Raw genomic sequence first — 72,089 nt, 5'->3', positions numbered from 1 at the left:
CTTTCATCAGGTGGTGAATCCTGCCAGGACTGGGTCCTTCTCTTCAAGGAATAGTGTTCCTTTTTGGCCCAATGTGTGTCTAGAAATATTGTCTGGGGGCTAGGGCCTGGAATATGGGCCTCATAATTCTGCCAGGTGCCCTATCCTACTGTGGCTTATCTGGTATCCAAGATGCAAGACAACATCCTCTTTACTCTTCTCTCTCCTCAAGCAGATGGAAAGAGTCACTTTTGTTGCTCTAAGCTTCCCTGTCTGGGGTTAGGGGAGGGGTGTTGTAAACACTTCTAAGCCACCCTGCCTAATGTCTCCCTAGGTCATATGCTGCCCCATTCCATTGGCTCTAAGTCCAGCATAGCACCAGGACTTGCCTAAGATTTTCAGTCTTTATGTCCTAGACTGCCTTTCAAGTTCACCTGGGACCCTAGTGCGCTTTAGCCTGTTGTGGTGAGGCTTGCTGAAACTCAAGTTCTAAGCACTGGAATGGGCCATTCTCCTCTGGCTAGGGCTGGTCCAAATGGTCCCTCTGTGGGCAGGCACTGACTGAGTTCAGCATGGTTTTACTTTCTGCTGTGACAGGGTAGCACAGAGTTCAATGCAAAGTCACTCAGTCACTGTGCTCTCCCTCCCACAAGTGCACAGATTGTCTGTCTGTGCTGCATGGCCATTGCTGGGAGGAATGAGGGAGAGGTGTTATCTGTGAATCAAGACTGTCTCTCCTATGTCTTCAGTGCCTCTTTCAGCAGTATGAGGTTAAAACTAGGTTCTGTGATTACTTACCTCATTTTTGGTTCCTATGAAGGTGCTTCTTTGTGTGCAGATAGTTGTTAAAATTTGGTGTTCCTGTAGGGGGAACAATCAGTGGAGCCTTCTATTCCACCATCTTGCCTCACCCTCAGATCTTTATTTTGTATTTTGTATTTTTTTTTTTTTTTTTTTGCTTTTCCTCTCTTTTCTTTATCAGAGTGGACAATAAGTTGTTTACTTTTTGGTGTTTTTAATCAATTTTATATTTTACTGTTTAGCACCTTTTTTCTTCATTTCTAAGTCATTCATTTCTCCTTATCTTTATTAACTTCACCTTTCTGCTTTTCTTAGCCTTATTTTGTATTTTGCAACTTGGGTGCCTAATTTACACATTTTCCTATTTCTTTTTGTATTCAGAGAAGTATTTGAGGCTACTATTTTTCCTCTGACTTCTCTTTTAACTATTTCCATAAGGTCTTATATACTGTGTTTTCACCATTGTTATTTTCTAGATGTTCTTGAGTTTCTGTTTGAATTTGCCCTTTTATCTTCAACAATATTTTATTAGGAGATTCAGAAGGGCTACATAAGGAAATTCTTTTAAACTGTAATATTACCAATGATTGAACTTGAGAAAATTAAGTTCTGTGTGATGAAAGTCAATGAAAATGTGTGAGGGGGGTTGAAATGTTTTCTGTGAATCAGTAGCAAACTGCTTTTTTTAGTGGAATTAGAAATAGTTAAGGCTGGAAGAATCTGTAGAGAAAACTGAAAGTGGAACTAGAGGCCAGGTCTAGGTAAAAGTAAAATGAGAAACATTATCAATAAGATGGCATCTGAAACACATTATCAAAGAGCACTATCCCCATCTTCTCAAGCCTTATTGCTTTCTTGATGTCTGAACCACACAGTGTCACTCTTTACATCTTGTGCTGGGTTATAATTGCTCATATTAGACTGTAAGCTCTTTGAGGACAGAGAGTCTGTTCTTTGAAGTAACAATCCCTGGTGTTCACTCTACCTAGTTGTACTGTGGCTGATTATAGTTGGTGAGATCAAAGTGTCATAGACACTAAACAATGAAAATGCCATTAAATGAATATAAAACTTCTAGAAGATACCTGCTGCCAACACAAATTAGATTAGTTGGCATAAAAATCTGCTCTGGATCAATCACTTGTTTTAACTGTTTGGGTAATATTGCTGTCATGTTATAAATTGCTGATATAGATTTTTCTCAAGTTTCATAATATTCAGAAAGTGACTCTTTAAAAAGTTTCAACGTGTCTTTTACTTTGAAATCATAGTCTTTTGCACTTGTATTAGTCTTTGTTTGCTTTTCTCTGGTCTCAGCAAAATGCTTGTGTAACTGTCTGACCTTTTCACAAATTATGGCAGTGCTTAACAGTACATTTTTCTGGGCTTGGTCTTCTTTCCGTATATAGAGAACTCAGAGCTGTCTTGCATCTGCCCACTTGGGCTACAGAAGTAGGGACAGTCATTGCTCTGGGTGTTTATAATGAAGCAGGTGGGGACTGAATGTATGATGGGCACATAGAAAGATAATTGATTAAAACTCACTTATACAAAGACAAAATCACTATATTTTAAATCCAAAGTTGGCCAAACCAATGTTGTGATTATTGCATCTCCCCTTAATAGTTAACAACTACAATAATAACAGCAACAACAACAAAGAGCTGCTGTCATTCATTGACTGCTTACTCTGTGTCAGATGCTGTTCTTAGCACCCTCCACGGCTAACTCACTAAATCTTCGTGACCCAAGTAATTATGACTTTACTCATTTTGCAGATAAGATAACTAATACACAGAAAGATTAAATTTCTCAGGTCCCTGAGTTAGTAAGTGGCAAATCTGGAATTCAAATTCCAAAGCAGTCCAGTTTTAGAAGCTTCTCATTACTATTATATGCTGCTGCTTCTAATACAAAATGATTGGGCTTTAAGTACATATCTATTCAGTGGCTTACACATTATCAACAAGAACAGTCATTAGTGAAATCAAAGAATTTCAAAGACAGAAGAAACCCTAGGGAGCAACAAGTTGGTCAGATCTCTCCAGTTTTCAGATGAGAAGTTGGAGTCCCAGAGAGATGGAAGAGCAGAATTATAGATACGGAAATGGACAGAGCCAGGAGTTGACTTCAGGTCTTCTACCTCTTAGGATATTGTCTTTTTAAATGACATTAAATATTCTTTCCTTTGTTTTCGTCATGCACTATCTTGTATAAAACGTAGAAATTTATACTATTCCCATTTTTATTCTATAATTGTGCAAAAAAAAGATCAGGGATGTAATATTTGTTGAGCAACTGTTATGCACTGGCTCCATAGTAATTCCGGGTTGCAAATGCTACTGTCCTTTTTATCCAACTGAGGAAGCCAAGGCTCAGAGAGGTTAAAAACTTGCCTGAATCCTAGGGCTAGTAAGTGTTGGAACTCCATTTGAATTCTTACTCATTGGACTTTGAAACCAACAGTCTTTGTACTCCCTGGACTGTCCATGGTTAAGGCCTTCAAAGAGTACAGACTTCATTAACCATATATATTTAGCTCTAGCTATTTACTCATTTTTCTACTGAGAGACATGCTCTCCTCCAATGTTGCAAATATGCCTGGTACATCTGTTAATGATATAGTTTATAAAAGGGAGGTTTTATGGATCTCTGCCTTTTGGTGAAAAAATTTTCTGGCAGAGTGCCTCCTGAAAAAAAAAAAATCTCCATTACTGAGAAGCCCTTTCATTTGTAATTGCTTCTTAGGTAAGACTATTAGATATTCCTCCCTAGCTGCTGTAGCTGGGCTATAAATTGTCTGCACTTTGTCTTGTTGGGATTTTGTGGTTGAATTGTTCCAAGTCACTTACATGGAGCTACATTTACAGACACAAAGAGGAGCTGGACTGATGTTTAGCTGTCTTGCACCAGCTTTTATTTTTGGATTAGCTAGTATCCCAGGAAAAGGGTTTGTATCCAAGATAATCCTTCCTCTGGACTGGTTTTCTTTCTGTGTTTTGACCCTCCCAGAAGCAGAAGAGTCATCTTGCATCTCAGTAAAAGTAGAGAAGGGGAAATATCTTTGAGTTGCTGGGTAGGATAGCTTCTCTCGCTCAGCATTTTTTCTGTTCTCCACAAGAAAACCTCTTACTGCAAAATATGTTTGTTGGTGGATCACAGACTTCAAACTCACAGGACCTTATCTCCGATACACTGAAAGTAAATGCAACATATTAAATAGTTTAATCAAAATGATGTAGACAGGCTATGAAGTGTCTGTAAACATTTGGTAAGCAATTTTGTCTTTTTTGCTGTTGTTCTTGTTTCCCTAGTTGCCATTACAATTATTGGTTGGGGTTACTAGTGTTTGTTTTTAATCTTTAAGGATACTGTCCCTTTGGCTGTTTGTGAAATCTCGTCCAGGAATCTGATGCAAAGAAGCACGAAGACCTTCATTTTCACTCCAGTGGTTGTGGTGACTGTGGTGAGTCTGGGGGAACGACGCAAGTTAATTGGTGGCGAGTTAATCCCCCCTGAGAAATGTGGGGTCGGAGGCAAAAGACAAAAGCTTAGACATAGCCTATTATTTTCTTGTTTCCTTCATTTGCCTGAATCCATGAAGCCAGTGGGAGTCAATCAGGCAACACAAGGATACTCCAGTCTCTTTTCTTGCCTTCCTCATAAAGGCAGTCATAGGAGTTGGGCAGGTAGCATGGCCTATTACATTGTCCTGGGATCCACACCATCTAGCTAGCCTCACCACTGTAAGGCCATTTCCATCTGAAGGATCCAGGCAGTTCTTTACAATGTACCATTATAGCAGAACTGCTTCCTTACCTGAGTGGCATTTCAAATTAACATTGGGAGATATACCTAATGCTAGATGACGAGTTAGTGGGTGCAGCGCACCAGCATGGCACATGTATACATATGTAACTAACCTGCACAAGGTGCACATGTACCCTAAAACTTAAAGTATAATAAAAACAAAAACAAAAACATAATAGTATCCTAATGAGCTGTGCCACTTTCAACTTGCCAAATATGTTCAAAGTACTTTTCTCAACAGCAGTGTCATACCCAGTCAATCAAGTAATCCATTACCCACTGGCTCCTGGCTGAAGGAAAGGTCATACGCTTGTCTTGCAAAACAAAAGAGAATTGTTTCAAGACAGAGGCCAATTGTAGCATGTTTTAAATGCTTCTGGCTACCTGAGTGCCCAAACTTGACTAATCTCATGGTAGGGGTGAAACTTACAGAGCCAATTCTAATATAAAACAGCAGACACATAACAAACCAACAAACTGATTTCCAATTCTTTAACAAAGGGAGTTACTTCAGCTTTTTTTGGGAAAGAGGTCATTGTTATCCACATTCAGGAAGCCCCTGTGAGTTGTAGAAATGGGACACAGCAATAATCAAGAATGCCACTGAAGGAATATTGAAAAAGTAATTAGATTTTCCTTAGTTCATCATCTAATTAGAGGGCAGGTTAAAGTCCAAAGTAATGAAATTAAAATCTAACTACCGTTAAATCTGTAATGTTTTTTGCTGGTACCAGAGCACCTGGCACTGTAGGAGTCATGTGAGGACACAGAAGCCCCAAAAGCAGAGGAGTGTAAGGCTTTAGATAGAATTTGACAGGGCTCCATATGAAACAGGGGCAGGGGGTGAGAACAAATTGACAAGATACCAGGACGTATGATTCTTTGTTGAAAAAGGAATAATACTTATATATAGAAGTCTCAGTTTGCTCTGCTGCCAGATTATTCAGATTATGTTATTATAATAGGTCTAATAGGTCTACTTTTCCTTTGTTAGTATACTTTTGTGGGAGATAGGCCCATTCATAGAAAATATAGACTTTTTAGCCATAGCAGTGTTTATTGCACCATTGGCAAATAATGAAACATTTGGACATTAGAATCAACTACAGGGATAGCATGACAATCCACAAAAGTACCTGGACTGAGTTCATTACATTTTTAACAGGAGAGGAATACACAACAGAAGAAACACGCACCCACATGAACACACACGGGCACAAACAGATACTATAGAATGGGGAGCAATAAATTATTGGCCTAATTCCTGCCTGGTTCCAAAGAAAAGGGGCAGTTGGAGCCCCCCAGGCCATATCACCGCCTTTCCCCTGACTGGGTCCCTCCAACTGGTAGTTGCCAGCCAATGTTGGAGGTCTGACTCATGCTTTTCTCTCCTTGGGAAAAGGTGAGTTTAAATATTTGGCTTCTTACTAGAGAAGACCTATATACAAAAGGAATAGCCACACTGGCCTGAAAGGGCCAAAGTAGATAGCAAGTAAAGTTTTATGTTTCAGATATGAGCATGGGGTGGTGATATGGTTTTGCTCTGTGTCCCCACCCAAACTTCATCTTGAATTGTACTCCCATAATTCCCACGTGTTGTGGGAGGAACCTGGTGGGGGATAATGGAATCATGGGGGCAGTTTCTCCCACACTGTTCTCATGGTAGTGAATAAGTCTCACAAGATCTGATAGTTTGATAAGGGGAAACCCATTTCACTGGGCTCTCATTCTCTCTTTTTGCCTGCTGCCATCCATGTAAGACATGACTTGCTCCTCCTTGTCTTCCACCATGATTGTGAACCTCAGCCACTTGGAACTGTGAGTCTAATTAAACCTTTTTCTTTTGTACATTGCCCAGTCTTGGGTATGTCTTTATCTTAGAAAACAGACTCATACAGTAAATTGGTGCCAGTAGAGTGGGGTGTTGCTGAAAAGATACCTGAAAATATGGAGGCGACTTTGGAACTGGGTAACAGGCAGAGGTTGGAACAGTTTGGAGAGCTCAGAAGAAGACAAGAAAATGTGGGAAAGTTTGTAACTTCCTAGAGACTTGTTGAATGACTTTGACCACAAGCCTGACAGCAATATGGACAATAAGGTCTAGGCTGAAGTGGTCTCAGATGGAGATGAGGAAGTTGTTGGGAACTGGAGCAAAGATATGTGTTGTTGTGTTTTAGCAAAGAGACTGGTGGCATTTTGCCCCTGCCCTAGAAATCTGTGAAACTTTGAACTTGAGAGAGATGATTTAGGGTATCTGGTAGAAGAAATTTCTAAGCATCAAAACATCTAAGGGGTGACTTGGGATGTGTTAATTCAGACTTGGGATGTTAAAGGTATTCAGTTTTATAAAGGAAGCAGAGCATAAAAGTTTGTAAAATTTACAGCCTGACAATGTGCTAGAAAAGAAAATCCCATTTTCTGAGGAGAAATTCAAGTTGGCTACAGAAATTTGCATAATTAATGAGGAGCTGAATGTTAATCCCCAAGACAATGGGGAAAATGTCTCCAGGGCATGTCAGAGGTCTTCTTGGCAGCCCCTCCCATCACAGGTGTGGAGACCTAGGAAGAAAATATAGTTTCCTGGGCTGGGCCCAGGGTCTCCGTGCTGTGCACAGTCCAGGGACTTGGTGCCCTGCATCCCAGCTGCTCCAGCCATGACTAAAAGGGGTCAAGGTACAGCTTGGGCCATGGCTTCAAAGTGTGTAAGCCCCAAGCTTTGACAGCCCCAACATGATGTCGAGCCTGAGGGTGCACAGAAGTCAAGAATTGGGGTTTGGGAACCTCCACCTAGATTTCAGAAGATATGTGGAAACGCCTGGATGCCCAGGCATAAGTTTGTTGCAGGGGCAGGGTGCTTGTGGAGAACCTCTGCTAGCACAGAAGGGAAATGTGGGTCAGAGCCCCCACACACAGTGCCTACTGGGGCACTGCCTAGTGAAGCTGTGAGAAGAGGGCCACTGTCCTTCAGACCCCAGAATGGTGAATCCACTGACAATTTGCACACTTCACCTGGAAAAGGTGGCTGTACTCTGCAAAGCTACAGAGATGGAGCTGCCCAAGACCATGGGAACCCACCTCTTGCATCAGCATGACCTGGATATGAGACATGGAGTCAAAGGAGATCATTTTGGAGCTTTAAGATTTGACTGCCCTGCTGGAGTTTGGACTTGCATGGGGCCTGTAACTCCTTTGCTTTGGCCAATTTCTCCCACTTGGAATGGCTGTATTTTCCCAATGCCTATACCCCCATTGTATCTAGGAAGTAATTAACTTGCTTTTGATTTTACAGGCTTATAGGTGGAAGGGACCTGTCTTGTCTCAGACGAGACTTTGGACTGTTGACTTTTCAGTTAATATTGAAATAAGTTAAGCCTTTGGGGGACTACTGGGAAGGCATGATTGGTTCTGAAATGTGAGGACATGAGATTTGGGAGGGGTCAGGGACAGAATGATATGGTTTGGCTCTATGTCTCCACCTAAATCTCATCTTAAATTGTACTCCAATAATTCCCACTTGTTGTGGGAAGAACCTGGTGGGAGATAATTGAATCATGGGGGCAGTTTTCCCCATACTGTTCTCATGGCAGTGAATAAGTCTCATGAGATCTGATGGTTTGATAAGGGGAAACTCATTTCACTTGGCTCTCATTCTCTCTTTTTGCCTGTTGCCATTCATGTAAGAAGTGACTTGCTTCTCCTTGTCTTCCACCATCATTATGAGGCTTCTGCAGCCACGTGGAACTGTGAGTCCATTAAACATTTTTCTTTTGTAAATTGCCCAGTCTTGGGTATGTCTTTATCAGAGCATGAAAACAGACTAATACAGGTGGTATTACTCAAATGTCCACTTTTTCTTCTCCTATAGGGTTCTCTTCCTCTGAAGAGTTAGGAAAGAATAGGAGTTGTCCCCAAATTGTCCACCCCATCTTCATACACTCCTCCTAATGCCTTCCAAGCCCCCAGGCCCACCCTGCCTGAAATTTCTGCCCATGGTCCCCATGATACCTCCATAGGCTGCAGCTCCCTCCAGGCAGCCATTAGAGGACTGAGGATGTGGTTCACCCACACTGGACTGCCCATCTCTTGTTCCCCAGTACCCTCTCACAGGGGTGTACAGGTATGTTATTGAATAAAAGGTTTAGGGTAAAGGGGGGATATTTAATGTTGTTCAAATTATGACTTTCCCCACGTTCCTTGGAAAACTCACCTGAAAAGAGAAATTTTAATGGAGGTCCTCTCATAATTGCCATAGTTGTTAACTTTGTAGGCCACTTTTTTTTTTTTTTTTGAGATGGAGTCTCGCAGTGTCGCCCAGGCTGGAGTGGAGTGGCGCAATCTTGGCTCAGTGCAAGCTCCACCTCCTGGATTCATGCCATTCTCCTTCTTCAGCCTCCCGAGTAGCTGGGATTACAGGTTCTCACCACCATGCTCAGCTAATTTTTTATATTTTTAGTAGAGATGGGGTTTCACCATGTTAGCCAGGTTGGTCTCGATCTCCTGACCTTGTGATCCACCCACCTCAGCCTCCCAAAGTACTGGGATTACAGGCATGAGCCACTGTGCCCAGGCCTGCATTCCACTTCTAAGTTAGCCCTTTCAGCAAGAATGTATGTATCCTTCTTCTAATCTCCACCACATGACTCTCTATGCGTCTTTATCCACAGAGGTAGATATTATTCTCCATCCCCAATTTTAAAGTCTGTGTTGCTCAGTCTGAATGAAAATTCCCCAGAAAGCTCCCCTCATCTTCCATTCCCAGCCCACAGAATAACACTGAGTCTGCAGAGTCATCCAGGGTAGACCTGAACACCAATTCTGGTCACCAAGGTTGTCCCACAGTGTGAGATGTAAATATGCTTCTTTATTTTTCTAAAAATTAAAAAAAATTGGACACACACACACACACACACACACACACACTGACTTTCCAAGGCCACTATCAATTTTTAGAGACAGTCCAGCGGAAAATCATAGCACGAAACACTTTTACAACAGCCTGGTTCTTTGCATGGTGCTGTTCTCACAATGGCACCGCTCACATTTTTATGTAGCATAACAGTAGTTTAACTCCTCTCACTCTTTCTCTACTCCCATCTTCAAATTGTGTTTCCTTAGGCCCAAAAGGAATAAAAAACAGAGCTACCCCTGAGCCACATACTTGTTTGTGGATGCTCCCCTAGCCAGATGAAGTACAAGGCCCCTGCTAAAGCCTCATAAAGGCTCATTAAATTCTTAGGTCCAGGTAATCTCCCATCTGAGTCTCTGCCTGGTGGCTGGGGAACAGGTGTGTGCATGTGGAGGTTCATTCTTGCAGTTACTTCAGTAAATGCTGAGTAATGTACATCATTTAATAAAGCATATGAGACAAAGCATGTCACATTTTAACCTGTCAACCGTCTTTCCATTTAAGTCACATTTTATAAGATAAGTGATATATCTAAATGCTTTATTTCTAAAATCCCCTTCTTGGTCTGGCTGGTTCACCCCTTCCCACACTTCAGGTCTGTTTGTGTGTCACCTCTGGTCTTTGCTTGTGCTTTTCATCATAATACCCTGTTTATTTCTTTCAATCTTGCATTTATTAATTTACTTGTTTATTACTTGTTTTTCCTTTCTAGAATGTAAATTACTCCATGGAAAGACAATATCTGACTTACCCACTGTTGAATATCCAGCATAAGGTACATAGTAGTTATCCATAAATGTTTGCTAATTTGAGAGGGCAGAATAGCCTGGAGGTAAATAGTGTGTCTTGAGGGCCAGGCTGCCTGGCTATGAATCCTAGCTGTCTTCTTTACTAGCTGTGTTCTGTTCCTTCTGGAAACTCAATGTCAGTGGAGCATCCAATTCATAGAGCCTATTCCTGAGGCACTTCTCTGTGCCTGTTTCTCCATTTTTTTGAACAGAGATAATAATAGTCCCTATATCACAGAGTTGTTGTAAGCATTAAATGAAGCATAAAAATATATGAAAAGTGACACATATTGAATACTATGTGAGTTAGCTGGTATTTTAAATGATTTTATTTACATTGATTGAAAGCATATTGAATGCCTTATGTAACAGGGCCTTTGCTAGCATAACCAAGACCATAAACAGGCATGACTTACAAGATGTTATCAGTATGCCCCTTTGTTTTCCTGCTACTACCCCTTTAATTTTTTTTAGATAAGAATATTGGGGTTTTTTTTGCAACAGAATGAGAACTGGCAGACTTGATGACTTTTCTAATCTCAGTTCTATGACTAGAATCCTCAGCCCAGTGTAAAACCTAACTCAATTTCAAATTAAACATTCTCCTCTTTCCCAGCTTCTGGTAGGTGAGGAGCTACCTTGGTAAGAGGCAAAGGCCACTTTTTTCTTTCCTTTTGCCCTTTATTCCCCCCCTACCCTCCCTGCCCCCTGCCAGGATGCTAGTCACAGTTTCTGGCCCTTTCCTTTTAAAGCACAAAGGAGTAGGTGGAAAAGGGAAAACAGAAAGTTCTTACTAGAGTGATACTGTCATAAGATGGCTTTGGATTTTCTAGGATAAACAGGTGTTCAAAGCTAATTCCCATGCACTGGTTTCCATGGATTCTTAGGAGGCTCTCTGCTGGGACCTGCTAATCAGAAGCTTGAGAAGTAGCACTTCTTTTTTTTCTGGTGGCCAGTATCTCTTTTGGTCTAGTTTTCCAGGAATCCACTATAGGCAAAACTGTCTATTGACATCCTTCAGTCATCTAGGCGGTTCTCTTGGGCAATACTTAAAATGGCTCCAGGCTGTATCTCTTCCATGGTAGGAAATACTCCTGTATTATTTACCTTGATATTGGTGGAGTACAGTTACTTCCCAAACATGGCAGTCTACTTTACCTTAGCACCACCTGAGGCTGATAAGCACAGTTTCTCATTTCCAGATTTTTCAGGCATATATAAAGACCAGTCTTCTGATGCCTCTCTCAGACATTCAGGGGATATGTACAAGGCAGAGGCCATTCAGTGGTCCATTTGAAGTTTTTGCTAAGCTGGAGCTGAGAAATCAAACAGCCCCACTACTACCCTTGGGGCAGCAAGCAAGAGATCAACTGCAGAGATTTTCCCAGAGAATACCTTCTCACAAGTATTCTTTTCAATTCCACCTCCTCACTCTTTTGAGTGAGAAGGCATTTACATACCCTTTGAGAGTTTTGGAGCCTTCTAACTGGTTGTTAGCACATCTTTGGAATTTCTGTTTTGTGTTCTGGTATTTCACTTTGCAATTTTCCATTGTATCATAGAAGCTCAGTTAAAAGTTCCAATTTAGGGGGCTAAGATGGTTGACTAGAAGCAGCAGCAATTGGAGGCTCCCATCGAAAAGAACTATAATGGCATACGAATCTTGCTCTGGTAACTGAGGTATCCAGGTTCTGTCATCAAAACTGACTAGGCAGCTGGTGTAAACCATAGAGAAGAAGGAAGAGCAGTGTGGTATGTTGGCCCACTTGAGAACCACACGGGGCAGGGGAGCCCCTACCCCCCAGCCAAGGGAGGCAGTGAGTGAGCATGCTACCCAGCCTGGGAAAACATGCTTTTTCCACGGAACTGTGCAACCCACAGATCAGAAGATCCCACTAGCAAGCCCATGTCACTGCGGCCAAGGGTAACCACAGAGCCGTGCAGATTCTCAATAGCCACTAAGCTAGAATCTGCTTAAGCCTGCTGAGCTCCTGGGGGGAGTGGCGACCAGCACCACAGCTGTGGCTGCCTGCTGTCTAAGCTGTTTGAGACCCTTGGCAGGGTGGGAGGGTGATAGCCAACACTGGGACTGATAGCTGCCTAACACACTAAGCTTCCAGGGTAGAGGAAGGATGGCAGCCCTCTCTGTAGCTCCAGACCATGCTTTTCCCTGCTGGAGCTGGGGATGCTGGATGGTTTCGTCCCAAGAGGTATCCCCCACAGCCCAATACACTGGCTGTGGCAGATGGCGGATAGAGTGCCTTTTCAGGCCTGACCCTGACCCATTCCTCCTCACTGGTGGGGCCTCCCTACAGGAACTCTGACAACTCCAGCCAGGTTCTCAGGAACAGAACTCTGATCTCCTTGGGCCTGAGCCCCTAGGGGGAGGTGTGGCCACAGTCTCCCCAGACCAGTAGACTTAGTTTTTCCTTCTGCTAGTTCTGAGAAATCCAGACAGCTCAGACAAATGGGCTTCCCCCCAGTGAAGGGACACTAAGGGACATCCAAAGTGCTTTGTTAAATGGGTCCTGCTCCCCATGCCACCCAACTGGGTGAGACTCTCCAACAGGGGTTGTCAGACACTATAGGAGCATTTATACTGGCATCAGATCAATGCCCCTCAAGGTCAGAGATCCCAGAGGAAGGAGCAGGCACCCATCTTTGCTGCTCTCCAGCCTCCTTGAGTGACATCTCCATGTGTGGGAGTGAACCAGATGAATAGGGCCTGAAGCGAACCCCCAGAAAACCACAGGAGCCTTACAGAAGAGGGACCTGACCATTGCAAGAGAAACAACAAACAGAAAGCAACAACAGAATCAACAACAACAACAAAAAGTCCCCACAAAAACCCCATTCAAGGGTCAGCAGCCTCAAAGACCACTACTTGACAAACTCATGAAGATGAGAAAGAATCAGTGAAAAAATGCTGAAAACCCCAAAGGCCAGAGTGCCTCTTCTACTCCAAATGATTGCAGTTCCACTCCAGCAAGGGCAGAGAACTGGATGAAGATGAGATGGATGAACTGACAGAAGTAGGCTTCAGAAAGTGGGTAATAACAAACTCTGCTGAGCTAAAGGAGCATGTTCTAACCCAATGCAAAGAAGCTGAGAACCTTGATAAAAGGTTACAGGAGCTGCTAACTAAAATAACCAGTTTAGAGAGGAACATAAATGACATGATGGAGCTGAAAAACATAGCCTGGGAACTTCATGAAGCATACACAAATATCAATACCCGAATAAACCAAGTGGAAGAAAGGATATCAGAATTTGAAGACCATCTTGCTGAAATAAGGCAGGCAGACAAGATTAGAGAAAAAAGAATGAAAAGGAACAAACAAAACCCTGAGAAATATGGGACTCTGTAAAAAGACCAAACCTATGACTGATTGGAGTACCTGAAAGAGACTGAGGGAATGGAACCAAGTTGGAAAACACATTTCAGGATATTATCCAGGAAAACTTCCCCAACCTAAAAACACAGGCCTAAACATTCAAATTCAGGAAATACAGAGAATGCTACTAAGATACTCTATGAGAAGATCAACCACAAGACACATAATCATCAGATTCTCCAAGGTCGAAATGAAGGAAAAAATGTTAAGTGCAGCCAGAGAAAAAGTCCGGGTCACCTACAAAGGGAAGCCCATCAGACTAACAGCAGACCTCTCAGCAGAAACCCTATAAGCCAGAAGAGAATGGAGGCCAATATTCAATATTCTTAAAGAAAATAATTTTCAACTCAGGCCTGCCTTGCAAAAGCTCCTGGTGGAAGCACTAAATGTGGAAAAGAAAAACTGGTACCAGCCACTGCAAAAACACACCAAAATGTAAAGACCAATGACACTATGAAGAAACTGTATCAACTTGTGTGTAAAGTATCTAGATAGCATCATGATGACAGGATCAAATTCACACATAACAATATTAACCTTAAATGTAAATGGGCTAAATGGCCCAATTAAAAGACACAGATGGGCAAATTGGATAAAGGATCAAGACCCATCGGTGTGCTGTATTCAGGAGACCCATCTCATGTGCAAAGACACACATAGGTTCAAAATAAAGGGATGGAGGAATATTTACCAAGCAAATGGAAAGCAAAAAACAGCAGGGGTTGCAATCCTAGTCTCTGACAAAACAGACTTTAAACCAACAAAGATCAAGAAAGACAAAGAAGGGCATTATGTAATGGTAAAATAATCCATTCAACAAGAAGAGCTAACTATCCTAAATATATATGCACCCAATGCAGGAGCACCTAGATTCATAAAACAAGTTCTTAGAGATCTACAAAGAGACTTAGATTCCCACACAATAATAGTGGGAGACTTTAACAGTCCACGGTCAACATTGCACAGATGAACAAGACAGAAAATTAGCAAGGATATTCAGGACTTCAACTCAGCTCTGGATCAAGTGGACCTAATAGACACGTACAGAAGACTCCCTGACAAATCAACAGGATATACATTCTTCTCAGTGCCACATGATGCTTATTCTAAAATCTACCACATATTTTGAAGTAAAATATACCTCAGCAAATGTAAAAGAACTGAAATCATAACAAACAGTCTCTCAGATCACAGTGCAATAAAATTAAAACTCAGGATTAAGAAACTCATTCAAAACCACACAACCACATGGAAATTGCAACCTGCTCCTGAATGACTCCTGGGCAAATAATGAAATTAAGGCAGAAATCAAGAAGTTCTTTGAAACCAATGAGAACCGAGAGACAATGTACCAGAATCTCTGGGACACAGCTAAGCAGTGCAAAGAGGGAAATTTATAGCACCAAATACCCACATCAGAAAGCTAGAAAGATCTCAAATTAACACCCTAACATCACAATTAAAAGAGCTACAGAAGAAAGAGAAAACAAATCCAAAAGCTAGCAGAAGGCAAGAAATAAGATCAGAGCAGAACTGAAGGAGATAGAGACATACACAAAAGAAAACCTTCAAAAAATCAATGAATCCAGGATGAGGGTTTTTGAAAAGATTAACAAAATAGACTGCTAGCTAGAGTAATAAAGAAAAGAGAGAAGAATCAAATAGATGCAATAAAAAATGATAAAGGGGATATCACCACTGACCCCACAGAAATACAAGCTACCATCAGAGAATGCTATAAACACCTCTACCTAAATAAACCACAAAATCTAGAAGAAATGGATAGATTCCTGGACACATACACCCTCCCAAAACTAAACCAAGAAGAAGTCGAATCTTGGAATAGCCCAATAACAAGTTCTGAAATTGAGGAAGTATTTAATAGCCTACCAACCAAAAAAAGCTCAGGATCAGACAGATTCACAGCTGAATTCTACCAGGGATACAAAGAGGAGCTGGTACCATTCCTTCTGAAACTATTCCAAAAATTGAAAATGAGGGACTCCTCCCTAACTCTTTTTATGAGGCCAGCATCATACTGATACCCAAACCTGGCAGAGACACAACAAAAAAAGAAAATTTTAGGCCAATGTCCCTGATGAATATCGATGCACAAATCCTCAAAAAAATGTGGCAAACCAAATCTCGTAGCATATCAAAAAGCTTATCCACAACAATCAAGTTGGCTTCATCCCTGGGATGTAAGACTGGTTCAACATAGGCCAATCAATACACATAATCCATCACATAAACAGAACCAATGACAAAAATCACATGATCATCTCAATAGATGCAGCAAAGGCCTTTGATAAAATTTACAATCCCTTCATGTTAAAAACTCTCAATAAATTAGGCATTGAAGGAACATATCTCAAAATAATAGGAGCTATTTATGATAATCCCACGGTCAATATCATATTGAATGGGCAGACCTGGAAGCATTCCTTATGAAAACCGGCACAAGACAAGGATGCCCTCTCTCTCCACACCTATTCAACATAGTATTGGAAGTTCTAGCCAGGGCCATCAGGCAAGAGAAAGAAATAAAGTGTATTCAAATAGGAAGAGAGGAACTCAAATTGTCTCTGTTCGCAGATGACATGATTGTATATTTAGGAAACCCCATCGTCTCAGCCCAAATCTCCTTAAGCTGATAAGCAACTTTAGCAACGTCTCAGGACACAAAATCAATGTGCAAAAGTCACACGAATTTGTATACACCAAAAATAGACAAGCAGAGAGCCAAATCATGAGTGAACTCCCATTCACAGTTGCTACAAAGAGAATAAAATACTGAGGAATACAGCTAACAAGGGATGTGAAGGACCTTTTCAAGGAGACTTACAAACCACTGCTCAAGAAAATAAGAGAGGACACAAATGAATGGAGAAACATTCCATACTCATGGATAGCAAGAATCAATATCATGAAAATGGCCATACTGCCCAAAGTAATTTATAGATTCAATGCTATTCTCATCAAACTATCATTGACATTATTCACAGAATCAGAAAAAACTACTTTAAATTTCATATGGAACCAAAAAAGAGCCTGTATAGCCAAGACAATTCTAAGCAAAAAGAACAAAGCTGGAGGCATCACGCTACTTGACTTCAAACTATACTACAGGCGCAGTAACCAAAACAGCATGGTACTAGTACCAAAACAGACATATAGACCAATGGAACAGAACAGAGACCTCAGAAATAACAATACACATCTACAATCTTCTGATCTTTGACAAACAGGCCCAAATCAAGCAAAGGGGAAAGAATCCCTATTTAATAAATGATACTGGAGAAACTGGCTAGCCATATGCAGAAAACTGAAACTGGACCCCTTCCTTACACCTTATACAAAAATTAACTCAACATCAACTAAAGACTTGAATGTACATCAGAAAATCATACCCTAAAAGAAAACCTAGGCAATACCATTCAGGACATAGGCATGGGCAAAGACTTCATGATGAAAATGCCAAGATCAATTGCAGCAAAAGCCAAAACTGACAAATGTGATTTAATTGAACTAAAGAGCTTCTGCACAGCAAAAGAAACTATCATCAGAGTGAACAGGCAACCTACAGAATTGGAGAAAATTTTTGCAATCTACCCATCTGACAAAGGTCTGATATCAAAAATCTACAAGGAACTTAAACAAATTTACAAGAAAAAACAACCCCATCAAAAAGTGGGCAAAGGCTGTGAACAGACACTTCTCAAAAGAAGACATTTGTGTGGCCCACAAACATATGAAAAAAAGCTCAACATCACTGATTATTAGAGAAATGCAAATCAAAACCACAATGAGTTACCATCTCACACCAGTTAGAATGGCAATCTTTAAAAAGTCAGGAAACAAGTGCTGAAGTGGATGTGGAGAAATAGGAATGCTTTTACACTGTTGGTGGGAGTGTAAACTAGTTCAACCATTGTGGAAGACAGTGTGGTGATTCCTCAAGGATCTAGAACTAGAAATACCATTTGACCCAGCGATCTCATTACTGGATATATACCCAAAGGATTATAAATCATGCTACTATAAAGACACATGCACACATATTGTGCACACGTTTATTGCGGCACTATTCACAATAGCGAAGACTTGGAACCAACCCAAATGTCCATCAATGATAGACTGGATTAAGAAAATGTGGCACATATACACCATGGAATACTTTGCCGCCATAAAAAAGGATGAGATAATCTCCTTTGCAAGGACATGGATGAAGCTGGAAACCATCACTCTCAGCAAACTAACACAGGAACAGAAAACCAAACTCCACATGTTCTCCCTCATAAGTGGGAGTTGAACAATGAGAACACATGGACACAGGGATAGGAACAACACACACACTGGGGCCTGTCAGGGGGTAGGGGGCAAGGGGAGGGAGAGCATTACGACAAATAGCTAATGCATGCAGGGCTTAAGACCTAGGTGATGGCGTGATAGGTGCAGCAAACCACCATGGCACACAGATACCTATGTAACAAACCTACACGTTCTGCACTTGTATCCCAGAACTTAAAGTAAAAAACAAAACAAAACCAAAATTTCCAATTTAACAATCTATTACATTGGGAATACAAAGTAATTTCTAGTATGATGCTGGGCACACAAAGTAAGCTATATTCTGTGGCTTCAGGAAGCTCCAGGTCCAGTGGAGCTTCCGACTCTCATGGGTCTAATTTTGGTCTTCCTGCCATCAGCCTTTGTGGTTGCCCTAGTCCTCTCTCTCTGGTTATTAATTCATATTGCTTCATTTTTTTTTCTCTTTTGTCTTCTCCATGCTACTCTTACCATCTCTCTTTCTCTTGTCCATCTTTCTTTTTATTTTTCATCCTTTTCTTTCTCCCTGCCTCTCTCCCTCTTGTCTTTCCTCTTCTCCTTTCACACATGAACAGTTTATGTCCTTACTATGCTCAAAGAAATATCTCTTGATTCTGTGACTTCTTTATCCTTCTTATTCCTTCTCTTCTCAGTGTCTAAACCAATGGGTTAATTTATCAGTTTATGCCCTTACTATGCTCAAAGAAATATCTCTTGATTCTATTACTTCTTTATCCTTCTTATTTCTTCTCTTCTCAGTTTCTAAACAAATGGGTTACTTTATCACTACAATGATTTCATTTTCTGTAATATTTACCTCTTGAATATTCCAGTTTGACTTTCCTCCTCATCATTCTTTGAAGTCTTCCTACCTTCAGCTATCTATGTAATCACAGATATTTAATAATTATTTGATGCCACAAATACAAAGATCTATACACTTTGATTTTAGTTGTCCAACTTCTTTTGGCTTCTCTTTGGCAGTTCTTAGTAAATTTTGTTTTGGGGATGCCCATTCTCAAGGACAGGGGTATACTTACCTATTTTTGTTTCCAAACTGAACATCAAAACAAAGCATCTGACAAATGTTTGGAATGATGAAACGAATGGATGCAAAGCTCACACTTGTATTATTTGTGTCATTCATTCATTTATTAATTTTTAAACAAATTTATATATAGGGTTTTTGCTATGTGCCAGACCCTGTTTTAGGTGGTAGGCATCCAATATAGCCATGGTTCTTGTTCTCATGGAATGTATATTCTAAAAGAGGAAAAGGGAGCAGGAAATAGACAAACACATAAAAGTACTAATTTCAGATGATTATAAATGTTATGAGGGAATTAAAGTAGGAGGTTGTTAGAGAGAGTGATAGAGGAGGTGGGATTAGTGGGCTATTTTAGGTAGGAGTTCAGAGGGGTTACTCCGAGGTGGTTACATTTAACCTGAGACCCATTGTGATCAGAAGAAACCAAACATGGGACGATCCAGAAGAAGAACCTTTCAGGTAGAACACACAGTTAGTGCAAATATTTGAAATGAGACAAATCTCAGTGTGTTCAGAAAACAGAAAGAAAGCTAGTGTGCCTGAATTTTAATAAGTCAGAGAAATGAGCTCATACATGTCAGGGGTCAAATTATACAAAGTTTTAAAGGCAGCAGAAGGAGAAATGGGGAACCATTGGGAAGTTTTAAACAGGAAAGGGACATGATCTGATTAATATTTTAAAATATTTCGTTGGCAGCCAAAGGGAACAATTAGGAGGCTATTGCATAAGATCAGGTGATAGATGAATGTGTCATGAGCTAGAGTGGCCGGAGTGGTGATGGAGATAAATGAATTTGAGACATTCTCTGGAGTTAGAGTTGATGGACCTCATAATTTGTTATAGGGGATGATCAGAGAAAGAGGTGAAGAATGACTTTTAGGTTTTGGTTTAGAAACTTGGTACACAATAATGCCATTGCTGAAATGGGGATGACTGGAAGAGGAGCAGAATAGGAGGCAGAAAATTAAGCACTCTGTTTGGACACATTGTATTTGAGATTTTGATTAGAGCTTCATGTAGAAATGCCAACTAGGCAGTTGGACAGCCAACTAAGGTTTAAGGGTGAAATTTGTACTGGAGGTCTCCCTTGGAAGTCATCAGTCTATAGATGGCGTTTGAAGCCATGAAACTGGATGAGATCCCAAGCGAGTGAGGAAAGATAGAAAGGAGGGGTCTTTAGACCCAGTGTGGGACATACCAGGGTTTAGAGGGGAAGCTGAGGATGATGAGCTGGCAAAAGAGATCAAAAAGGAGACATCTGTGGTTTGTAGGAAAACCAGGATATTGTGGTGTATTAGTCTGTTCTCACACTACTATGAAGAACTGCCCGGGAATGGGTAACTTATAAAGGAAATAGGCTTAATTGACTCACAGTTCTGAATTGTTGGAGAGGCCTCAGGAAACTTATAATCATGGTGGAAGGGGAAGCAGGCACATCTTACATGGCAGCAGAAGGGAGAGAGAGTGAAAGGGGAAGAGACCCTTATAAAATCATCAGATATCATGATAACTGACTCATTATCATGAGAATAGCATGGGGGAAACTGCCCACATGATCCAATCACCTCTCACCAAGTTCCTCCCTTGACACGTGGGGATTACAATTCGAGATGAGATTTGGGTAGGGACACAGAGCCAAATCATATCATGTGGTGTCATAAATGACAAAAGAAGAGCTTATTTTAGTGAGGTGGTGGTTGAGAAGTTGAGTTGGATGAGGTCAGAAAAATGATCACTGTGTTTGGCAATGTGGAGTTTACTGGTGACCTTGAAAAGAGCAGTCACTGTGCAATGGTGGGAACAGAAATCTGATTAAGGTAGGAAGAAGAGAGATTGGGAAGTGAGGAAATGGATATGATGACCATTGATAGCTTTCCAGACGTTTTGCTGTGAAATGAGAGCAATAGCTGGACAGAAACGGAATCGAGAGGAGATTGTTGTTTATGTTATTCGTTATGGAGAATTTTCATGCTTCCTGGGGATATTTATCTATTTCTTAGAGCAAGGGAAAAATTGGTGTTAGGAGGAAAGTTCCTGAGATGGCACCTGATCCGTTTATTTTTTTTTCTTTTCCAGACATTTTTTCCTTGTATAAGTAAATGGTTACCTAGTTTTGCAAAGATAACTATGACGTAAACCTCTTCTTGTTGTTCTGGAAGTGTTTGAGACTTTTTCTACCTTCCATAACAAACTACAAGACTTTTCAAGGAAATATTTTCCTGCATTGTTGTAGTATCTCTTCATAGCCAAATGTAGGGCCATAAAGCTTTGGGCAGAAAGTGATTGTTCCATGTCTTGCTGGGACTAAGCTAAATTTTGAGTTTGGAAGCATATTTTAATAGTTGAATGTGCTGGTTTCTGTCTATACGACTCTGGTGGGCTAGTAGTTACTGTGCCTAGTGACTCTGGATTCAAAACAGAGACTTGTATGATTTAAAGGAATGTAAAAATGTACAAAGAATGGAATGGGGTACTGTGGTTTTCATAGCATCCATGGCTTGAATAATAGATGTGTCTTAAAAGTTTATTTTAGAAGTAGAATTAGAGTTTATGAGTTTTTTTAAATATATATATTTGGAATAAAAGAAATGTACTCATGAGCTAGGGAGTAGTATCATGGGCTTATCCTGAACAAGCCAAGGTGAACAGGTACCAATCTATTCTTTGCAGAGCTGGGTTTTATGCAGCAAATTGGAATTACTCAAGTTCCTCAATACAGTCTGTGCAACATGAAAAGTCAGTATAGAAAATCCTTATTGACTTGGTGATATGGCTGTGTGATGAAAGCAGTAATCATGTTTAGACCAGCTATGAAACAAAATGCAATCCTCACACTCGCTCACTGCCCATGATAGGATTATATTCTGATTGACTGAAAATGTGGTCAGCAGGAGGATCATTTGGCGGCAGAAGAGGCCGATTTTTCTGATGATCTAGAAATCAGATTTTGATTCTGATGATTAGATATTTGGCTTATCGTCTTCTCACTCCTAAAAAATGCTGCCAAGGTCAGTCTGTCTTATATACTTTGGAGAATGAATGAATAATGGTTTATTATAACAACAAATAAGTCAACTAAAGCCTCACGACTCAATGCTGTTATCCTTCACCAGGCAAATTCAGCCCTCCTGTCTAGATGGGTAGTGTGAGATTTACGGATGCTGGAGAGCTGCCATTTAGTTTTATTCTTTGAGGAAAGACTATAGACATTTATTTTGAGGGGAATTTAACTTTAAGAATATGTCAAATATTGAAATGCTCATGGAATAGTCTTTTAAAATAAGTTTCTGATAGGATTCTTTAAGTTTAAACTGAGAATTTTTTATTATAAAAGTAGTAATATATTTAAGTTGAAAACCAAACAGTGTAGAAAAGTATGAAATAAAAGTCCTATGCAGGCTCCAAACTCATCTCCACTTCCCAAAGAGAAGCACTGTGATAATCTCTGTGTGTAGTGCCTATGATGAGTCCGGCACTGTGCTAAATGCTTTATAAGACCACTTTCTTTAGCCCTCACAACAACCCTATGAAGTACATACTGTTACTATTCCCATTTTAAATATGGGGAAACTGAAACTGAGGCACAGAGAAGGTAAGGATCTAAGTTCATGTAGTTTATTAGTTGAGGAGCTGTTTGTAAACTGGGGATGTCCATTTCCAGATGTCATGCTCGTAATCCCTGCCCATTTATGTTTGTTAGTCATTTTCCATAGAAGTACATGTAGATCCATGCGTTCTCATTGTTCAGCTCCCAGTTATGAGTGAGAACATGGGGCCTATCGGAGGGTGGGAGGCTAAGGGATGGATAGCATTAGGAGAAATACCTAATGTAGATGACGGGTTGATGGGTGCAGCAAACCACCATGGCACGTGTATACCTATGTAACAAAACTGAATGTTCTGCAATGTACCCCAGAACTTAAAGTATAATAATAATAATAATAATAAAAGTATATGTAGATCCACCTTGTTCTTCCTCGTGGCTGGCATAATAGTTTATGGTATGGATGTGCCATAAGCATTTACCTAACTCCTGCTGAAGGTTGTCTTCAGATTTTTACCATTACAAAATATCCTTCTACAGATACCTTTACACCCATAATCAAATATTTTTGTTGGGATAAATCCGTATACATTGACTCCATTAATCAAAGGCCATAGCATTTCTCAATTGAGTTAATATTGTCAAAGTTGCCCCAGAGTTTTTAAAATTTGTAGTCTCACTGACAATGCATAAGATTCAAGATTAGGTACTGTACTATGAAATTATTCAAGTCATTGCTAATCTGTAAACAATGGTATACTTTTTTGTTTTAATTTGCATTTATTATGAGTGATATTGACTATCTTTTCACATATTTACAGGCTATTTATATTTGTTTTAATATAAATTGCTGGCTTATGTTCTTTCCCCATTTTTCTGTTGAGTTATTCTCTTTTTCATATTGATATTCCTCTGTTTCATGTGTTGCAATTTTTTTCCAATTTAAAAATTTCTACTTTGACTTTTGTTAAAAAGAATGTTTTGATTTTAAGTTTTCAAATTTAGCAACCTCTTTCTTTATGGCTAATATTTTGTTTTTCATGTTTAGGAAGGCTTTTCCCATTCTTGGCTAATAATGAAAACCTATTCACCTATCTATTATTTTAGTATTTTGGTGCTTTCTTTGAATTTTTGTTCCATCTGCAATGAATTGCTGTATTAGCAGCAACTTATTTTTGCTAATGATTATTTAACTGGTCCAACACTATTAAATACTTCCTCAATATTTATTTATTTATTTTTTCAAAAATATACTTATTTAATACATTATTTATGATTTTCCTTATAATATACCAGATATCTATATTTATAGGATCTGATTATACTTGCATCAGTAGCAAACTTTTTAATTACAATAGCTTTATATTATGCTTTCATATCTAGTACAGTTATAATCCCTTAGTTCTCCTCTGACTATTCTCACATATTTATTTTTCCAGATGAACTTAAGTACCATTTTGCCAACTTGAAGCAATATATTTATTTCCAGGATAACTTAGGAGAAACTGATATCTTTATAATGCTGCCTTCCTATCCAAGAATAATATGTGCTTTCTGCTTATTCAAATCTTCTTCTAAGTCTTTCAGGAGAGTTTTAAGGTTCTTTTAGATAAGTCCTTCTTATATTGCTTGAATTAGAATTCTCAGCAACAGACATTAAGAGACGCTGTGGCAATGCTCTGATTTGTTTTACTTCTGCCTCCCCATGTTTGCTCCACATGTTTGCCCCACTTTGTACCATTTTCCTCCACTTCTGGCTCCCTGTTTCTTGGTCATTCCATCTACTCATTTCGACGTTGGCTCTAGTGCCGAAGGAGAACATATCCAATGGTGGAAATGCAGAATTAGAAGTTGATGATTGTTTTGCTTTGACCATTAGCTTCCTATGAAATAATGGAACTATGCCTTTCTGTGTTTCTTTCCCTTACTCCCTCAAAGACTCTAGAAAAATAAGAAATTGCTTTAATTAAGGGAGGGAGGGGAGCAAGGGTTGAAAACTACCTATTGGGTACTGTGTTCACTATTTGGGTGATAGGTTCACTAGAAGCTCAAATCCCAGAATTATGTAATATACCCATGTAACAAACCTGCGCATGTACCCCCGAATCTATAATTTAAAAAAGAAATTGTTTTAACAAGTATTGAGGGGAATTTTGGTTTTGGAATAAAATAAACCAGTAGTTTGCAAAGTATGGTCCAGGAGCCTCCTGGTTAAAAATTGCCAAATGTGCTTGGTGAAAGTGTAGATTCCTGAGCCCATCCTTAGATATGAAAAATCAGAATCTTTAGAGGCAATGCCTGGGATTTTATATTTTCGGTAAATATGCCAAGTCAGTGCTTCTTCAACTGTAATCTCTATGTGCATCACGTGGGCATCTTTTAACAATGCGGGTGCTGATTCAGTAGGTTTGGGTGAAGCAAGGTTCTATATTTCTAACTAGTTCTCAAGTGCAATGATGCAACTGGTCAGTGGCCACACTTTGAATACAAGGCTTTAGAGATTTTTTTTCTCCCTGAATGTGAGAACCACTGAATTGAGCTAGATTGGGGCATTAAGGATAGAAAGAAGACTTTGCTTGAGAGGAGTCCTGTAGAAAAAGAATGTGTGCTTCCCTGCATGGGGTATCCCCATATAAAACCCTGACCCCTACCCCTCTTTCTATCACTTCCACATGATGGTTCAGTTTACCCTAATTCCTGAGCACGCTCTGTTTGATACAGGCAAGGGCTATAGCAACAGCTCTTCCAAGCCCTTCCTGGGAAGGTCCTGGCATGAGTCCTGGTGTAATAGACTTCAACAATGACCTTTTACTGAGGTGTGATCTGAGACTTGGTAGTGGGTATTCTGGGCCCACGTTACTCTTCCACTTGGACAGACTGCAGTAAATGCGGTGTGGGCGGAGGGCTCCGGCACTGGGATATGTCTGGAATGTTGTATAGACTACTGCTAATGAGCAGAATCAGAGAATAAAGACAAAGACTCCCTTCCATTAGTATTATTGACCAGGGGATGAGGGCCTGAATGACCCATTGAACTTTGCTTTGGCTTTTTCCAGCCTTCAGTGCACTTAATTCTCCCACAGGCCTTGCCAGCACTTTTTTGCTGATAATACTCGATGTTTGAGGTGGCTGGCCCTTGCTACAGAATCAGTGAGTCATGGAACATAACTTTCCTTTCTTATATATCACGCTGGTTCATTTGGGGACCACATCTACCGTTTTTCTCTCCATAAACTATAAGCTAACGTTGCTAAGTGAACAAGCCAGTCCAGCTCTCCTCAGCATAAAACAATCCTGAATAATTATCAACAGGGCTGCTGAATATGACTACATGTTGTGCAACTCCAGGGGATGGGATTCACGTATGTAAATGGCATTCCTAAGGTTCTACAGTGTAGTGGCTCTGATTCCAAGGTACTTGCAAAAATGGAGCTGGGAGGCTAATCTGGGTAGTAGGAAAATGTTGGTCAGACGAAAGACAATAGGAAGAGAAGAAATATATTTTGACTACCCAAGTTTCTGTGCAAAACTGAAAGTGTGCCTCTCTTACAAACGGCCCAAAAAATTGAGAATAAATGATAAGATTGTATAGGACTTTTAGATGAAAATGACAGAAACCGAAATCAAAACAATTTAGACAAAAGGGTTTTATTGGCCTAGATAATCCAGGAAAGGACTGAGCAATCAAGTACAGGGAGGACAGTGATACAGTTGAGCCCAGACACAACTGCAATCAGGGATTCAAATGCTTTCATTTCTCTGTATTGGCTTCATTCTCTTTGAAGGCTGCTTTCTTCTGTGCGGCAGAGAACATGGCCTACTGATAGCTCCCAAGTTGTACATTTTAAATCTTTTGTTTCTAGACACTGATTCTCTTTCTTTGTTCCAGTGGGCAACACCTTGAGAAAAGACTCTGGTTGGCCTGGCTTTGACCAACTGGCTGTGGTCAGCACGGCAGCATTGTATAGAAAAATGGCAATTCCTCCACAGGAATCACATAGCCAGAGTGGTGTTAGGTTTGGAAAAATTCCCAGAAGAAGGAAAGCCTTCTGGGTAGGCTAAATAGCAGACGTCCACTCTGAAGCACATTTGCCCTTCTACATGTACTATAGTCTAAGGGGGATTTCTGTAGACTGCATGAAATCCTATCCGTATTCAGCAAGAATGCAGCTCTCTTCCGGCCTGTGGTTCCACTAAAGGCTTTCCCCTAATGCTGTTACAAGGGGCAGCTGTATGACAGCAATAGTTGCTTATTTATTCACTGTAGTGACAGTTACATTTCATGGAGCAGCTGCTGAAGCCAAAAATGTTCAGCAAGGGCAAAATGTGATAAAAGCTCAATGCAATTTGGTTGCACATTATTAAGTTTTAATTTTTGGTTCAGGAATAAATTTTGTTTTCTGAAGCTATTTTTAACTCGTTTCTACAGTTGAAAAAGAGATGAATTACTCTCATCCCATCAATTAAATTGGTTAGAAAACCCTCTTGGATTTAAGACCTGAGTTTACTCTATTTGAAACACAGGCAAAGTAGAGTTTATTTGGGGGTGGAAGTAGAAGTAGGATTCTAGGGAATGAATTTGTAGTGGCGTTTTGAAGACATTTAAATTTTAACTTTTTACACCACATTTCTTTACCTGTAAAACGAGAATAATATTAACACTGTTGTTTGGATCAAATGAATTAATGAGTGCACAACAGTTAAAATGTAAAGCACTAGATGTTAGTGTTAGTGTATTATTAATACATTGATTTGTGCTCAATGAATGATTAGTCAACAACTTTGATTGCAAGTAGTAGACATTCTCTCAAAAATATGGTTTGTTACAAGGCTGTATTAGACAATACCTCATGCAAAGAGGGTCCAATATTAAGTACAGGTGGGCCCCAAAGGGACAGGAGTCAGGAATGGAGATGTTCTCTCTTTCCCCAGGGCCATGTGGTTTCTTACCTCTGATTTTCCGTGTTTCTGTTCCATGCTCCTCTTTGCAGTTCAGCTTCTTCTCTCTATTCTTTCTTTCTTCTCTCAGGGCCCACATTAGAGCTTTTGCATAGCTTTGGTTTGGTATTAGCTCCAACTCCAAACCTGCCTGGGTTTTAGTTCTAGAGCCCATCGCAAAGTGGTGCATTCTATGTATCTTAGTTGGCTTCTTATTAGAGAATGGTTGGCTGGCACTTGGCCTTGGGTCAGTTTTTCACCCTGGGACATCCACTGAGATGTGACAGGGCAGAGGGGTCCCATCAAACCACTTGGACCTGCCTCTTCAGCAGGGACTAAGGGCTGGGGAGCTGCTAGAAAGATGGTGGGTGAGAAAGCATCTGAGATCCTATCCGCTGCAAATGGCTGTGAACGAAATGATGAAATGCCAAGGTCCTCTGAAAATAAATCTGGGGGATAGGATCGTTAGTGCCCAGGGCTTCCATGGTGGCAGGGGTGCCAAACCCAGGGCTCTAGAGTTTGGTGCCAAGCCAGCATCTAGACATGAACATTCTAGGTAGTTGTATGAAAGGAAGAACATTCAGAAGAAGGGCTCTTTAACATATTTGAGCCCCAGTTCCATCTATAAAAAGGTGATAATGTCTACTTTATCAGGTATTAGAATTAAGTGAGAAAAGGTATCTTACAGCTAGTCCGAGATACTTGGAACATAGTATGCGTGCAATAAATGTAATTGCCTTTTGCTTTTCTTTCCCTCCTGCTTATGCACTATTTACTATAGAAGCATATCCATTTAAAAGAAGCAATTAAAATGATTTTCCTATTTTGTTGTACTTGCAAATAAATTCAATTATTTGTAGGTAATTGATTTAAGTGATGTCTATCCAAACGGCTTACTAGATTTTTCCTGTTTCTGATAGTAAAAGGAAAATCAGAGCCACTTAATACTTTTTATTGATTTCTTGAGATAAATGCTGGTGTGACTTTGCAAATACTGTCTGTGTATTGAATTCGTAATAACAGACTATTTCAGGATCCTCTCCTAGTATGCAGGTCTCTCTTTGTAAACGGTGGTGCCTCTCAGATGCAGCCTCACACTTGGAGGTGAAAATATTTCCTGAGCAGCTTCCTGACCTTATTCAATATTTAGAAAAGGGCACCTCATTATATTCCCTTTCTTGCCCCAAGTGATACATGCTCTCTTCTGGATGAAGCCTTCTTATTTCTGTCTTCCATAGCTCACTCATACATCTCTGCTGTTAAAACTCTCTTCTCTTTCTTTTGTGCTTTCTCTTTCAGCTGTTTCTCTCCTGAATCTTCAGCTTCTGCCTACAAGAACTTCTCCCCCTTAGTCCACAAAGAAGTTAACTTTGCCTTATCTTTAGAAAAGCCCTCTTAAACCTGCTTCCCTTTCAAGCTAACCTCCTATTTCTTTCCTTCTCTTTGCCAACATAAAAAATAGATAGAGACGAATCTCCAAATGAAAAGGTTTTATTTAAGAATAATATGCAAGAAGTAGGATTATAATCTGGGACATACGTATGGAACAGGGTGGCCTCTAGTATGTCTGGAAGAACAAAGGAAAATGGTTAGAGTTTTTAGGGGGAAAGAAGAGGTTATACAAGTTGATTTGAAGGAAAGTCCATTGGTGCTGGCAGTATCTTCTAAGGGCTGGTGAGTTTTGATCAGCGAGGGTTGGTGTTTGCTAGGTAGGACTTAGAATACTGGACTTCTAGTCAGGCCCTTGTGGTTTTGGATTAGGCCTGTGAGACAGTGTGTCAGGCAATTGTTCTTGTATCAGCCACTAGCTGTCCTTGTACTGCTAGCTGTCCTTGGGTGACTCATGTAGTAAGCTGCAGTATTGCCTGATAATAGTTCCTGTTATCAGGCAAATCATGTGTGAGAGCTCCCTCTTCATTTTGCCAGGGTTTGACACAAGTGACTCCATTTTGAATCTGACAACTTTCTTACCTTCCAAACTTTCAAAAGGGTTAGTATGGGTTGATTTTCACAGCTTCCTTGTGCCTCACTTCCTTTTCAACCAGTGGCCCACAATTTCTACCTCAACTGCTTTACAGATTCTGCTTTCCCGAGCCATTTAAATCCATCTCATGCTAACTCACATGACCTCCTAATGTTTGATCTTGAACATCCCTTTCTTGTTGAAATTCACTGCTTTCTTGACTCCTGTGACAAAATACTCTACTGCTTATTTTCCTACCTCCAAGGAGACATGCTTTCTTCTTCTCCCCTTCATACTCTATGTCTGGGTTTCTTCTGTAGAACTTGACAGATATTATTAGCTTTGCTTTTTTATTATGTGTCTCCACCAGACTATAAGCTTCAGGAAGGCAAGGCCTATTTCTGTCTTGTTTACCACTATAACCGGTGCACATTTATAACTATAAATGTTACCATTCTCCCTGTATCTCTGTCCACATACTCTGAGGGTGCTTTTGTCTCCTTTCTCCTTCACCGTCTACATCTAATCAGGCACGGAGGCCAATTTTACCTCCAAAGTATCTCTGGACTCCGTCTCAACATCCCTGTCCCCGCTGCTCAGCGTGAGGCCCTCCTGATGTCTAGGCAGCACTTAGGGGCAGAGTTGACAAGGTGATATCCCAGTCCATCCCCATGCCAGTCTGTCCCATGCAGTGTTGACAAATTTTCCTTCCTAAAACACAGCATGGATCACCTAACACCCTGCTTACAGACTTCTGAATCTTCACAGTGGTTATTCAATCAACTCTATGTTGCTCTCAATTTACCCTTCAATTATTCCCTCCTGTTGCTTCCCATCTTATTGACTTGTGTGCAGGCAGGGAATGGGGGTGCCCTTAGTCAACTACAGAGGAATGAAAGAGTTGCTTTATACTATTTTGGAGTGTTGTCCTGGTCACTCTAGAGCTCCAAGACACACTGTTAAATTGGGAAGGTAAGACAAATTTAAAAAGAACAATAATATCTATAGGACAAAGAAAGGAAAATAATTGCTGAGCACAAGCAATATACTGCCTATTTTATTTAGCTTGGAATAAATATACCTTACTCTGATGGTAAGATTAAACCTAAATGTCCCAAGATAGAAACAGACAGTAAAGAATAGTGGTTGAGTGCACGGACTCTGAAACCAAACTGCCTGGTTTTAAAAAGCATTTTTACTAGCCATGTGACTCTGAGCAAGTCACTTAATCTCTTATGCCTCAGTTTCCTAATCTGTTAAATGGGAATGATGAAGTTGTCAGTATTACATGAGTGAATACATATGAAATGTTTAGAAGAGTGCCTGGCACATATAGTACTATACAATTGTAGGAGGCTGTTCCTGGTGTTGATTCAACAAATATCCATCAAGTGCATATAATTGGGCAAAGCACTGCACAACTATTGGGTAAAGTATGAGGGAAGGGAGAAGGAAGGAGAAATAAAAAGTTAGAAAATGGAAGTCTGGGATAACTCACTTTTCTGACTTGGACACACCATGAAATGAGTGCCATTCACTAAAGGAAATACAGTAAGAAAAGCAGGGAATAGGAATTTACATGTTCAAGTTTTATGTTATAATTTCTATTGGTTTCTTTTTAGACCTTTTCAAGTAGCTATTATCTCTCAAAATGTGAAATCCACAAATGCGTATTACTTTTAAATAACGTTAAGGGCCGAGAACAGCAGATAACTAGGTAGATTAGAAAAATACTTCAGGAGTGGGAAAAAGGTAACATTTATGGGTCCATATTCCTATTCCAAACAATGCCTAGGAGAAACTGTTGGTGAAATCAGAAAATACTGCCAGAAGAGCTGGTAATCGGTCATGTAGTCTGCTTCCTAGCAGCATGGGACGGATGTGAGCACTTGCTTTTCCCTGTTCCTCTGTGGATCAAACCTGCGTCAAGTTCTAGGTGGGAGCTGTTCAGTGTTGCTTTTCTCTCTACATTAAAATAGTCAGTGTTCAAGAATAATTGCTAGAACAATAGTGCCAGATATCAGAAGTTTATATTATTATTAATAAACTACTTATTCACCACTTATGTGTAAGACATTGCATTATATATTTTACATGAATTACTTAATTAGGTGGGATTTCATCTATCTGTAGAATATTAGAGCAAGAAAGGGCCTCAGAGCTAATATGGTCCAACCTTCTCATTTTGCAAATGAGCAAACTGGAGCCATGGAAAAGATTAAATAGCTTGCCGAAGATCTCATCTTGAGTTATTGTTACTAACAAGCTGGCAATGCAATACGGCTGACAAATATGCAACTGGACACTATGAAATCACTCGGGCTCCTCAATCTTTTTAAGTTATTGATACAAACAAGTAATTGTGTCTTTGCCTCACAATTTAACTAATTCTGTACCTGACAATCTTTAAACAAGACAAAGTCTAATTTTCAGAAACATGTCCTTTTGTGTTTTGTGAATGCAACCCACTTAGGTTTTGGAAACACATGGATACTACATTGAGCTGAATTACTCGTTTTTCTATTTTTATCCTCCTTTATAATCTCTTTTCAACACCTGATTTAAAAAAAAATTGGAGAGAAAAATTGTGATAGCATTTTGTCTGTGTCTTTAAGAATTTACCTAAAATGTCTAGCTCCTGAAATAAGCTAGTAAATAGATTTACTTTGCTCTGTGAGCCTGTACCTTTCTTTAAAGAAAGAATAATTACACAACTTGGGGGTTATTTTCCCTCTGGCTAAAAATGGCCTGGTAAGTACCCTGAACAATCTCTCCCCTCTGTTCCTTCCTAGCTTTCTCACATGCTCTGCATGCTGTTTCTTGAAAATCCAGATGCTCTGGGCTGCAGCTTGGTCTCTCTGCCTAACATCTGATTTGAAACACTGTGCTAAGACCATCTGCTGTATTTGGGGAATAAAGGGTGGAGTGAGTAATGCTTTTTACAAATGTGTCCAAATAGGGCAATCAAGAGAAGGATAATATTAATAAGACGTGAAGGCCTGTTTGGTGCCGAGCCCTCTGGTTGGCCACTCAGTGGCTTTTGGGGTATTTGAGACACCAAGCTTGTCTCAGCTTGTGCATCTTACCGTTTCTTGGCAGCAAGATATCTGTTATACGCTCTGACTAAACTGAACACTTTTAATGGTGAAGTGAGAATTCTGAAGTTCAAAAAAGCCTGAGATGGATTGTAAAGTTGCTATTCTTGAAAGATGCGCTTGAGCTCCTCAGCATCCTTTGTAACTAACATGCATCTGGAGCAGCTATGATTCTTGTTTCTTTCCCTCACTATGGACCCATTTCCAACTGAGCTGGATGTGTGCCCTCGCAGCTCTGTGCAGGGATTTCGGTGGGCTGTCTGCAGGTTTTATTGAACATCTGTAAATCCTCGGCTTGGGTATGCTTCCAGCTACCACTTTAATCTGTTCCTGGTATACAGTGCTCTAGGTTTTTAGCACTGGGGGCTGGGGAGGCATCTGTTTTGCTGCTGCAAGCGGAGGATGGAATAGTAACCTTGGTTTCCCATGCGCTATGGAACATGATGAGGAGTTCTTAGGAGACCACGGTTACCGTCTTTAGCACAATCTGCTCTCTTTTCCCAGAGAAGTACAATCTCTGAGAAGCATATTTTTCAACTTATTGTAAATGAAGCCTATAGGGCTGCATGGGGTAGGGAAATTATACATAATTTATCCAAATATTTGTTCTTTCTGAGAGAGGAGTATGAGAGTAGGGATGCAGCTGTGGGGCTCATAGAGACACTTAATGGAGACAGGTCGAACAAGTGAATCGTGAGAGGGTAGAAAGGCAGGGGCTGTGGGTCTGGGCAGAGGGTGCGGGAAGTTGGGATGGGTGGACACAATAGGAAACCGAGACTGAAAACATCTGTGCTGCTGTCTCTATGAATCCTTGGTGCTTAACTCTTCACAGAAGCTGGATCTGTGTGTGGCCAAGACCTGTTGAATTGCTCGCCTGATGTAAATTTCCCAAGACTTTGGCTCATATGTACTTTAGCCTCCAGGTTACAGCCAAGAGGAAAGTGACTCAAAACCTGCTCTCCTAAGGTTCTCTGGGAAGCCTGCTATGTGTCTGGACTGCATGGGGTCTCTTGACTTCAACCAGACTTTTCAGCATGTTTAAGTCAGTCTCTAAGGAATTAATCTTTGCTGGGATTTTTTTTTTCTCCTCATACTACAGAAATTCTCAGAATTGTTCACACAATCTGGGAAGTTCAAATATTTTTCCCTAATCTTTGAAGACATTGATGTACAATGCAGAACTTTAAGATCCAAAAATCTTAATTCAACAGAAAAGTCTTGTTGTACTGAGAAAAACCAAACAAAAACAATTCCTTAAATTATCTGAACATTTTAGTCTTTTTCCTTCCTTTTTCTCACTTCCTTTCCCCTCTAAGGACACAGCAAGAGTAAGCGGAAGCTATTAGGTTGGTGCAAAAGTAATTGAGGTTTCGGCCATTACTTTCAATGGCAAAAACCACAATTACTTTTTCACCAACCTAATACTTTATGGTGGTGACCCTGGAGTTTTCTTGCTATCATCCAAACACTTTTAAAATACCTTTATTTTGGATTGTTTTAAATCCATTGTTTTACAAACAGTGAATTTAAATTGAGGACCTCCTCCTCTGGCTGGAGTGCCCTGAAGAATTGTCCTTTATGCTAAGGAAAGGTAATTCTTAGGCTGGAGTCTCCTTTAAAGAGCCCCAAGCTAACAGCTCAATAATAAAAATAATAACAATAAAAAATGCCATTCATCGGCTATCTACTATGGACCTGGCCCTTTATGAATGCTCTATTCAACCTCACAACATCCTTTCAAACTACTATTATTTATCCCCACTTTAAAGCATAGAAAATTGAGTCTCAGAGTTAAGTGAATTGATTAACTTTACAAAGCTTAATACATGATGAAGCTGGGATTTTTTTTAAATTAACTTTTATTTTAGGTTTGGGGGTACATGTGAAGGTGAGTTACCTAGGTAAAGATGTGTCATGGGGATTTGTACGTATTATTTCATCACCCAGGTATTAAGCCCAGTACCCAATAGTTATCTTTTTTTCTCTCCTCCCTCCTCTTACCCTCCCTCCTCAAGTAAACCCCCATGCCTGTTGTTGTCTTCTTTGTGTTTGTAAGTTCTTATCATTTAGCTCCTACTTATAAGTAAGAATGTGCTGTATTTTGTTTTCTGTTCCTGCATGAGTTTGCTAAGGATAATAGTTTTCCAGCTCCACCCATGTTCCTGCAAAAGACGTGATCTCTTTTTTTATGGCTACATAGTGTTCCATGGTGTATATATGCTGCATTTTCTTTTTCCAGTCTGTCACTGATGGGCATTTGGATTGATTCCATGTCTTTGCTATTCTGAACAGTGCTGCAATGAACATTTGCATGCATGTGTCTTTATGGTAGAATGATTTGTATTCCTCTGGGTATATACTCAGTAATGAGATTGCTGGGTCTAATGGTAATTCTGCTTTTAGCTCTTTGAGGAATCGCCATACTGCTTTCCACAATGGTTGAACTAATTGACTCTCCCAACAATAGTGTATAAGGGTTCTCTTTTCTCTGCAACCTCGCCAGCATCTATTTTTTTACTTTTTAATAATAGCCATTCTGACTGGTATGAGATTGTACCTTATGATGGTTTGGATGTGCATTTCTCTAATAATCAGTGATATTAAGCTTTTTTTCATGTATTTATTGGCAGCATGTATGTCTTCTTTTGAGATGTGTCTGTTCATGTCCTTTGCCCACCTTTTAATGGGGTTATTTGTTTTTCCCTTGTGAATTTGTTTGAGTTTTTTTTTTTTAATTTCATTTATTTATTTATTTATTTATTTTTCTTTTTTTTTTAATTATACTTTAAGTTTTAGGCTACATGTGCACATTGTGCAGGTTAGTTACATATGTATACATGTGCCATGCTGGTGCGCTGCACCCACTAACTCGTCATCTAGCATTAGGTATATCTCCCAATGCTATCCCTCCCCCCTCCCCCCTCCCCACCACAGTCCCCAGAGTGTGATATTCCCCTTCCTGTGTCCATGTGATCTCATTGTTCAATTCCCACCTATGAGTGAGAATATACGGTGTTTGGTTTTTTGTTCTTGCGATAGTTTACTGAGAATGATGGTTTCCAATTTCATCCATGTCCCTACAAAGGACATGAACTCATCATTTTTTATGGCTGCATAGTATTCCATGGTGTATATGTGCCACATTTTCTTAATCCAGTGTATCATTGTTGGACATTTGGGTTGGTTCCAAGTCTTTGCTATTGTGAATAATGCCGCAATAAACATACGTGTGCATGTGTCTTTATAGCAGCATGATTTATAGTCATTTGGGTATATACCCAGTAATGGGATGGCTGGGTCAAATGGTATTTCTAGTTCTAGATCCCTGAGGAATCGCCACACTGACCTCCACAATGGTTGAACTAGTTTACAGTCCCACCAACAGTGTAAAAGTGTTCCTATTTCTCCACATCCTCTCCAGCACCTGTTGTTTCCTGACTTTTTAATGATTGCCATTCTAACTGGTGTGAGATGATATCTCATTGTGGTTTTGATTTGCATTTCTCTGATGGCCAGTGATGATGAGCATTTTTTCATGTGTTTTTTGGCTGCATAAATGTCTACTTTTGAGAAGTGTCTGTTCATGTCCTTCGCCCAGTTTTTGATGGGGTTGTTTGTTTTTTTCTTGTAAATTTGTTTGAGTTCATTGTAGATTCTGGATATTAGCCCTTTGTCAGATGAGTAGGTTGCGAAAATTTTCTCCCATTTTGTAGGTTGCCTGTTCACTCTGATGGTAGTTTCTTTTGCTGTGCAGAAGCTCTTTAGTTTAATTAGATCCCATTTGTCAATTTTGTCTTTTGTTGCCATTGCTTTTGGTGTTTTGGACATGAAGTCCTTGCCCACACCTATGTCCTGAATGGTATTGCCTAGGTTTTCTTCTAGGGTTTTTATGGTTTTAGGTCTAACGTTTAAATCTTTAATCCATCTTGAATTGATTTTTGTATAAGGTGTAAGGAAGGGATCCAGTTTCAGCTTTCTACATATGGCTAGCCAGTTTTCCCAGCACCATTTATTAAATAGGGAATCCTTTCCCCATTGCTTGTTTTTCTCAGGTTTGTCAAAGATCAGATAGTTGTAGGTAAGCGGCGTTATTTCTGAGGGCTCTGTTCTGTTCCATTGATCTATAGCTCTGTTTTGGTACCAGTACCATGCTCTTTTGGTTACTGTAGCCTTGTAGTATAGTTTGAAGTCAGGTAGTGTGATGCCTCCAGCTTTGTTCTTTTGGCTTAGGATTGACTTGGCGATGCGGGCTCTTTTTTGGTTCCATATGAACTTTAAAGTAGTTTTTTCCAATTCTGTGAAGAAAGTCATTGGTAGCTTGATGGAGATGGCATTGAATCTGTAAATTATCTTGGGCAGTATGGCCATTTTCATGATATTGATTCTTCCTACCCATGAGCATGGAATGTTCTTCCATTTGTTTGTATCCTCTTTTATTTCCTTGAGCAGTGGTTTGTAGTTCTCCTTGAAGAGGTCCTTCACATCCCTTGTAAGTTGGATTCCTAGGTATTTTATTCTCTTTGAAGCAATTGTGAATGGGAGTTCACTCATGATTTGGCTCTCTGTTTGTCTGTTGTTGGTGTATAGGAATGCTTGTGATTTTTGTACATTGATTTTGTATCCTGAGACTTTGCTGAAGTTGCTTATCAGCTTAAGGAGATTTTGGGCTGAGACAATGGGGGTTTTCTAGATAAACAATCATGTCATCTGCAAACAGGGACAATTTGACTTCCTCTTTTCCTAATTGAATACCATTTATTTCCTTGTCCTGCCTGATTGCCCTGGCCAGAACTTCCAACACTATGTTGAATAGGAGCGGTGAGAGAGGGCATCCCTGTCTTGTGCCAGTTTTCAAAGGGAATGCTTCCAGTTTTTGCCCATTCAGTATGATATTGGCTGTGGGTTTGTCATAGATAGCTCTTATTATTTTGAAATACGTCCCATCAATACCTAATTTATTGAGAGTTTTTAGCATGAAGGGTTGTTGCATTTTGTCAAAGGCTTTTTCTGCATCTATTGAGATAATCATGTGGTTTTTGTCTTTGGCTCTGTTTATATGCTGGATTACATTTATTGATTTGCGTATATTGAACCAGCCTTGCATCCCAGGGATGAAGCCCACTTGATCATGGTGGATAAGCTTTTTGATGTGCTGCTGGATTCTGTTTGCCAGTATTTTATTAAGGATTTTTGCATCAATGTTCATCAAGGATATTGGTCTAAAATTCTCTTTTTTGGTTGTGTCTCTGCCCGGCTTTGGTATCAGAATGATGCTGGCCTCATAAAATGAGTTAGGGAGGATTCCCTCTTTTTCTATTGATTGGAATAGTTTCAGAAGGAATGGTACCAGTTCCTCCTTGTACCTCTGGTAGAATTCGGCTGTGAATCCATCTGGTCCTGGACTCTTTTTGGTTGGTAAACTATTGATTATTGCCACAATTTCAGCTCCTGTTATTGGTCTATTCAGAGATTCAACTTCTTCCTGGTTTAGTCTTGGGAGAGTGTATGTGTCGAGGAATGTATCCATTTCTTCTAGATTTTCTAGTTTATTTGCGTAGAGGTGTTTGTAGTATTCTCTGATGGTAGTTTGTATTTCTGTGGGATCGGTGGTGATATCCCCTTTATCATTTTTTATTGTGTCTATTTGATTCTTCTCTCTTTTTTTCTTTATTAGTCTTGCTAGCGGTCTATCAATTTTGTTGATCCTTTCAAAAAACCAGCTCCTGTATTCATTGATTTTTTTGGAGGGTTTTTTGTCTCTATTTCCTTCATTTCTGCTCTGATTTTAGTTATTTCTTGCCTTCTGCTAGCTTTTGAATGTGTTTGCTCTTGCTTTTCTAGTTCTTTTAATTGTGATGTTAGGGTGTCAATTTTGGATCTTTCCTGCTTTCTCTTGTGGGCATTTAGTGCTATAAATTTCCCTCTACACACTGCTTTGAATGTGTCCCAGAGATTCTGGTATGTTGTGTCTTTGTTCTCGTTGGTTTCAAAGAACATCTTTATTTCTGCCTTCATTTCGTTATGTACCCAGTAGTCATTCAGGAGCAGGTTGTTCAGTTTCCATGTAGTTGAGCGGCTTTGAGTGAGTTTCTTAATCCTTAGTTCTAGTTTGATTGCACTGTGGTCTGAGAGATAGTTTGTTATAATTTCTGTTCTTTTACATTTGCTGAGGAGAGCTTTACTTCCAAGTATGTGGTCAATTTTGGAATAGGTGTGGTGTGGTGCTGAAAAAAATGTATATTCTGTTGATTTGGGGTGGAGAGTTCTGTAGATGTCTATTAAGTCCACTTGGTGCAGAGCTGAGTTCAATTCCTGGGTATCCTTGTTGACTTTCTGTCTTGTTGATCTGTCTAATGTTGACAGTGAGGTGTAAAGTCTCCCATTATTAATGTGTGGGAGTCTAAGTCTCTTTGTAGGTCACTCAGGACTTGCTTTATGAATCTGGGTGCTCCTGTATTGGGTGCATATATATTTAGGATAGTTAGCTCCTCTTGTTGAATTGATCCCTTTACCATTATATAATGGCCTTCTTTGTCTCTTTTGATCTTTGTTGGTTTAAAGTCTGTTTTATCAGACACTAGGATTGCAACCCCTGCCTTTTTTTGTTTTCCATTTGCTTGGTAGATCTTCCCCCATCCTTTTATTTTGAGCCTATGTGTGTCTCTGCACCTGAGATTGGTTTCCTGAATACAGCACACTGATGGGTCTTGACTCTTTATCCAACTTGCCAGTCTGTGTCTTTTAATTGGAGAATTTAGTCCATTTACATTTAAAGTTAATATTGTTATGTGTGAATTTGATCCTGTCATTATGATGTTAGCTGGTGATTTTGCTCGTTAGTTGATGCAGTTTCTTCCTAGTCTCGATGGTCTTTACATTTTGGCATGATTTTGCAGCAGCTGGTACCGGTTGTTCCTTTCCATGTTTAGTGCTTCCTTCAGGAGCTCTTTTAGGGCAGGCCTGGTGGTGACAAAATCGGTCAGCATTTGCTTGTCTGTAAAGTATTTTATTTCTCCTTCACTTATGAAGCTTAGTTTGGCTGGATATGAAATTCTGGGTTGAAAATTCTTTTCTTTAAGAATGTTGAATATTGGCCCTCACTCTCTTCTGGCTTGTAGGGTTTCTGCCGAGAGATCCGCTGTTAGTCTGATGGGCTTCCCTTTGAGGGTAACCCGACCTTTCTCTCTGGCTGCCCTTAACATTTTTTCCTTCATTTCAACTTTGGTGAATCTGACAATTATGTGTCTTGGAGTTGCTCTTCTCGAGGAGTATCTTTGTGGCGTTCTCTGTATTTCCTGAATCTGAACGTTGGCCTGCCTTGCTAGATTGGGGAAGTTCTCCTGGATAATATCCTGCAGAGTGTTTTCCAACTTGGATCCATTCTCCGCATCACTTTCAGGTACACCAATCAGACGTAGATTTGGTCTTTTCAAATAGTCCCATATTTCTTGGAGGCTTTGCTCATTTCTTTGTATTCTTTTTTCTCTAAACTTCCCTTCTCGCTTCATTTCATTCATTTCATCTTCCATCGCTGATACCCTTTCTTCCAGTTGATCACATCGGCTCCTGAGGCTTCTGCATTCTTCACGTAGTTCTTGAGCCTTGATTTTCAGCTCCATCAGCTCCTTTAAGCACTTCTCTGTATTGGTTATTCTAGTTATACATTCTTCTAAATTTTTTTCAAAGTTTTCAACTTCTTTGCCTTTGATTTGAATGTCCTCCCGTAGCTCAGAGTAATTTGATCGTCTGAAGCCTTCTTCTCTCAGCTCGTCAAAATCATTCTCCATCCAGCTTTGTTCCGTTGCTGGTGAGGAACTGCGTTCCTTTGGAGGAGGAGAGGCGCTCTGCGTTTTAGAGTTTCCAGTTTTTCTGTTCTGTTTTTTCCCCATCTTTGTGGTTTTATCTACTTTTGGTCTTTGATGATGGTGATGTACAGATGGGTTTTCAGTGTGGATGTCCTTTCTGTTTGTTTGTTTTCCTTCTAACAGACAGGACCCTCAGCTGCAGGTCTGTTGGAATACCCTGCCTTGTGAGGTGTCAGTGTGCCCCTGCTGTGGGGTGCCTCCCAGTTAGGCTGCTCGGGGGTCAGGGGTCAGGGACCCACTTGAGGAGGCAGTCTGCCCATTCTCAGATCTCCAGCTGCGTGCTGGGAGAACCACTGCTCCTTCAAAGCTGTCAGACAGGGACATTTAAGTCTGCAGAGGTGACTGCTGTCTTTTTGTTTGTCTGTCTGCTGCCCCCAGAGGTGGAGCCTACAGAGGCAGGCAGGCCTCCTTGAGCTGTGGTGGGCTCCACCCAGTTTGAGCTTCCTGGCTGCTTTGTTTACCTAAGCAAGCCTGGGCAATGGCGGGCGCCCCTCCCCCAGCCTCGCTGCCGCCTTGCAGTTTGATCTCAGACTGCTGTGCTAGCAATCAGCGAGACTCCGTGGGTGTAGGACCCTCCGAGCCAGGTGTGGGATATAGTCTTGTGGTGCGCCGTTTTTTAAGCCGGTCTGAAAAGCGCAATATTCGGGTGGGAGTGACCCGTTTTTCAGGTGCGTCCATCACCCCTTTCTTTGACTTGGAAAGGGAACTCCCTGACCCCTTGCGCTTCCCGAGTGAGGCAATGCCTCGCCCTGCTTTGGCTTGCGCGCGGTGCGCGCACCCACTGACCTGCGCCCACTGTCTGGCACTCCCTAGTGAGATGAACCTGGTACCTCAGATGGAAATGCAGAAATCACCCGTCTTCTGCGTCGCTCACGCTGGGAGCTGTAGACCGGAGCTGTTCCTATTTGGCCATCTTGGCTCCTCCCCCTTGAGTTTCTTATAGATGGTGAATGTTAGACCTTTGTTGGATGCATAGTTTGCAAAAATTTTCTCCCATTCTCTAGGTTGTCTGTTTACTCTGTTGATAGTTTCTTTTGCTATGCAAAAGATCCTATCTTGTCCATTTTTGCTTTTGTTGCGATTGCTTTTGGCCTTTGTCATGAAATCTGTGTTTGTTCCTATGTCCAGGATGGTATTGCCTAGGTTGTCTTCCACGGTTTTCATAGTTTTGGATTTTGAGGATGGGATTGGAATCCAGCTCTGTCTGAATCCCAATCCCGTGATGCTTGTTCATCTCTCTCTCTCTCTCTCGTTAATTGTATTCTGTAAGAGGACCAAGTGTTGAGCAAATTGGAGTTGAGAGACATCGGTAATTACGACAGATGAGGTAGTAATCATAGCATTTGCTCAGTGGTGTAGGCATTACAAGAGCCTTTCTTAGCTTGCTTTCTTTCTATCTTACTTAGTTCCCACAACACCCCTGGAACATGTCTTCTTCAACCTTTAAGTCATCCTAATGCAATGATTCACCTTGGAGTCACTAGTAAGTTCAGACAAGCCCAGGACACTGCTGAACCATCGATCGCAATTGCCCAAAACCCAGGTATGGCGACACACATCTTTCTTTCCTGACCTGCTTCTGCTTGATTATAGTTCCTCAGTCCCAGCATCAAAGACTATTGTCTTTCACTTTCAACTCTACTTTTGTCTTTTCAATTTGTTAATTGGTATTGTTCATCCCAGCTGGACCCACAATGCCAAGACTTTGGCTGCTCTTCACTCTGCAGTTATGTGGCTGATCTGGCAGGATAACCCAACCAGAACCAAATTAAATTGGAAGGTCAGTTCAGCTGGATAGTTGCCAGGGAGGAAATCCTACCCAGATGCCACTTAAATTGGGAGATCAGTAGGGCCATTTACTGGAGTGCCAATAATTCAAAGCATCAAAATACACTTGTGGTCTAAACTATACCTGGAAATATAAAAACATGGAGAAAGATGATATTTCCATAACTCGTCTCAGGGAGGGTACTGTATATCTTGTAAGAAAAATACAGATAAGCTACTTTGGAGGGGAGAGTGACAAGACACCCAAGGTAAATTATTGAGTAGCAATAGCTGGCAAGAGCTAAGTTGCTGAGAAAAAGAAGGAAGATAGAAATTGGTAGCCTGCAGCCCAAGGTGCTCTTTCCCCTTAGTCTTCAACATCTCCTGTAGACAATGATGAACAGATATTTAAACAAAACAAAGAGGCACCTGCTTCAGGACTACCAAATTGTTATCCTGCTATGTCACCAATATGTCTCATTCTGATCCTGACCCCACCAGCCTCAGAACCTAGATGCTAGAACAAAGCTCCTTGGCTAGTACTCAAGCCCAGCCCCTTCCTACTCCTGTAAAGTGGGTTTGTATAGATGTAGGTGTTGTTGTTGTCATCATCATCATCGTCATCACATTTTCAGATGAGGATCTCTGAAAGTGAAATACCCAAGGCCATTCATCTAGGAAGAAGCAATGGCTTCTAAAACTACAACATGATCCCTACATAGCGCATACTAAGGTAAACTAATACTATTTTAAAAAATCTAACAATGGTCATAGAAGACTGGAGCTGGTCTTATGTGTTTCCTGTCAAAGAGTTCCTCTGCAACTTTTCTTAGTATGCTAGGAATACATATTTCTTAAAAGTATCCTGACTTATGTCCAGAGAAAGCAAATACTACTAGTATTTGCCTCTTGTTCTAGAATATGTTCTCAGAAAATGTTAATAAACACATATACGTCTTTAGTGATCACATTTTAAAAACTTTTATGTTAAGTTCAGCAGTATATGTGCAGGTTTGCTATATAGGTAAGTTAAGTGCCACAGGGTTTTGGTTTACAGATTATTTAATCACTCATGTAATGAGTGTAGTACCCAACAGGTAGTTTTTCAATCCTCTCCCTCCTCCTACCCTCCACCCTCAAATAGACCCTAGTGTCTGTTGTTCCCTACTTTGTGTCCATATGTACTCAGTGTTTAGCTCCCACTTGTAAGTGAGAACATGTGGTATTTGGTTTTCTGTTCCTGCATTGGTTTGCTTAGGATCATGGCCTCCAGATCCATCCATGTTAGTGACCACATTTCAAGGGTGCTTTTATGTTCTTTCACATTAGGGAACACTATCATGCCTCCAGCTGACCAAGAGCTGAGTCCTCTTGGTCCAGGTGCACTTCCATGAAAGTGCCTGAATTGTTCTTTTGCTTAGGACTTTATAAGCTCCTTAAAAGTTCATGGGAGAGGAAGTCAAGACCACCGAGGAAAGAAACCATACACATCCAAAGTGAACTGAAGCTTAAGTATATTTTTAAAAATTCACACCATCTAAAGGCATGAGTGTGGTGTGAGGGCTCCAATCTCTTTTCACTAGGAGATTCTTGAAATCCTAAATCAAAAATGGTTTGGGATTGGTGATATCCAGTTGTATTCCAGAGATCTTCCTTCATCCTGACTTAGTGTTTCTGAACAGAATTATTCACTTCTCCAGTCCAAGCTGGTTTGTTTGTTTTTTTCCAAATCTTAACATCTGTTTTCTATGTGGTTGATTAAAAGGTTAGAATTCAAGGCAGGCATATTTTCTGCCTCAACCACCCATAATTTAACCACTGTACAGCTATTTTTCTTGCTATTTCTGTTTCTAAATACTACCACACATGATTTTTTTGGGACTTCTCTTTGTGACCCCTCTATGCGAGGAAGTTAGATTTGTTTATAGAGCTCTAGGGCTTGAGGTAGAAAAAAATTATCTCCAGGACTCTTTCCTGCCTGGAAGAACCTTCTTCAGCCACTTTCACGTCCCTTCTGCTTGTCTGCATCTCATCCATTACCTGGGACTCCTCCACTGCCCAGTCCTGAGGCAGTGCTCTGGGTTCTTTTCCAGGAGTACTGCTTTTGGTCATTAGCTGACTGCTGCTCACTGGATGGCTATGTGAAGAGTCTCTTTACACTGCAGGGCTGGTTGGAAAGTCATGGACCCATTGAAGGCAGTGTGAACTCACTGTCTTGTGTTTCTGAACAGAAGAGCAAGGCATATCTGGCTCTGGTAGAACTGGAGGGGACAGATGTCTCTCCTTGTTCTACCTGTTTAAAGTTAACAAAGAGTAATAGTCTGGGAAAGAAACCTGAAAAAAAAAAAAACAAAAGAAAAAGAAAAGAAAGGAAAAGAAGAAAAAAGTGAAGGAGAGGCCAAAAAAGAGCAGCCAGACCTTCTGCCCTTGCTTCAACCATATCTGATCCATCATGATCGTTTCTGTGTGCTGGAGTTCTGAATGAGGTCTCCATTGACCAAAGGAGACTGCTGCAAAGATAAAAAACTGAAGGGCACTTATCTTATCCAGTCCCTTCATTGCAAAAGATGAGTAAAATGTGTTATAGGAAGCTTATGAATAGCTAGGGAATATCAGAAACACACATATTGTCTTTTCCCTTTATTAATAGATTGTGGGGTATAATGCTGATCTGCTACTATTAGATACATTGAGGTCAGATATAATCTGCATCCATACAGTCTTTCCAGAAAATATTATTCCCATCCTTTGGCAGGGGTGCTCAGTGCACTTGGGACAGATGAGAAACATTCTTTGGGAATAATAGAGTTCTTCTCCCTTAGAAATGTTTCATGTACTTCAGAGTTGCTGCCATATGGTTCCCATAAAGGTTCTGCCAAAATTCCCGTGGTTCTCACAAGAGCTCCTACCTCCTCTGTTCTTTTAATCTCCTGCTGCGGGTGGCAGACATGGGAGAGACAGGCAAGCTGCAAAGGGAAGTCGACGAAATAAAATTAAAGCCCTACAATCGTGTTCGTGTCAATGTAGATGGGGTGCCCCCCTCGGTTTGCTCACAGAGGTGGGTGTGAGATCCTACAGGACGGTCTGGAAGACATCCCATGGAAGGCACTTTATTTTGCCCAGAAGCTGGAGGAAAAGCAGAAGGCAAGTGTTGTCTCTTAGAAGGCCTGGGCGGGGGGTAGGGGGATGGTAAAGGTTTAAGGAGAAGAAGTCTTTAGGAATTTTTACTTCACAGAAAAAAGAGAATGATACCTAGAGGCTTGTCTGAATTTGTGAAACAATGTAACAACAGAAAGAGGCAATGTTTAGAAAGACTACCCCTCCTGATTATGTGTTCTGGCAGGCAGGGCAGAAACAGTCTCGGTGCCCATGTGAGGACTGGAACTGGTTTCTTTTCTCCTTTACATGATTGTTCTGAGTCCCTTCTGTTTCTTGGTGAGCTATATTGTGGTCTCTCTCCCAATCCCCCACCCTAAATTCTATGTACGTAAGTGATTGACAACTTTCTTCTTTAGAAAATCGCAAATTTCTCTTGAAGGTAAATGGCAGCGTTACAAGATACACTCGTAGAGTCTGTAGTTGTGGAACATATGCTCCTGCTTGCTAATTTCTGACTGCACATTTTGAAATAGATTCTTTGAGATTAATGACCAATTATTAGCTCTGACGTGATGCTTGCTAAGTTGGATGTGGATTCATTTCGTAAACCTTGTGTGTGCATTTGTTTTTTTATGTTTAGCAACTGCTTACATGGATCACCTGTTTTTGTTTTGCTATGACTGTTCAAAGTAGGTAAGGCAAAAAGAGACTTTTGGCCCCTGAAACTCATTCCAAAAATTATACTGAAGAAGTGAGATCTCTAGGTAGGTCTTGCTGAGTTTGGCAAGCCCAGGGGGGCTTATATTTTGATGTCATGTCACTTCTTTCCCAATTGTCCTGTTGTTTGACTCATCTAGAGGAGATTTAGCACACATGTTGGAGAGCAGTGAGGTGAAATAAAGGTCACTCAGGAATAGCATCCTCACTGGTCCTCATTCTAGCCAGGGTCCATCTGTATAAGCTCTTTGGGTGATCCCTCCCCACCTCTGTAAATGTCTGCCTCTCATGTTGCAGGTAGTCATGGGGCTTTTGCTTGATTTGACTGAGACAGTGAATTGATTTCACTCCCCCATTTCCCTCTCCCTCTACCCTATTTGAATTGTCTCTGCATGCTTGAAGATGAGGTAATTAAATATATCTTTGAAGGATATAGAAAACAACACCACCCTCCTCCTTGCCTTCTTCTGGGGAGTGCAATCCAGTAAACTACCAGGTTGTCTTGTCAAATGAGTTATTGTTTTTCAAAATGTAGCCTGAATGGCATCCTTTATAATTAAGGCTTCTGGCTTTCAGTTTAAAGTGATATTTGCCAGTAAAAGCCTGCCAAAAAATAAATAAATAAAAGCAGGCTTACCGTTAAATATTGATTTAAGCTTGGAAACTGGCTCCAAATTTTGTTATACTAGTCTTGATCTTCACGGCCTCTGGGCATCTGTTTCAATTTGGTCAAATTGAAATGGGGAGGGACAGTGCCAGGCTAACAGCAAGGTGATCCAATATAGTAGTATGAGTTGTATTTGATGAAAAAGAGCCAGGCAAAGTCATCTACAGGTCCTGGGGATAGGTGAACTGGGCTCGGATAAAATAAAAGCTGATGGGCATCTTAACCTGTCCCTTGGGCTGACCTGAGCCAGTGATTATATTTTTGAAATGTAAAAAAACATTGGGTTATCTTTGGAGGACAGAATTTTTTTTTTTTCTGCCTTTCTGTGTTTCCTGTTATATAGAAGCATTTCCTGCAACTGGTCTGGATGGGCATTTTTCCTTATGATCCTTCCACAGTACTGGGAGGGATATTTAAAAAGCTCAAATGCAAAACATTTCCCTAGGAACCAAATTTCTCAATCCCCACTTTGAGTTTTTTTCCTATGTAGGAAAAGGATAAGGTTCTCAGAAGAGTTTTCTCTTCCTGAGTATATATGTTTGAGATTGAGAATTGTTCTTATCTATCTCTATCTCTCATAAGAGAAGGCAAACAGGAAGGGGGAGAGTTAAAAGTTCCTGAAAAAAGGGCCCTTGATGAAACTGAACTCTGTGGGTGCAAAGTGCCTGAGATCTATTAGTTTTGGCAACCCCAGTTATTCCAGTGTCTCTCATCATCTGTAAAGTTAACAAGGGCTGATAAGAGATGATGAGGCGGGGTACTGGTTTGTATTTCCAGACTCATAAATATTTCACAATACCATTTTTTTTTTTTTTTTTTTTACAATCAGATACATTAGTTTGCCAAGTATGCTGCTGGATGTTCATTCAGCACTAGTGTTTAACAAAAGCCCGGTTTTAAAATCAGAGGATATGAGTTGGGGGGGCCTCGAGGTAAGCATCACTTGTTATTGTACCTGGCTTTCAAATGCATGTCCTAATTTGAGAGAGGGAGTTGGTATTTGACCTCTAGAAACTGCTGCTGTCTACCTTGAAAAATATATTGTTATGTTCTATGGGCAAAAAAGCATCAATCTTAGCTACACTCTCATATTCTTTCTCATTCTCTAGCTCCGCCAGTGCCCTTGTGTTTCTTTGTACTTCACACCATGGACAGTAGAATCAGGCACCAAAGGGTGAATTTAATTTGGAACAAACCTCTGTCTTGATAGAACTGCCTTTGCCCGGGCTCAAACACAGCAACCTGCAATTTCCTGAGGCTGTGCCTCACCTAGCACTATCACAGGCTCTAAAAATTAAGTCCAGCCTCAGCATTTCTCATAGCTAACCCAACTACAGCAAAAAAGGGGTATAGACACACAAGTCAGCCAAGTAGCAATGGTTTTCTCCCTGATGTAATCAAATGGAGTGCACGGATATCACTTGATTAACAGCTGCGGTATTAATTTCCCTTTTTGGTTGCTTGACTCACAGCAAGAATCATGTCAAGGCAGCAGAGAAGCAATTAAATTGATTTTAATCTTTGTCAGAGAAGATAACATGCCTCTTTCTCTTCTCATTTAAATAATTAAAGTTTCAGTAGGTATTATTTCTGGCTTTAAAGAAATTGGTATCTTAATGTAATAGAATCCTTGTAATTATATACTTAATGGTCCTTAATAAGTTAATCATGGTTTTTCATTTAACATGTATTTTTTACTTATTAAACTTTTATTTGTTATAGTATCTTTGCTTTCAAGAAGAAGGGGGAAAACACAAAGAATGATAGATATAAAACAGTTCTGTCATTTCTTATATTAATCCTTTCAGCATTTATTTTCTTCTTCTTTCATGCTGTCTTGGACTTAAATTTGAAGTAATTTTTTTACATTTCAGTTCATTTAAAAGAAGCCCACTTATTTTAATACCAACATACTTAACTTTAATAATAATAAAATTTGGGGCTCCTATGAAAACTTCTTTTAATAACAACATACTTAATTTTAATAATGATGAAGTTTTTGGCTTCAATGAAAACCTCCTTGTGTAATATTGTATTACTTAAATTGTTTTGAACTCCTTTAAACTTAAAATTTCATTAAGATCTTAGAGAAATATTGAAAAAACATTGCAAATGGTTTTATTCCGCTTTGGTATTCAGTCAGACATTATATAGTTATTTTACTACTCGCCCCAACATTGTGAGATGCATTTCAAAGAAAAGGAAATAGAGAAAAACAAATAGGGGCAAAATTCATCACAGCCTTCCTCGTTAGATGCTGGATTTTAGCTTTGATGCATATGTAGCCTATATAATGTTGAGCATTACATAATTTAACTATATAAACCCCAGTTGCTACCAATGAGAGGAGTGACTTGTGTAACAGAAGAAGTGTTATCTGGAGAAAACCTACTTCTCAATTCAGATTCCTATGAAGAAGTGAGCTTTTCACCAAAAGGTTTCAAAACTGCTTCCTTTTCAGGATGCTGAACACTGACTAAGGGGAGAGAGCGCACATTACATGGAGACCATGGTCCCTATACCAGAAACATGAGAGTAGAGAGAAGTAAAGCCAGCATCGTGGAGCCAGTCCCTTTATCCAGGGTCTTGGAGGGATACAGTCTTCTGTAGAAATTAAATAAAGACTGAATTCTTCAATGGGTATTTTGAGAAGAGAGCCACTGTAAGCTTATACACTGTGAATTGCAAAATGTTACTGCCTCTGGGTGGACAGGTTTTAAAAAGACTTTTTTTTTTTTTTCCTCCTGGCATGGCTGACAGAGGGAAGGCTGGGTTTCAATCCCATCTTTCCCTTCCCTTGCCCAGTGCTTCTTTATGTGCACAACCTGCACAACTGTATGTGGTTTGCAAACGCGCATAAGCAAAGACTAACAGCTTCTGAAACAAACTCTGAATCAAAGAGGGAGCATATTAAGGCAGATGGCAGAGGAGGTGAGCAGCATGGGCAGATAGAAGCATCACAGAGACTACAAGAAGAATGTGCCAGACCAGCTCATAGTGGCCACACTGATTAAGAATTATCATCAGCTCTTTAGGATTTGGAAACTTGGAAACACATTGTGTGTTCTTCCTGGTTTGTTATAGAGTATGTGTATGTACTTCTTTCTCTTAAAAATATTTATTTTTAAAGAATTGACTTATAAAATTATATGTGTTTATCATGTATAACACAATATTTTGAAGTACAGTCCTGTGTCATAAGGATATGTTCTGAGAAATCCATCAATTTTGTCATTGTATAAACATGACAGAGTGTATTTACACAAACCTAGGTGGTATAAACTACTACATACCTAGGCTACATAATGTAGCCTATTGCTCCTAGGCTATAAACCTGTATAACATGCTACTGTACTAAATACTATAGACAATAGTCACGTACTGGTGAGTATTTGCATATCAAAACATATCTAAATATAGAAAAGATGCAGTAAAAATATGGTATTACAATCTTATGAGACCACTATAGTATATGAGGTCCATCATTGATTAAAACATAGTTATATGGTGCATGACTGTATATATGCATTGTGGAATGGTTAAATCTAGCTAACTAACAAATGTGTTACATCACATAGTTATTATTTTTGAGGTGAGAACACAATATTCACTCTCTTAGCATTTTTAAAGAATACAGTATATTAACTATAGTCACCATGCTGAATGGTAGATCTCTGGAACTAATTTCTCCTATCTAAGTGTGATTATGTACCTTTGACCAACATCTTTCTAACCCCACCCCACAAACACCCCATAATAAAGCCTCTTGTAACCACCATTTTACTCCTTTTTCTATGAGAATGGCCTTCTTTGTGTCTCCTTTTGTCTGTCCTTACAGTTTTTTACTTAATGTCTATTTTGCCTGATATTAATACAAGTATACTTCCTCCTGCTCTCTTTTAGTTTCTACTTGCATAGAATATCTTTTTCTGTTCCTTCATTTTCAGTCTGTGTGTCCTTATAGGTAAAGTGAGTCTCCTGTAGGCAGCAGATAGTTGGGTTGGCTCTTTTTTTTTTAAAATCCATTCCAGCCACTTTATGTATTTTGATCAGAGAACTTTATCCTTTTACAACCAAGGTAATTATTAGTAGATAAGGACTTCCTACTGACATTTTGTTTATTGCTTTCTCATTGTTTGATAGATTGTTGTGTGTGGTTTTTATTACAGGGTGTATCTTGAGTCATCTCAATTAATCTTGATGCTCTTGGTTCCTACATCGCTGTTAGCATTGAGGATGTTAGAGTGCAGAGTATCAAAACCAGCATTCATCAGAAAGAAAGGATGTTTACACAAACATTAAGGCATGGAAGAGAGTCAGTGGGGTGGGGATGGAAAAAGGAAAGAATATCCTAGGCTGAGAAAATCACTGAAGCAAGAAAATGATGTATATGAGCATGGGTTCTTTTAGAAACTATCTTAACACCTGATCAAATGTGGGTGTTTCTGAGAATGCTGAGCTGATTATGGCACATTCTCTGTCCTGGAGAAGCTGGAAGCATTTTTACATCTACCCTATTTGATCCTCATACAAATTTTATAAATTAGATAAGAAACATCTTAATAACTAAAAGTCACTGAAGAGGGAACCTTAAAAAAAGTACTTTAAAAAAGTACACAAGACTTAAGTTTACACAGCTAACTCTAGGAATGCTGGGACTGGAACCCAGCTGCCTGGCAAGTACCATGGTGTTTTCAACCAGATCAGAGAGGGGTGAGCTTTTTCCTGCTTCTTCCCCAGAGCAGTAAACTAAAAAAAAAAAAAAAAAAGCATTATTGTTGTTATTTTATTATGATGATTGTTACTATTATCAGAGAGTGAGGGGTGAAGGAAGAGAGTACAGCCAGATTTCTTCATTTCTCTCTACTAGTAGTAATGTGTGTGGGGGCATAATAAACTCAACTAAAGGAGTTCTGAGTATTTGCAGAGCAAGTTTGTTCATCTGTCTCAACTGCTTTAAAGATATTTTTATTTTAATAAGATAAATAGTTAACTCATCCTGCCAAATGAATTTTCTGCTAATAACCATATACCTCTCCCACAACACTAATCACAAAGTATATTTCTAAAGTGATTCCAGCCCTGTTTGGGGAATCAGTATTATTTACTCTTTTTCCTCTAGTCCCTAGCACAATGTCTGGGCTAGAGGATTCATTTGATCACTCAGGAAATATTCATTGAGAACCTACTATGTGGCAGTCACTACTTTAGGTACTTAGGACATAGCAGTGAAGAAAGTAGATATGATTCTTTCTCTAATGCAGCTTATATTTTGATGGAATGTTTTAGTATTTCTATAAATAAATAAATAAAGATATGTGTTACAAAGAAAATTAAAGAGATGTGATAATGATGAAATGGGATAATTTGCTTGGGTGCCCAGGAAGGTTTCTTTGAGGAAGTGACATTGGAACTGAGACTCAAATGTCAAGTTTTAAATGTAGCAAAAAGCTTTGCATGCCTGAAAAATGGAAAGATGAATATTATGGCTTGAGGCTGAAGGGGCAAAGGAAGTGGTGTGGAGGTGAGTGGAAAGATTCCAAGATGCTCTTTTCACAGAGGAGGGTGAGGGAGCTAGGTAATGTCAAAAGCTGACCCATGTTGCTAGGCTGTCAAAAGTACCAGGCTACAAAGATTCTCCAAAACTTAATTAAATTTAAAAATATTTGTGCTCCAAAGGACACCATCAAGAAAGTAAAAAAATAACCCACCAAATGGCAGAAAATATTGGCAAATCATGTATCTGATAAGAGGCTTGTATCCAGAAATATAAAGAACTCTTACAATTCAATGGATAAATAAACCAATTTAAAAAATGAGCAAAAGACTCAAATAAATGTTTCTTTAAAGAAGAGATATAAATGGCCAATTAACAAATGGAAAGATCCTCTTCATCTTTAGTTATCAGAAAAATGCAAATCAAATCATGAAATACTCTCTCATACCCACTAGATGGCTAGAATTTAAAAAGTCAATAACAAGTTGTTGGCAAGGATATATGGAAAACAATCCTCATACCCTTCTGGGAATGTAAATGGGAATGTTAAATGGTGCAGCTGCTTTAAATGTCAAATGGTCCAGCAATTCTATTTCTACATATATATACCCAAGAGAAATGAAAGCATATGCCTCAACAAAAACTTGTACACAAATGGCATTATTCATAATAGCCAAAGATGGGAATAACTCAAATGACCATCGACTGATAAATGAACAAACAAAATGTGGCATATCCATACAATGGAATTGGCCATAAAAGGAATAAAATACTAATACATGCTACAACATGGATGGACCTTGAAAACATGATGGTAAGTGAAAGAAGCCAGTCACAAAGGGCCACATATATCATTCCATTCACATGAAGTTTCCAGAACAGAGAATTCTATACAGTCAGAAAGTAAATTAGTAGTTGCTTGGTGGTGGGGGATGGGAAGACAGGGGTAGTAGTTAAAGGGTACAGGATTTCTTTTTGAGGTGATGAAAATGTTCTAAAATTTGCTGTGGAGATGGTTGCATAAATCTGCAAACATATTAAAAGTCATTAAATTGTACACTTGAAATGGGTGAACTGTATGGTGTGCGAAATATATCTTAATAAAGCTATTTTAAAAAAACACTAAAAAAGCTCCCAAAGCCTAAGGTACACTTTATACTACTAAGAGATTCAGGCTCTTCAGATAAAATTTACTACTTCCAGATTAGAATACTTTTGTGCCCAAGGGAGAATCATCAATGAGGCTATTCTTAGAACACAAAGCTTTCCTTCCTAAAATACTGGAAAGGAGCAACACCTTGAACACCACAGGAAACCCATAAATATCTAATTTGCACCACTGCATGATAAAAGCAGCTTGCTTCTTCCACTCATTAGCAACACTCAAAAATATATTCTAGCTCTTTGCCTGCTGAAAGGGATATTTACATTTGCTCTTTGTATCAACTAAATAAGCCCTGTTTATGCCTACAGTTTCTCTGCAGCTCTGGTCCACATGAACTGTGTTTGGAAAGCAGATAGAGAGCTGTTCTGGGACAAACACGGTGGTGGAAGGTGTGAGAGTTGTATGAGAAATCATTTGAATTAATGCATTTGGACTCATGAATTTCAAAGTAACTCTAGAATTAAGAAACTTTCAGCTTCCTAGATGACAAGAAGTCAGCCATTGTATTTGACTACCTGTAACATGCTCTTTGTCTTGCAGATGAACTGGTCATAGCAGAGGCAAATTTTAAGCCCTTTAAAATAGAAAATATCTTATTCATCGTTGTACTCTTTAATCTATAATTTAGTGGTTTTGTATATAACATGTGTTCAGTGATGTTTAAATTGAATTTTAATTAATGGATTACCTTGAGAACCAGTTCAAGAAAAATTTTCAGTGATTGAAATTAATAAAATTGAACACATGATGGATGCTATTAGCCACCTGTAGGTCTGACCCACCCTGGGAGCTGGCTTATAAATGTGATGCTATGTGAACCATAGTCTCCAGCTGCCAATCAGGAAGCCATGGAATCGATGATGCTACTGTAAGTTGATATGGAAAGAAACGGAAAGTAAGACTTTCCCAGTACAGATAATGCTCAATTTATAATGGGGTTATGTACTGATAAACCGATCATAGGTCAAAAATATCATAGGTTGAAAATGAATTTAATACTCCAGGAAAGTTGTCATAAAATAGAAATATAGTAAACTGAACTATTGTAAATTGAGGACTGTCTGTAGTTTTTAGCCCAGTTTAAGGAAGGAAGACCTCGTAGCTGGTGGACATAAGCATTCAGTTCACTAGACTGAGGCTGTGCTTGGTGGCAAAATAGTTCAGTAGGCTTTACCATAGTGTGCATGAGATATGTAATTTCTTCCACTATCATTATGGGACAAGGTTCCCAGGTGTTGACATATATGGAGCTGTATATTTGCCAGTCACAGGGATGTCTCTTCTCTTTCTCTTGATTCCACAATAATCAATCACAAGGTGTTGCCTGTGTGTGTGAGGTCCTGTCTGAAAAAGCCTGTTGGCCTTCCTTGGAGAAAAAAATTTAACAGTTACTTCTTTCAGTTTTTTCCTAACCTTTGCTCTTTCTTGCCACCAATAGAGCAGGGCCTGTTTTCCTGAAGCTTCTCTCTGTCCATTTAGGTTATGTGAATGAGTCTGAAACGTCCAAATATCCTAAATATATTTTTGAATATATGAGATATGCTTTGAAATCCAAAGTATAGTATACTGGTACCATCTTTACCACACATATGGCTCTTAGCACTTTACAGCTCAATTTTCTGCTTAAAAGGGTGCTGCTTACAAACCAGCAAATACAGCAAGTGACTAATTAGCCAAATTAATGAGGGCTTGTTTACTTGAAGTCCCCAGTGCCCTTGGAACTTGGGATGTTTCGTTATTACAATCTGCAAGTGGTTTCCCGCAATTAATTTTTAACATACGGCTCTTGCATCTTCTCAGTAATATCTAATATCCTAATACTTTAGAGAGGTTTGCAAGATTTAACTCATTAATCCTCAAAAGGAACCACTGGAATACTGAAATAAAAAGGAATCATACTACTTTTTTTTTTGTCAACATTAATTTTGGCATACTTTACAAATGCTGTCCTATAGGTCTAGGGGAAAATTGGTAAAGATCAAGTATTTAGGCCCATTCTGATAAAAGTGTAGAAAGGAAGAAACACAGGTATATGTCAAGGGAATTGCTGCTTGCTACAGAATGAAAGATGAACAAACTAAAAACATCAGTCCACTTACTTCTAGCCTTTTATAGGATCACCTTGTTAGAGACAAACCTAAATCTAACTTAGCACATGAAAGTAAACAATCAGAAATGAAGACAAAGACAGAATATTGAAAGCAGCAAAAGGAAAGTAATGTATCACATACAAGGGTCCTTAATAAGATTAACAGCTGATTTTGCAGCAGAAAGCTTGGAGGAGAGAAGGCAGTGGGATGACATATTTAAAGTGCTAGTAGGAAAAAAAGTCAACCAAGAATTCTATTTCTGGCAAAACTATTCTTCAAAAATGAAAGTGAACTTAACATATTCCCAGATAAACAAAATCTGAAGAAATTTCTTACTAATGGACTTTGCCTACAAGAAATGCTAACAGGAGTCCTTCAGGCTAAAATAAAATAAAACTAGACAAAAATTAGAAGCCATATGAAGAAATACATAACTCTGGCAAAGGTAACCATAAAGGTAAACATAAACACCAGGATTACCGTGTTTTTGTTTGTAACTTATTTTTGGTTTTTCTATATAATTTAGAAGACAAATACATAAAACAGTAATTATAAATTCTATGTTAATGGACATGAAATATATAAGTATAAATTTTGTGACAATAACTTGGTGGAGACAGAAAGGTATAGAAACAGAGTTTTTGTATTCTATTAAAGCTTAATTGGTTTCAATTCAAACTAGATTGTTATAGATATAGTATGTTAGTTATAATTTCCATGGTAACTACTAAGAAAAGAACTTTGAAAATATACAAAAAAAGAAATGAGGAGAAAATAAAAATAGTACCCTAGAAAAAAGTGAATCAAACACAAAAGAAGATAGTATTGGAAGAATTGAGAAACAAAAAATATATGAAACATATAGAAAACAAATAGCAAAATGGCAGAAGTACTCCTTCCTTATCAGTAATCATTTAATGCAAATGAATTAAACTTACCAATTAAAAGACAGAGACTGTCACAATAGATTTAAAAGAAGCTTGTAGTGAGGTGTACATCTAGAGCACATGAAGAAGTAAAGTAAGCATCTCCAGCTCACTCAGAAGGGAGAGCTTATTATTGTATGGATGACTGAATTCTAATTCATCCCAAATTATCAGTTCCACTTTTGCTTCAAACTTAAAAATTTTTAATAATTCTATCTTTATATTTTGATAAAAGCCAATCTCATATATTTGGGGCTAAGCTACTATCTTAGTTCATATTGTGCTGCTGTAACATAATACCTGAGACTAGATAATTTATAAAAAACATAAATTTGTTCTCTGACATTTCTGGATGCTGGGAAGTCCAAGATCAAGGCTCTGGCATCTGTTGGGGCTTTCTTTCAGTGTCCTTACAAGGCAGAGGAGCAGAAGAGAGAGAACTCATTTTCACAAACCCCTTTTATGGCAGCATTAAGCCATCATGACCTATATAACTCCCCAAAGGTTCCACTGTCCAACACTGTTGCATTGAGGATTCAGTTTCCAATATAAGAATTGTAGAGGGGATACATTTGGGTCATAGCAGCTACAATATGGTATCGAGTTTGGAATGAATATTCCCAAAAGAGAAAAGGTTTTTTTCTTTTCTTTTCTTTTCTTTTTTTCTTTTTACTCTCAACCAGCCAAGTAGTATTTTTAAAACATGGCATCAACATGTCAGGCAAATTTACATTTAAGAAACAGTGGAGGAGATGTAAAAAGGAAGAGTTGACATCATGAAATGAATGGAAACATGAAGAACAAAAGAAAGATTCAGAGTCTGTACATGCCCATTATTTACTCTGAATGTAGAAAGAATAGGTTTTGAGATAGTCTTCAAAGAAAGGGAGCCTCATTTGTTGACTTGTGTGGAAAAAAGCATATTCCTAGTGTAGGAAGGAGGTAAAATGGGTGTCGAGTAGAAGATAGCTTTGGAAGTTAAACAAAACAAGATATGGAGTCCATCCTTCCTTGCAGTGATTGACAAACTCAAGTGCTTTGAGAAAAGAAGCAATAATCTCACCCTGAAATATTTGGATTTATACCTAACACTAAGGAAGACAAATAATAAACTGTTAGTAGCTTAATAACTGATATGGTTTTGCTGTGTCCCCACCCAAATCACATCTGGAATTCCCATATATTGTGGAGGGGATCTGGTGGGAGATAATTGAATAATGGGGCAGGTCTTTCTCGTGCTGTTCTCGTGATAGTGAATAAGTCTCTCAAGATTTGACAGTATCATAAGGGTGGGGGGGCAGGTTCCCTCCCCAATCTCTGTTTTTGCCTGCTGTCATCCATGTAAGAGGTGACTTGCTCTTCCTTGCCTTCCACCTTGATTATGAGGGTTCCCAGCCACATGGAACTGTAAGTACAATTAAACCTCTTTCTTTTGTAAATTGCCCAGTCTCAGATATGTCTTTTTCATCAGTGTGAAAACAGACTAATACAAACCCTCTCCTCTAATTTTTTTGATGCATCGTCTTCCCAAGATGTTTCTCTGTAAAAACACTTTGATTAATTCATTGATAAAAGTATAAAATTTAAGCTCTGCTATGGTCTACATGTGTCAATTTTGTGTCTCCCCAAAATTAATATGTTGAAACTGAATCCCCAATGTGGTAGTATTAAGAAGTGGGGCCTTTGGGAGCCCTCATGAACGGGATGAATGCCCTTATAAAAGAGGCTTAGGAACTTGTTTTCTTCTTCTACCATGTGAGGATGCCACAAGAAGGCACCAGTTTTGAAGCTAAGAGAGAACCCTCACCAGACAGTGAATATGCTGGCACTTTGATCTTTGACTTCCCAGCCTCTAGAACCATAAGCAACATATTTATGTGGTTTATAAATTACATACTCTCAAATATTTTGTAATAGTAACCATGGACTAAGACAGAAATTGGTACCAAGAAATGGGGTGTTGCTGTATCATACCTAAAAATGTGGAAGCAACTTTGGAATTGGGTAATGAATAGAGACCAGAAGAGTTTGGAAGTTCATGCTAAAAAAACCTAAAATACTGTAAATAGTGCATTAAGGATGGTTCTGATAACAGCTTGGAAGAAGAGAGCTTTAGAGCAGCCTCAATCTTCTTAGAGATTATCTAAGTAGCTGTAATCCAAAGGTTGATAGAAATTCGGATGGTAAAGACCATTCTGTTGAGGTCCAGATGTAAATAAGGAACATGCTGTTGGTAACTGGAGGAAAGGCCATCCTTGTTTTAAAGTGGCAAATAACTTGGCTGAGTTGTGTGAATCCTAATGCATTTTGGAAGGTAGACTTTCTGAGTGATGAAATAGATATTTAGTAAAAGAAATATTTTAGCAAAGTGTTGAAGGTATGGCATAACATTTCTTTTCTATTTACAGTAAAAATTAGGAGAGAGAAATGAATTAAAGATAGAATTTATAATCAGAAAGGAAGCAGAACTTAAATACTTGGAAAATTCTCATCCTGACTATATTGTAACAAATAGGAATGCATGTTTATGACTGTCTTCATCTTTTTGTATGGCTATAAGAAAATACCTGAGTCTTGGTAACTTAAAAAGAAAAAAAAATTATTTTCTCATAGCTCTGAAGACTAGGGTGCCCAGGATTGAGGCACTAACAGGTTCAGCATCTGGTGAAAGCTTGTTCCTCACCATCTAGGTGTTCTTACATGGCAGAAGACCAGAAGAGCTAAAAAAGGACTGAAGCTGTTTTCCTCTGTCCTTTTTATAAGGCACTAATCCATTTCCCCAAAGGTCTCACTTCTTTAATACTATTACCAAAATGCTGGGCATTTGGTCTAGGTCTGGTTGCTCACTGCACCAAAAGCCAATCACTGAGACAATAAGTATTGCCAGAGAAGAAGGCTTTATTATATTATGAGTGATGTCAGCTGGAGGGATGGGAGCCAAACCTCAAACCCATCTCCCTCTCAACTGACTAAAATTGGGGGTTTATATAGTGGGGAAGGAGACTAGTTATGTGCAGGAAAATAGGAATTATTGAGGGATAAGGACACAATCATGATGAATGAGGGGCCTTGTGTCTCATTGTCTAGATGCAGTCTTCTGGTGAGTTTCAGTTCCTTGATACTATCTGGGAGGCCTGAGGTTTCTTGAGAAAGGAACTCAGATAAGACAAATGTAAGTTTCCAGCTTTAAGACTGGGACAGTCAACTCTATGTTTTTTCAAAAACTGTAACCATCAGTTCTTTGGGGAAGTTGAGCCAATTTCCATATTACTATAATGGGGATTACTTTTCAATTTAAATTTGGAGAGGTCACACATTCAAACCATAATAGGGACCAAGAACACCAAGAGTGTGGATAAGAAGATCAGTATAGATTGGCCCTGTGCTGTTCATCAAGACAATGGAAGTGTGACCCTGAAGGCATTTTGGAGATAATTGGGGCTGCCACTCCCATCACAGGTCGGAGTGCCAGTTGGTTGAGGGCAGAATGACTTCAAGGAAGGGGTCTATGAGACATTGGGTCTTACTGCCCAGCACCACTTCAAGGCTCGGCTGCATGCATTCCAGTGCAGTACTCTTGGCCCCCCACCAGGTTTAGCTCCAGCAGGCCTGGTGCAGTTATGGCTGCTCCTCCAGAGGGCATAGACAGTAAACTTTAGTGGCATCTACATGGTGCCATATCCACTGGTGCTCAGAGTGCATGAGCTGTTGTATAATGGCTGCCTCCACCTAGATTTTATAGGGTGCCCCATAGAGCCTCCTGGTTCAGGCGGACAACTGCTGTAGGAGCGGGGCAACCACAGAAAGCCCTCACTAGCGTATTGTCTAGTGGAGCCATAGAAGCAGGGTCATCCCTAAGACACCAGAATGAGAATGGTAAAGACACCAGAGTGCAACTCCAGCCTGGGAGAGCTATAGGCAGGTGACATCAACCCACAAAAGCTGCAGTGTGGGCTGTGCTCAGCAAAGCCATGGAGATGGGGCTGCCTGGAGCTTTGGGGGCCCAACCACCCCCTCCCAGAAGGCAGGACATAGAATCAAAGAAGATTATTCTTCAGCCTTAAGATTTAATGTTGTTTTCCTTGTTGGATTTTGGATTTACTTGGGACTTGTTACCTCTTTTTTCTTTCCTATTTTTTTTTTCCTTTGTAACGAGAATATCAATCCTATGCCTATGATATTTTGGAGACACATAGTTGTTTGATTTCACAGGTTCACCTGGAGAGTGATTTGCCTTAGGATGAACTGTACCTTGAGTTTTACCTATGTCTGATTTAGATGATATTTAGATGAGACTCTGAGCTTTTGACTTTTGAGTTGATGCTGAAATAAGTTAAGACTTTTGGGGATACTGGGGTGGAATGAGTGTATTTTGCATGTGAGAAGGACATCAATTTGGGGGCATCAGGATCAGAATACTATGGACTGAATGTTTGTGTCCCTTCCAAAATTCATGTGTTGAAACTTAATCCCCATTGTGGTAGAATTAAGAGATGGGGTCTTTGGGAGATGATTAGGTTATGAGGGCTCCACCCTCATCATAGGATTAGTGCTCTTATAAAAGAGGCCTGAGGGAGCTTGTTTGCCCTTCTTGCCATGTGAGGACACAGTGAGAAGGCGCCATCTATGAGGTGGGGAGACAGCCTTCACCAGACACTGAATCTGTTGGTATCCTGATCTTGTACTTCCCATCCTCCAAAACTGTAAGCAATAAATTTGTTTTTTGGAAATGATACAGTCTAAGATATTTTGTTATAGCAGCTCAAAGGGACGAAGACAAGTTTCTTTGCTTGGATTCAAAGCCTTCCACAATCTGGTTCTTATCTGCCTTCCCACAATTTTCTCTTTTTTTTTTAAGTCTTCAACTTCTCAGGAAGCAGGTTGATTAGAAGTCACAGTTATACATATTTTTTGATAAATCTACTGTTTAGAAGAGTAGATATTTGGATGTAATAATTATTTGAAGACAAAAATAACCAAAGAATGTTCTTAGATTTTTGCATCCCTTAATCTTAAAAAGCATGGTGTTAGTTTTCCTTGCATAGTTTCTTTGCCTTTCTTGGCCCCTGAGGAGTGTTCTGCTATTGTCAGGCCCGATTTTGGGGGGTTTTGATACAGAATAAGAAAGATAGGTGGAAAGTATAGAATAACTGGAATGCTCAGTCCTGATGTAGATGAGGTTTTTGTTTGTTTATTTTGTTTTTAAGAAAGTTTTGAGGAGAATGGTACCAGACAAGTTCCAACATTTGAAGAAAATAAACGGGAGAAAAAAAATGAAAGTTTTAAAAAACATTAACTGTGGGCTATGTATTCTCTTCAAACACAATCCAAAATAGCTGAGCAATTTTGATATTACTCAGGTTGCTGAACAGTATTTGGCCGACTGTGCACTGCTGAGGCTGACTCACATGTGTCCTGGTGTCAGTAGGCTTACACAGATGATAGTGAAGTTCTGGAAACCAAGTGAACATTGAGTAAAATTTGAATTTAAAGGTATTGACACCAGTCTTTTTCCAGTCTCATTTCTGAGACTAAAATTTTTGTTGTAAAGTTCTCTCAAAGTCATCTGTCAAGACTCAGCTTCATGATTGTCTTCTCTGTAAAATCTTTTCCTGATATTTCTTTTTTTCACCAGTAGAACTGACTCTCTATCCCTTGGGTCTCACTTCTCCCTCATACAGATTTCTCTCGTTACCCCTGTAGCACTTGACTGAATTAATTTGTTTGTCTCTCTAACTGATTGTGAGTTCTTTGAGGACAGGAGCCATCTATCTTTGTAGCCCCAAGGCCTGCCATTGCACCTGGCACATAGTAGGGACTTTAATGGACATTTGTTGAACAAACAGCTGCTTAGTCAGTGTTATTTATTATTTCTCCTCATTTCATCCCGTGTCTACATACTGCTGTGTTTTTCAAAATGTTTCTTTTCAGTAGCAAGGAAGAACCTTGTAAAATATCCCATAAAATATCCCAGCAGGTTCTCTGCCAGCCCCAGATTTTGCACTTGTAGATTGTGTAGTAAGAAGAGCTGAGACAGGAACAACAGAAAAAAAAAATCCCACAGGAGAGTGTAAGTTATTGTGAATATTTTAATTTCTGTGTTAGGTAGTGAGATCACTGGTGTTTATTATATTTTAAATAAGCAAGCAAGCAAGCAAATAAATAAGAGCCATGTATGGACTAATGATGAAAGTGTACCATAAATCAAGGGTATGGTTAACCCAATTCTATGAACTTGAAGTAAATAATATCTGGACATTGCAGTACAATGGAGAAAAGAACCAGTAATGCACCTGGTACATTTGTCTCCTCTTGCATGTCTGAGATCCTTGCTGCTTTCTCAATGCTGACTTCACTTGTGGGACAGTCATAAATAATAGTGTATAATGTTTTGAAAGTTTCAGGCCTACGTGCCTATATAGAAAATGTATTCAAAGTTTATATTGAGGATTTCTCAGTAATGACTTCCTGCAGCTGGTCCTCAAGTTTTAGGTGCCTATGAATAATCTGGGGTATCTTGTTAATTTACCATTTTGAATTTCTGAACCTGTCTCTCAGTGATTCACTAGGTTTAATTGTATGACCCAAGAATCTAATTTTAAATAATCCACTTTTGGGATTTTTTGATGCAGGTGATTTAAGAAAAATTTGTTTTTGGTGATTTAAGAAAAATATGATGTTGGTTAGGCTCTTTTGGGGATATCAAGTTGAGCTACAGATGTCTCAGTAGTGTAGAGATGTACAAAGACTCTAAAGATGCTCTCAAGAACAGCCTCAGAAATGGTTAGAGTAATGGAAGGATTGATCTGAGGCATTTACTAGGTTTAAAGGATCTAAATGTGCTTAATCCTTAAAGCCTAGCTCAGCAACAACTAATGGGAGATGGGATAATGCTCTACAAATATTTGAACGGCATAAACATCAAAGATGGAGAGAAATTATTTGGCTTGTTAGAAGACAGTATGATTAGGAGTAACTAAAAATGACCTCTAGGGTGAATCTAGGATTAGCCTACTGAAAGTAAAGTGATTAGGTTTCAGGGTAGACTCTTAACAGAAGTGATAAATCAATATAGATGAAGGTAGAAAAAAAATTGATCCACAAATGAGTTGACTTCACTTATACTTCAAACCTGAGGAATGATTACCCCCAAATTTCTTTTATTCTCTATTTTCTTTCTGCAGCACCCCAGGACCTCTCTCCCATGTTTTCTCATAATTGGCCTTGGTAGGTTTTCATTGGCCCTCTTGTCTTGTCTCTGGGGATATCACAATGCTGGCCAATCTTGATTCTCCAAACTGGCAACTGCTGGTCTCCCTTCTTTTCCTTCATTCAACAAATATTTGTTAAATTTACTAATAAGTATCTTTTAAATATTTCTTAAGGTACTAGTCTAGGCTCTACGTAACAAAACAGAGGCTCTGTCCTCATGAAGTTTATTTTCTGGGAGATTACTGATGGTACCCCACTGGCCATGTTCTAACTGGAATTGATTGAATTCTCATCAGTTCTGTCCCACCAGGGAGAACCCAATAGTACCCGGCTGTGAGCTAACCTAGAAGACAGGTAGCTGGGAGAAATGCAATTATAATAGAACCCAGCAAGAGCCTGGTCCCAATACTTCTTTCCAACCCTACCTGACTCACCTCCTTCACTGTCTTATCTTATTAACTCAGCTGAATTTGCACCATTTACTCCAGCAAACCCTCCCTTTGTTCGGCATTGCATCACCATCAGAGAAGTCTTCCAGGCAGGCAATCTGGGGCCTTTCCCCCAATACTGTCTTTTGTGTGTGGCCCTCATAGGTGACAGTTGAAGAGACAGAGACTAAGAGATGACTGTCAGGTAAAGTAAAAAGAAAAAGAAAATACACGTACAATTGGCAAACTTAGTACCATGTCTCCTCCCTGGCCCCCAAAAAGGACTGTTCTTTCTGTCTTGTGGCTTCCCTTTCTTTTCATCTTACACTGCAAGTTGCTCTTTTGTGATTTGCTTTTTTAAGGCTGATATTCACTTAAAAACACACAAACAAACAAACATTTAAATTTCATCCATATACAAATGTTTCAAGGAGGGACAGTAGGATAAGTGAAGATTAGGATTGGGAGGGGTGGCTGACTACACCACACAAATCCACACTCAGAACCATCCTGTTGATTTATCCCATTTCCTCCACTTCCTGGGTTCTGCCTGTGTTCTTCTCATGTCATGGCTTCTGTCCTGTTACCCTGGATCCCAGGTAGACCTAGAGCTTGAGGGCAGAGACAGAGTCTTTTCTTCTTTGGTAAGTCCTTGCTAGGAAAACATTGCAGGCCCTGATGCTGTCTGTATACTATTTCCTTTAATTTCACTATAAGTGCATGCAACCTCCATCCCCTCAACTCCCACAGCTAGGCAAGAATGTGGATTGCACCAGTTACAGGCTTGCCACCTCCTATCTCTGGATATTTTTCATTTCCACAGGGAGACAGCATAATCGAGCCACAATTTTTGGACTTCAGGATTTTTAAAGAAGCTTTTTTAAAAAATATTTTCTGGGTTGAACTTAGAACTGTGATCATCTTGATTGAATGAAAGGACTCAGCTGCCCTCTGTGAAAAGTACACATGCAGATGTTTCAGAGTGATTAATGATTCCAGAGCACCTTCCTAGGGTCATCTTCTCTGAGTATTATTATAAACTAGATGGGAGAGATTAGCTATAGTACTAAGTGCAGACAAGAGAAAAGTCTAGAACAGGGCTGTTCATTATGGGAGCCACGAACCAGCCATATTTGGCTATCAAGACTTGAAATTTAGCTCTCTGAATTGAGATGTGCTGTAAGTGTAAATTATACAGCAGATTTTAAAAATCCAAGAGAAAAGTATGTAAAATAACTCATCATACATTTTTATAGTAGTTTTGTGTTGAAATAATATTTTGGATACATTGGGTTAAAATGTATTGGTAAAATTAAGCTCATTTCTTTTTACTTTAAAAAAATGTGGCTATCAGAAAATTAAAAATTACGTACATGCTAGCATATATTTTTATTGGGTAGTGCTGGTTTAGAAAAATGGTATCTAGGAATATACACTTCTAATTAAGTTCACCTTACTTTTCTGTAACGCCTTTATTTGTATTTTTTCTGGTACTTCTTATATCTACCGTTTAAACTAGCTTAGAATTAAACTGCCACCTTTGCTTTAAAAACATCTGGCATGTAACACCCAGGCATAATTATTTTTCTGCTACAACTATGTTGCTATAGGAGCAAAGTTACGGTGTAATAAAGAACAACTTGAGCTAATAACTTGTATATGAAAATAGTTACATCTTCATTGTAGAAGCCATGAGGCACCCATGCTGTTTCATTGCACACACAAATCCCTTTTATAATGATGCTTTTTCATTCATTTGGCATGCTTTTATTATTATTAATACAACAGCAAAAACTCCATATATATCAGGGTAAAAGCATCTATTTTAGATAATCAAACCTATAAATCTTGTGACTGCTCAGATATAGCCAATTAACTCCCCTTCCCCAGAACTGCAGTATACCATATGGTGCAAAAAGGGTGGTCACATACTTCTTGCAGTGCTTTTGACTGAGTGACATAGTCACAAGAACCATGGAAACTAGTGAGGAGGTACAAATGTTTCGGTTGCCCAAAACACTCATTTTAAACCCTAATAAGAAATGTTTCTATTCTTTAAAAATTTGACGTCTTTATTAACGATGTCAAAAGTGCTCATTAGTACTTTAGCAGAATCCTTCATTGTGCATTAGCAGAGTCCTGCTTTATACCTCTGAGGCGCCATTGTTTGATAACAGAAGAGTTTTAAAAAAATAAACCAGACATAATACTTTATAAAGAACTCTAGTCACCTTCCATATCCATTCTGGGATATTGTTTTGTTTCTTTGCCTATTGCAGCAAGCCATTGTTGTTGTGTGCCTGTGTGTGTGTGTGAGAGAGAGAGAGAGAGAAGGAGAGAAAGAGGAGGGAGACAGAGAAGCAATCTACATGAAATGCCATGCAGTCAATAGGCAAAGTGGGATTGACATGAGTGATGATCTTTTATTTTCATTCACTTTTAAAAAATCTTCATGTGAAAATTCCTGAAAATGTTTAATAGCTTGATTGCTGCTACCTAAATATTTTTTGAATTAACTAGTTATATCACTAAGGCAAAATATATGCTTTGAAATTTCAAAGGTCAGGAAGTCACATTTCATGATCATGTGAATTCTGGCTTGATTGTGTGTATATCCCCTGAGCACAATCTCTTTTGGACATCTGGGATTTTGGTTTTGTTGAATTAAAATTGCCCCATGATTCTAGTGTGTTTTTAGACAGTGGTTGCTTCTTAATTATTTTGAGCTTAAAATGGTGAACTTATGAAGTGCTTAGATATGGTTTAAAAACCTGAACAAAAATATACTGAGAAAAATTTCATATTTGTACACTTCTCATTCAATATTGTTTCTTGCCTCCAAATCGCTTCCATAAAATATTGCAGATTTCAATTTCTGTTTGAGTTGTTCATCATTCCTTCAAACTATAGCTGACCTTTCCATAAATTTGTTTTTGGATAAAAATGATGACCTAGAAGATTTTTCACCAAGTGAACCCCTGCCAAAACCTGATAAGTGGGGTCCAAAATACCCAATCCTATAAAATGCAAGCTCACAATTTTACGAGGTTAATGGAATGGGGTGGGGGTGAGCCTGTTCAACTAGCTGCCACAGTTCTGGGGTTAGTCTGAGGATCCCAGTCAGCCTCCATCCCAGTTGCAGTGTAATGCCACCTGGTGTTGGTTGTCCTTTCTGATTTAAGTGCCATTGACATTGATCCAGCTTCCCAGGGAAGGCTGGGAATTCTAGGACAGCAGCAGCAATTCCATGAATCTCCTGGTTAATTTGTGCCACTTCATTGGCCTTACTTGGGGGAAACTGAGCCAGGAAAACTCTGGAGACCAGGGACCCACTCTTTTCCCCTGTACCTCCCAAGAAGAGTTTTGTTTTGTATTTTTTGCCACTTCCACCAGGTTTTGCCTTTCCCTTTACATTTCACTTCATGCCTTACCTCCCATATAAAAACTTTAACCCCACCAGATCTGAAAACATGATTAGATAGAAGGAAGGAGTCAATCACATTGTATACAAATTTTGTTTCTGTGGGTTCTGTTTGCATGGGGTTTTGCTGCAATTTTCTTGTATTTAACCAAGTATCATTAGAAATGAATTTGGCAAAAACTGTACCCTCCATGAACATGACTAGTTATAGATCTCAGTTCCCGTATAGTTTCTGCTCATGCCTACAGATGATTATTAAATATGTAGATTTTACTTATTTTCAAATTTTGATTTATTTAGCTGAGGAATCTTAACTTCATCATTAGGACATGTAGGTGGGGTATTTTACTAAAATTAGAGAAGAGGTACATTTTATTTTTATTTATTGTTTTGTACCCCAAATTAACTGTTTGAAAAAAACCTTAGCTTTTGATTGATCAGAAAGGAATTTGAAACAATGTATTTGCAGATCACACATAGAATAATATCTGCTTTTCAAATTTATTAGGTAAATCTCATGGGAAAGAGCTCTCGAAATACCTATAGCATTTGATTTGAAGCAATTGTACTGCTTTAGAGTCTCATCTCCCCTATGATAATATAAAAATTATCACTAATCACAGATTAATTCATCTTTGCATACCTCACAGTGAACAAGTAGGCATTTAATAAATATTAAAAAAGAAAGAATGTGCATTACACATGTGCTTTTAAAATGTTCTGCAAATTAAAAAAAAGCCAAGCCACGCCATTAACAATAATCATAGCTTCTCTGTCTCCTCCAGTCTAAGTGTATAAGCAACTATGAATATAGGTGGCTAAAACATTATACAATTGTGCATAGCACACATGCTTCACCCATGTCCAAAATACTTTTCAATCTCCTTTGTCATTCAACTTATTTTAATATCCCGTCTAGGTACTGGAGATTGAAATCAGTTGGTTTCTTGGTTCTGTAAAAGAAATGGCACAATAGCCACAGACTTGATAAGCTTTCATTCCAGATGAATGATCTTGTCTAGAGAGACAGCTTTTTCTGAAGGCAGGTTCACCTAACTCTCCATAATAAAAATCTCCTATACTCCAGCTGGAACTTTGGAAAATTTTCAGGAAAATTCAAACACCTTGAGGTGCTGTGGGAAGGTCACTTTATGTAGCAGGACATTTTAGGTATGGGGGTTATTGTTGCATAGCATGAAACAAAAAAGCAGGAGGGAGTGACTTTGTTCAGCATTTTCTACCAAAAAGATCTAGGCTTTCGTCACACAGTGGTCAACAAGCAGAATCTTCTCTTAGAGCAAATAAAATTGTCTCTCCATGTCCCAATTGTATGACAGTCATGAATTTAGTTCTGTGCCTGGAGAGTAATGGAACTTGAGAGTGATGGAATCAATATGCTTCTGGGTTGAGCAGAGGGATGCTTTGGGAAGAGTTTAGATGAAAACGTGGCCTCTAAGCCTCGGTCCAGAGATGGACTTCAGAAGATCTCTAAATCCATCCAAATCTCATACACAATTGTGGATGCACATATATGTATTTTTTTTTTTTTGGCAGAGTACACAGCTTTCATTACGTTCTTAAGGGAATTCAAGGCTCCTACAAGAATTAGAACCTCTAATTCAGAGTACTCAGAAGTTACATTCTAATGGTTGTTTGAAAAATTTAAGAGACGGTGTCCCTAGGATTTCTTACAGATGATTGTAACAAATGTCAGGTGGATATTTGTGACTAATCTGAAAAAAGGTAACATTGGGACCTCTGTGAACAGTCGTCTTCCTTAGAGTAGTGTGGGGATGACTGTCACATAGAGCCTTAAGAGGCAGATGTGCTAGAGAGTCAAGTTGAGAGTGAAGAGACAGGGCATTTATAAGGAGGGTTAATAAAATGGAATCCAGCCAGAGGATCACAAGTAGGATGGCAGTGGGTCTAGAAATTATAGAACAAAATAAACATAAAAAAGCTGAGAACATTTAGAGACAAGAAGGCTTTGTCCTGGGGAGGGGCACCCATGATAACCACCTTTAGATACCATGCGGAAGACAAACTGGATTTGTTTTTATTCTGAGTGTCTTGTTTTTAGTATGAGTGTCTAGAGAGACAGAACCAGGTAGCACCAGGAGCAGTTCTGGTCTGGTTGGTCATAGCTGTAATGCCAAGGCTCTTAGAGGGCATTCCTCTAAAAGCCGATCTGGAGACAATGGTTTGAGTGAGGTCGTTTATTTAGGAGATGATCCCAGGACACACCATGAGGCATGGGAGAAAAGTCAACAAAGGGTTGTGGGAAACTAGGGCTCAATTGCACGTGGACCTCCTGAGAGACTGTGTAGCGCAAACTTCAGAGCTCCCCTGAGGGCCGAGGAAGCTGGCATGGTTATCCACTGACTCCTGCCCCTCATTTGCTGGAAGTCACTCTTGGGTGGCCCAGCCTACCCTGAGTCCAGACTGAGCTTGCTGCCGCAGCCTGAGAACACCCTCAGCTAGGAATGCAGGAAGCTGTAGGCCTGCATGGAGACTGTTTACAGGGGATCTCTGGGATGGGCTGAGGTCATCTGGGTGCCAACATCCTCTGTGAAACCAGGCTGGCACTCTTACACGCTCACTTGCCTTCTGCTTCTGCATGGATGTGAGGCAGGAGAGCTGTCACTGCAGCTAACAGAGGCAGAATGCATCTCAGGGGCATGGCACATTGAGTCTTGCCTTGGATCTCAGGATTTGCGGCAGGTGGGGTGACACCCTCAGGGGATGCCAAAACCAAGGTGGTAAATGGAGGCAGTGATTTTTCTTTCAGCTCACAGCTACCATACTGCTCACGGGTCCAGCACAGGGCTGGTGGCCAGAGGCTGACTGCCGGGCAATGGCATCCTGACCTCTCCCATACATCCCCCTCAGGTTGTGCTTTTGTGACATGGCTCTCTTTCCTTTTTCTGTGGATGTGTCCACGATGGTCCCTTTAACCAGATTCCCTGTGTTACCAGGGAGAGCGAGAACAAAGGATGGGTAGTAAGGATAGAGGCTGTTTTGTGATTTACCACTGGGCCTGTGTCTGCCCTGCTGGGCTTAGCCCTGCCTGTGCTGTGTTCTCTGAATTGGACTGAATTGAATTTTATTCAGGTAGTTCCAGACAAGAAAGCAGGCATATGCTCAGCTGGATTCTGGCTTATCCATGCAGCAGGTCAGCTACCAGAGTTTACTCAAGCTCTTTAATAAATTTATACCAACTCTCTTGCCCCCTAAAATTTGGACTAGAAATCAAACTAAATTAAAGTGGGCATTGTCAGCAATTTTCATTTTATTGTTGTTTTGGGTTAAATGTGTAAGGCAAATCAAATCACTGGAACTGGTTTTGCTGGTTTCAGTTACAATGTTTCATCGTAACTAGCATTTATACTTTTTCCCTTTTCCCGCTCATTCTGTCTCTTCATTCGCTTTCCTTCATTCCGTTCTTAACTTAGTGATTATTTCAAATAACATACTAAGAAAAAGTGCTGACACATAAAGCTGGAATCCCATGTCTGCCTCTTTTCCCCCACCAAAAAATTACGCTGTTCAATTCTTTTTAAAAATGTAACTTCTAGCCATTCAGCCTTCAGACATAATAATATAAATCTATTTCTTAACCCAATTTTAATTCAGTTGCACAGTGCATAGTGGAATGAGCTTGGAAACCAGACAAAAATTAGAGTAATAAAAGCCGACAATGCCTTTGCCTATGTATTATGCCTTATAAATTTCAGGTTCTCTGACTGGCTTCATTTTAACTAGCTGAGAAAAATGTAATCCGCCAAAGATGGTTACCAGTGTTCAAAGTCAACTGAAACCGAGGCAGTGTTCAGTAATTACAGCCTTACAGTTTCTAGGAGACTCCGTCCCCACCAGACCTGCCGTCTCATGTTCCCATTTGTAACATTGTTCATTATATTCAACCTGCTGCCATCACTCTGGAGCTTTCAAAGGCGTTCTGGGGGCTATCTTGCTGTAGGACATGGATAATGAAACAGTTATATGTGACTTGTATTATAATCGTCTCACCTAACCCCCCATTTAGCTTGAAAAGTAGACTTAATAAAAGCAGGAGTGAAAGGCACTTTATGTTTTTAATAAGGAGTCTCATATGGTATTACCTGCTGTTTTTCATTGTGTGTCTCATCTCATGGTTTTCCTTTGAGATACATGACAGAAGAAAGCCAAGCACATCTCTTAATCTTAAAGCACTTTAAGAATCTATTGCAGTAATCTACCAAAATTGATCAATAACTTCAAGCTAACAGGACTGATTTCCAAAGCACATATGTGTACTTATAGAGACAGGCAGATCTGTTCACTGGCAAGTAAAGGCCGTCTTATGTCCAAGAAACTAGAGGATTCTACTGTATAATAATTTAATGTTCTGTTTGCAAAAGGTAATTATAAAACTCTCATTCCATCTCCTGCTCTGATGGGCTCAGGATGAATATAAACTGGATTAAGAGGAAATGGATAAGACGTTCTGTATTGCTGAACTCTGCCTGGTGTCATGATATGCAAACAGTGAGCAGAGTGCTGAAACTACTAAATACACACGGAAGAGATGACAGGGCTCAAATGCGAGAATGCCTGGATCTGCCAGAGAAAAGGACTCCTAAAAATAGTGCTAACAAT

General features: G+C 39.5%; 2 long non-coding RNA genes across 3 annotated transcripts; both read left to right on the top strand.

Moving 5' to 3' along the window:
- The first annotated feature begins 3,612 nt into the window (after window positions 1-3,612).
- On the top strand, window positions 3,613-9,335 carry LOC130541094 (uncharacterized). The gene is made up of 4 exons (XR_008955126.2): window positions 3,613-4,051; window positions 4,186-4,246; window positions 5,756-5,992; window positions 6,351-9,335. It is a non-coding gene; the product is annotated as an uncharacterized LOC130541094 (long non-coding RNA).
- A 36,180-nt stretch (window positions 9,336-45,515) lies between these two features.
- LOC130541708 (uncharacterized) lies at window positions 45,516-50,490 on the top strand. 2 transcript variants are annotated; one of them, XR_008955803.2, is made up of 2 exons: window positions 45,516-45,664; window positions 49,174-50,490. It is a non-coding gene; the product is annotated as an uncharacterized LOC130541708 (long non-coding RNA). The 2 variants fall into 2 exon arrangements; XR_008955802.2 differs by lacking the exon at window positions 45,516-45,664 and adding an exon at window positions 47,279-47,644.
- The last annotated feature ends 21,599 nt before the right edge of the window (window positions 50,491-72,089 follow it).

Source organism: Pan paniscus, chromosome 1, assembly GCF_029289425.2.
Source record: "Pan paniscus chromosome 1, NHGRI_mPanPan1-v2.0_pri, whole genome shotgun sequence".
In the NCBI taxonomy this organism is placed as follows: Eukaryota; Metazoa; Chordata; class Mammalia; order Primates; family Hominidae; genus Pan; species Pan paniscus.
Note: the sequence above shows the minus strand (reverse complement) of the source record. Positions and strands in the feature narration are given on the sequence as shown.